Source organism: Nicotiana sylvestris, chromosome 12, assembly GCF_000393655.2.
Source record: "Nicotiana sylvestris chromosome 12, ASM39365v2, whole genome shotgun sequence".
Classification (NCBI taxonomy): domain Eukaryota; kingdom Viridiplantae; phylum Streptophyta; class Magnoliopsida; order Solanales; family Solanaceae; genus Nicotiana; species Nicotiana sylvestris.
The window spans coordinates 36,369,968-36,442,056 of NC_091068.1; the positions used below are offsets into that span (position 1 = coordinate 36,369,968).

General features: G+C 39.3%; 3 protein-coding genes across 7 annotated transcripts; 2 read left to right on the forward strand and 1 right to left on the reverse strand.

Moving 5' to 3' along the window:
• Positions 1–5,549: 5,549 nt before the first annotated feature.
• On the reverse strand, positions 5,550–27,837 carry LOC138884116 (uncharacterized). Of its 5 annotated transcripts, none has more exons than XR_011404232.1 (2): positions 27,300–27,837; positions 5,550–7,322 (listed from the first exon to the last, which is right to left on the reverse strand). XR_011404232.1 is itself a non-coding variant. In XM_070164914.1 (2 exons), the coding sequence occupies exon 2, from the start codon at positions 21,368–21,370 to the stop codon at positions 20,228–20,230; it is 1,143 nt and encodes a 380-aa protein (XP_070021015.1). In that variant the 5' UTR covers positions 21,371–23,333; positions 27,300–27,820; the 3' UTR covers positions 19,332–20,227. The 5 variants fall into 5 exon arrangements, 4 of the variants coding, with proteins under 4 accessions (XP_070021015.1, XP_070021014.1, XP_070021013.1 ...); XM_070164914.1 differs by lacking the exon at positions 5,550–7,322 and adding an exon at positions 19,332–23,333 and having other exon boundaries at positions 27,300–27,820; XM_070164913.1 differs by lacking the exon at positions 5,550–7,322 and adding an exon at positions 19,332–26,901 and having other exon boundaries at positions 27,300–27,820.
• A 2,811-nt stretch (positions 27,838–30,648) lies between these two features.
• LOC138882909 (secreted RxLR effector protein 78-like) lies at positions 30,649–31,020 on the forward strand. Its single transcript, XM_070163553.1, has one exon. It carries the CDS (start codon positions 30,649–30,651, stop codon positions 31,018–31,020), a length of 372 nt encoding a protein of 123 aa, XP_070019654.1.
• Positions 31,021–43,296: 12,276 nt separating this feature from the next.
• LOC138882910 (uncharacterized) lies at positions 43,297–45,098 on the forward strand. The gene is made up of 2 exons (XM_070163554.1): positions 43,297–43,660; positions 45,049–45,098. The coding sequence occupies exons 1-2, from the start codon at positions 43,297–43,299 to the stop codon at positions 45,096–45,098; spliced, it is 414 nt and encodes a 137-aa protein (XP_070019655.1).
• The last annotated feature ends 26,991 nt before the right edge of the window (positions 45,099–72,089 follow it).

Genomic DNA, 72,089 nt, shown 5'->3' on the forward strand with positions numbered 1-72,089 from the left:
CCTCAGGAAACTCTCTAATACCTGGGGTGATGAGGTTAGTACACACAGAGTGCCTTCCAAAGAAAGCAAATCACACAGCACGTACCATGGTATTTTGCCTCCCATCTACCATTGGATAGATCTCACCACTGACGCTCGTCATAGGACAAATAGGCTGCCAGCTTCCAAGCCCAATCCGCCAGGTACTAGTTGCGTGTGACATTCCATTTCTCGGGAAATGGTAGGAACTCCACAAGGATAACATCGACAGTCCTTACTCAGATAAATCGGTTCATCCATCCTTGGTCCCCATTTTCTTCATCATCAACAATGAAGGGTCTAGTGGATCGGCATCGCAAAGCTAACATGCCTTGGTAATGAAAGGGTCAGTATAATCTGATGAGATGGCTAAGGGTGAACTCGAGCCTGGCTTCTTCCGCAAAGAACCTCATCATCAGCACTATCCTCCAGAACGACGGGTTAACTTATGCCAGGGTAGCCTGATATCTTCGACAGAAGTCAGGCACGACTCTATCGATAGGACCCAATGTGAAGGGGTATATGTATACGTGTAAAAAACCCCTCTGTATGAGCCGTAATGTTCTCTTCCGGGGAGGGTACCTGCAGTACTACCTTTTCCCCCCATCCGCAATCTCTCCTCACTGCCTCGAGGTGTTCCTCTCCTATTGATGAAGTAAACCTTGATGCATGATCCCAATGGCCTTCGACATTGGGAGGCCTCTCTAGCCAAATGTCCCTCCTCGAGGCAAAATGTCTTGAGATTGACTCGCCAAACGCCGGCGATGTACCACCGATTGAGCGGGAAAAAGAAGCGAAACCCTCTTCTTCTTGGTGAACGGACTTAGGCGTGGCATTCATGGCTATAATAAAGCAAGAGAAGGAAAATGAAAACTCAGGCGAAAACTTTGAATTAAATGATAGAAAAGTTGACGCAAGGAAATAGAACTTTATGAAAAGTGATAGCGGCTCAAAATAGCGAAATCCTCAGAAAAGAAGGAAATAAACTCATATATAGAGAAAGTGGCGGTTGTCTGCCTACCCTACAAGGCCAATTAATTCCGCACTACGCCATTATCACTTTCGGGGAGATGTACCGACAGGATCACCTCGATCATTTCATGACCATGTCGTATGATTAACACTGACGTACGATGTTTGAGGGATCAAAACCCCCCGCATCAACCTAGCCTCGAGATGGTACCCAATCTCGAGGATCTCTGTCAAAATGAACATAGGCTCTAAGGAGCCATCAATATCAACCTAGCCTCGAGATGGTACCCGATCTATGTCAAAATGAAAATAGGCTCTAAGGAGCCATCAATATCAACCTAGCCTCGAGATGGTACCCGATCTCGAGGATCTATGTCAAAATGAAAATAGGCTCTAAGGAGCCATCAATATCAACCTAGCCTCGAGATGGTACCCGATCTCGAGGATCTTTGCCAAAACAAAAAATAAGCTCTAAGGAGCCATTCGTATAAACCTAACCTAGAGGTGGTGCCCTATCTCAAGGGTTTTTGATATTGCAAGTGCAGGTCATCCACCTGATTCTTTGGCCCTCGAGCTACCTGAGCCCGAGCCAGTTCTCACTCGAGAATTACTAATAAAGCCTTAGAGTTGTTTTCGCCTACATATCAAGTGAAATGCTCTCTCAAGTACTTTAGTCCAGGGGCCATTCGAGTCCAGGCGTATACTCATCTGGGGTCTATCTATAACGCCTTAGGGCTATCTTCACTCTAAGTTCAAATCAAGTTTTATAGGCCGCCCGAGCTCGAGCTAACTCTCACTCGGGGACTATCTGTGAAAGTCTTAGGGATATCTTTATTCTTAGGTGTTTGACAAATTCTCCCTCGAGGACTATCAACAAGGCCTAAAAGGCTAAACTATGTTCTAAAATTCGAAGCCCTATTCTCACTCAATTCGAAGTCGGGGGTCCCGGCGGCCTAAGTTTGTATCAATTCAATTTGGGTTCAGTCCGAGCAATGGCAAAGGGTTCCAAGGAATATCATATTAACCAATCAGGAATCGAGGGAATACCTATGCCTGGGCCCGGTATTCGGACCGATTGGTAGAGTCATGTGCTCAGATTCTTCGCAAATGCAAATAAAGGGAAATCCAGCACAATTAGAGACAAATTGAAGAAATTTTTTTGTATTAATAAACAATGATTTCAAAAGCCCACGACGGGTCTTTACACATGATTACAAAAGCCCACAGAGGGTCCTTACAAAGAACTAAAAAATAACAGCTAAAAGTGTAATCTACTCTTGGGGGCATATCCTCGGAAGCAACATCTTCGAGAACCATTTACTCGGGGGCCTCATCTCAATCTTCCAAACTGCATCTTCAAGGATCTAGAAGAAGCAGAAAACGATGAAGAAAAAGCAGAAAAAGATGAAGAAGAAGCATAAAACGATGATGAAGAAGCTGAAAAAGATGAAGAAGTGGCTGGGTGAAACATTTGGCGAGTATGGGTCTCGCGAGCACCACTATTGGGAAGCCACTTATTGAGACATTGAACCAGTGAGGGATGCAAAAGTTAGTAGATGGCACCACCTCACTCCATGGAAAGCAAAGGGAGTGAAGCGCCACACCAGGTGGAAGTTAAAAGAGGTGAGCAGCAGTCTACGGTCCACATATCCTCTGATACGAAGATAATTTAAGATTCCTCTCATTATTTCGGGCCAACAAGAACAACAACAAACTAGTGCGATCCCACTCAGTAGGGGAAATCTCTGAGAACGAGCCATAATATAACCGGCAAGAACACTACCGTATGACCTTACGGCCACAGGCTTTAAACAAGTGAAAAAGAGTTGGATGAGGATGAAGAGAAGAAAGGAGTTAAAGGCTGTTGAAGAATGACTGAATGAAGTTTTTATTCAAGAAAGCTTCCATTTATAGAAAGGTGGCAGCGTAACCGATGGCGCAATTAATGCCTTTGGGAAACATATCGACAGGTGCAATCAATTCTTTTTGGGGAGACGGATCGGTGTGATATTATTGCTTTGAGAAAATAAACCGGCGCTACATTGAATGCTTCTGGAAAGATGTACCGATGAGACACCTCAGTTATCATAAAAGCTTATGTCATAAGCATGATGTCATCACAAGAGGCTCAAGGAGATCGGTGTCAAAATCGTTTCTTATCATTTCAATCTAAGAAACGCGGGGACTATCTGTATACGGCAAAAATTAGAGGGTCCAATTTTGTGACTGTTGAGGCACCTCGTAAAGACCTCCCCCAGAAGGATCAAAGTTCAGCTAGGGGCTTGACCCTGAGGGTTCTCTATGATTGACCTCGATGCAGTATAAATCAATGGCTATGATGGACTAACGGGAAGCTCCCAAGGCATATGACTAAAGCTGACCAAGTCTATTAGACTAGCTCAAGCCCATACTGTGGCATTAAATGGCTATATCAGCTGATATATTTGTAATAAATGCATTCATACTATGTGGGGATTCCCCCTGATATATAAAGGGGACCCTTGTCAATTTGTACAAAAGATATACAATATCACTTACAATATTGAATACAATACAAGAACTTTCTCTGCTCTCTAACTTAAACATATTCTCTTGGTTTCACTGCTTACATTTATTGCTTACATTTATTGTGTTATATTTATTGTTCTTCATTTATTGGTCATAAAGAGCCTTCATCAAAGCTCTCAATATTGTTAGCCCTTCATCGGCTGTCCACAGCTCAGTATCAAGCTCGACCTCGAGGCCCCGTATAATCAGGCTCGAGACCTCGATTCTCAGCCGCTCGGTTTGCTCAAACACACTATCTTTAAGTTCTTATCTTGTTTCCTAGTCTCATACTTAGCATCTATTGCCTAACAACTAGCATAAAAATAGATCACGTATTTTTAGAACCACAAAATCAAATTTAATTGTAATTACCATTTTTCAGGTAAACACATGGAAACACCTTTCGTTCATATCCTCACTTTTTCTCAAGCACGTAAACACCCTTCGTGCAATGATATTGATATATGAATAAAGCACAGAAACACCCTTCATGCACAATTACTCTTTCTCACACGCACGACAACACCCTTCGTGCATTTCACTCTTCCTCACCAAGCATCACATGTAACATAGTACTAAGAAAGGTGGGAAGTATAAACAACATCAAGAATAATATTTGAACATATGAGAATTTACCAACACCCTTGCACCAACAACTTAAAGATCTCAACACCTAATATCTCAATAGGCTCAACATAAGAAATAACACGAATATGAGAAATGAAGGAGTTATACAATTTATCTAAAGCGTGGAAGATATAATACACAAAGTAACATAGTGCAAATAAGGCTAACTCTACCCCATACTTATCCCATGGCCAACGCATATACACTCTTCATCTTGTATATGCGACATCCCCAACACATAGATCGTGTAGCAAATAGACTTATTTATACACCAATTCCCTCTATCAATGTTAACCAATACATTTACCTCTTTCTGGAACAAGATCAACAATCCAACATGGCTCTACCTTTAGAAAAAGCTTCCAAACCACTCGAATCTACCCTCATACAAAAAAGGTTCAATACTTAACATAATTAGAAAAGTCAACAAAAAGTCAACTTGGGCTCACATGGTAAAATTCAAAATTAAGACCATATCCTGATTATCCATTTGTCCTCGTGTACAAATATGTGATTTCTTTCAAGATCTAACCTCAGGTCACAATTGCCGCGAGCAAAGATATCAATGACGAGGAAGGCTTTTTTGTTATGGCACTCGAGGGCCAATCTCCTTCCGGCCCGAGGAAACCTTTGCACACCTCCGTTACCTTTTAAGGTCTAAATCTCAATTTTACAAAATTCCAAGTTTCTACCCAAAACCCCCAATTTCTACTCTATGAATCTTAGATTTGATAATGAAATTCATGAAAAAGTAATGGAAATTAAATGAAAACAAGTTAAAGTTACTAACCAATGAAGTTGGAAAGAAATTTCTCTCCAAAAATCACAACTATAGAGTCTAGGTTTAAAATATTGTGTAAAATGAGCTAACCCAAAATCCAAATCATTTACCTAGCTGTAGGTATCGCAATTGTGAACTCTTGTTCGTAATTGCAATGTTCGCAAATACGAACCACTGATCACAAATGCGACCAGTGCTTGAGCCTCACAGATATCACAAATGCGACTAAACCTTCGCATTTGCGAAGGTCCAATTCCTCGCGAAAGCGAACAAAGCTTGGCACATACGAAGATATCCAACCACTATCAGTGTCGTAATTACGACACAACTATCGCAATCACAACAATCCCAGTTCGTAAAAGCGACTCAGACTTCACAAAAGCGAAGTTTCCCTGCCCTTGCCTAGCATCACAAATGCGAGGCTCGCATTTTGCAAGCAGAATCTCGCAAATGCAAGATCTGCAGTCCAGCACACTAACAATCCTTAAGCTATGCAAAAAAAGTCAACAACAAACCCAAAACTCATCTGAGTCCTTTGGGCTCCAATCCAAACATTCACACAAGTGTATTAACATCATATAAACTCTCTTGCAAGCTCAAACCATAAAAAACATCTAAAATCAAGAATCGATCATAAATACTCAGGATTTTTCAAATTTTAAACTCAATTTTTCAATTTTCTACATAAAGCGTTGAAATGGCTTCGGGTCAACTGCGACCCCAACCAAACGTACATACAAGACCAAAATCATCTTACGAACCTACCGAAATCATCAAAATATCGATCTGAGATCGTTCTGTTAAAATGTTGACCGTGGTCAACTCTAACCAATTTTAAAGTTAAAAATTATATTTTGTTTAAAAATTCACATTTAATCTATCTCTAAATTGACACAGACTAGGAACACAAGTTATAATTCATTAAATAAAGCTATGGAAGGTCTCAAAAAACAAAAGGGAAGCTAATACTCAAAACATCCTATTAGGTCGTCACATTATCCACCTCCAAAAGAAATGCTCGTCCTCGAACTGACATAGATATGCACCTGAATTGGTAAAATATGCGGGTATCTACTCCTCATGTCAGAATCGTACTCCCAGGTAGCCTCCTCAATTGGTTGACCTCTCCAATGCATTTTCACAAAATGAATATATTTAGATCTCAACTTTCGAACCTGCCAGTCTTGAATAGCCACTGGCTCTTCCTCTTAGGTCAAGTTCTCATCAAGCTGCACCGTGCTGAAGTCAAAAACATATGACATATACTCATGGTACTTTCAAAGCATGGAAATGTTAATACTGGATGTACCCCTGCTAGGCTAGGATGCAATGCAAAGCGATAAGAACCCTCCCCAACTCTCTCCAAGATCTCAAACGGGTCAATAAACCTTGAGCTCAACTTGCCCTTCTTCCCAAATCGCATCATGCCCTTCATAGGCAAAACATGGAGAAGAACCTTTTCACCCTCCATGTAGGCCACATTGCGAACCTTTTTAGCCGCATAACTTTTTTGCCTGTGCTGTACAAAGTTGCTCTTGAATCAAATTCACCTTCTCCAAAGCATCACAATTTGTTCCCAACACACTAGGCTCAAACCAACCAACTAGAGAATGACATCGCCTCCCATATAAGGCCTTGTATGGAGCAATCTGAATCCTTGAGTGATAGTTGTTGGTAGGCAACCTTTGCTAAAGTAGAAACTGGTCCCACTGACCCCTAAAATCAATAAAGTATTCACTCATCATATCCTGCAAAATTTGAATAGTTCGCTCGATCTACCTGTCCATATGAGGGTGAAACGCAGTACTAAGCTCAACCCGCGTGCCCAACTCATGTTGAACAGCTCTCCAAAGTGTGAAGTGAACTATGTTCCATGATCAGAGATGATAAAAATGGAAAAACTGTGTAGGCGAATAATCTCCTAGATGTAAATCTGAGCCAACATCTCGAAAGAGTAGGATGTCATCACGAGGATGAAGGTGGACTTGGTCAACTGTCCCTCAATGATCCAAACAACATCATATTTCCTCAAGGACTGTGGTAAGCTTACCACAAAGTCCATAGTGATGTACTCCTATTTCTATTATGATATCACCAACTTTTGAGTCAAACCACCAGGTTTTTTATGTTCATACTTCACCTAACAATTCAAACACTGAGAGACATGTCAAAAATATCTTTCTTCATCGTTTACCACCAATAATGCTTCTTCAAGTAACGATACATCTTTGTAACACCTGAATGAATGAAATACTGTAAACTATGAGCCTTCTCAAGGATTAACTCTCTCAACCCATCAACATTCAGAACACAAACCTGACCCTAAAGCCGCATAACACCATCATCCTCAATTCATAGTCGGACAATCAATATTCTTCTGAAAAACAACAAACGATGTTAGTAAAAATAATAAAGTCAAGTAAATAATATAGCAAATAGCAAGTAAGCTAGAAAAGTATGTGACAAATTCCAAAGCATAACAAATAATTGTGTGTCCTAATATGTAGGGAATCTCTTTATGCTAGAGTAGGCTTAACGTGTATTTGAAAGATAAATATGTCATTATGTATCATCCCATCGCCATAAATTAATTAAACGATTTTACTTTTTTATCTTTTTTTTTTCAAAAGAAAATAAGGTACATAAATCGTTTAAACCTCTTCTTTTTTAAATATATGATCAAAAGAAAGTATAAAAGATATTTTTGTCATGTCTAAACTTCTTGTTCTGCAAGATTATGTTATTTGAAAAAACTTTATAAAAAAGTTAGTTATACTCCTTTAACTATGATTTAATTAATTTAAAGCAAATGGTCCATATAATTAGCATGTTTACCCTTCATATAATGCACATGTGTGTGATAAGGTGTCACTTGGGATTGAAAATCTATTTGACATTTAGGTAAGGTGAACTAATGGATTTAATACACCTCGAGTATTAAATCACCTAAGGTTAAAATGATGCATGCTCTTAAAGGGGATTTGGTTTAGCTCTGTAACGACCCGACCGGTCGTTTTGAGCAATTGCACTTTGTTCTGTTGTTTGAGGGCATGAGTATATTTGTATGATGCATTATGACTTATGTGAATCGTCGGTTTTGATTTTCAGGTTATCCGAAATTTGATTTGGGAGAATAATTCTCAGCTAGAAGCTTTAAATTTGAAAGGTTTGACCAAGTTTTGACTTTTTAGTATTCAATCTCGGATGTGAATTTCGATGGTTCCGTTAGCTCTGGTAAATGATTTTGGACTTAGCAGTGCGTCCGGAATGTAGTTTGGAGGTCCGTGGTAAAATTAGGCTTGAATTGGCCAAATTAGAAATTTGGAGATTCTAGGGCGGCAGTGGAAAATTTCATATCAGAGTCGCAATGGAATTTCGATAGTTGGAGTAGGTTTGTAGTATCATTTGTGACTTGTGTGCAACATTTGAGGTTATTCGGACGAGGTTCGATATGTTTCGGCGTCGTTTGCGGAATTTGGAAGTTTTTGGAATTCTTAGGCTTGAATCCGATGTAAATTTGGTGTCTTGATGTTGTTTTGAGCATTCCGAAGGTTGGAACAAGTTTGAATGAGGTTATGGGATATGTTATCATGTTTGGTTGAGGTCCCGAGGGCCTCAGGTGAGTTTCGGGTGGTTGAACGGATCATTTCATGTTGGAAAAAGTTGTAGATTTTTGTTTCAGGTCTGTTGCAGGTACTTCTTCTTCGCGATCGCGTGAGGAGGTTCGCGATCGCGTAGAGCATTTGTAGGGGCAATCCAGATTGTTCTTTGCGTTCGCGTAGTTGGAGCTGCGATCGCGTGAGTTGATCAGGTAATGAATCGCGAACACGTGGGTTAGGTCACGTTCGCGTAAGGTAAGTAGACCAGAGGTTGACCACGCATTTGTTCTTCGCAGACGCAGTCACTGGTCAGCGATCGCGTAGGTGTAAGATTCTGTGCATCGCGTTCACGTGGGAGACGACGTGTTCGCGTAGAGTAAAATTTGGAGTCAGTGAAGCTTGTGCTTCGCGATTGTGATAGATGTCCCGCGATCGCGATTAAATAATTTTAAAAGTTGGGCAAAATGTTTAAAAGGTCCCCTTTCGCGATTTTTGCCCATATTTCACCATTGTTGAGCGATTTTGGAGCTTTTGAGGAGGATTGAAGAGGAAATCAAGGGAAAACACTTGGAGGTAAGATTTATGGACTTAATACTCGATCCTAATGTGATTTCGATCTAATTGAACAGGGAATTTGTGGAATCTAAAGCCTAAAATTGGAAATTAGGGCTTGAAAATTGGAGAACTAAATCTAGGGATTTGAAGGGGAAATTTATGGTCGGATTTTGGCATTCTTGATATGCATGAACTCGTGAGATTGTAAGGATTCTAGTTTTGTGATTTTTGTCGGAATCCGAGACGGGGGCTCGGGGTCGGGTTTGGCCAATTTCGAAATTTTTGATATAAATTGGTTAGTTTCGAGTGGGGTTTGTTCCCTTAGCATACTTTGATGGTATAAATCTGTTTTTGGTTAGATTTGGAGCATCTAGAGGCCGAGTCGAGAGGCAAAGGCATCACGGGCTAGGGCTTGGACTGGATAGAGGTAGGTAATGATTGTAAATGCTATCCTGAGGGTATGAATCCCCGAATTTCACATCGTTGTGCTACTTTGAGGTGACGCACATGCTAGATGACGAGCATGGGGTCGTGCACCATTGGGGATTGTGACTTAGTCCGTCCCATATGACTTTTAAACCGCGTATTTGATTGAAAACTATTTGTTATCATTGTGTTTTGGAAAGTATTATCATGTTTTGGGTTGAATGCCAAATTTGGGCCTCGTGCCAACTATTTTGGATCCTTAGGGGATTTTTACTACTATTCCTCACTGTTTTGACTTTACATTTGTACTCAGTCATGTTGTATTTTACTGTTTTCATAACTCAGCCATATTTACTTGTTTTAACATTTTAAATGATATTTTTGGGTTGAGCATCATGTTTTACTATGCCCGAGTGGCTTGAGAAATTTCTGACTGAGTGAGGCCAAGGGCCTGTGTTGTGAGGATATTATGGGATCGGGTTACGCGTTGCAGCGGTGTTGTACTGATTCATGATTATGATGTCGAGGCCTAATTTTGTATGCCACGAGGTGGCTTGTTATGAGGCCGAGGACCTGTTTGATTATGCCACGAGATGGCTTGATATAGCGCTTGGGTCGTAGGAGCCCCTCCGGAGTCTGCACACCCCCAGTGAGCGCGGGTACCAAGTGTGAGATGTGATATAGCCCAAGGGGCAGATATTGTTCCATGTTATTTCCCGAGGGGCTGATACGAGTGATTGCGAGATAGCCCGAGGGGCTGGTTCTTTTGGTATTTCGCCCGAGGGACTGATTTATGTTTCTATCATTTTCTCCCTATTTTCATCACTCGTTTGAACTACTAAAAGATGTTTCAAAGAGGTTTTACTGAACTAAGGTGCTTTTACTGTTTTATTGCATTGTTCTGGTTTTATATTGTTTTGTTGTAGCATTATGCTGTGTTTTACGTGTTTTCTTATCGCTCAGCTGCCTTTACTTTTATTACTTACTGAGTTGGCGTACTCACATTACTCTTTGCACCCTGTGTGCAGATCCAGGAGTCTCGGGTCACGCTAGTGAGTGCTAATTTGCTTTTACAACAGGCTTGTTCGGAGTTGACTAGGTAGCTGCTCGGTGTTCGCAGCCCAGTGTTTGTCCTTCCTATCTTTATTTCACTTTGTACCAGCCTTGTACTAGACTATGTTGTCTTGTCATACTCTTAGACGAATTTTAGACGCTCATGACTGGTGACACCCCGATGTCAAGTTGTGTTTGTTTCTGCACTGTTCTATTCTACTGTATATTTTGGGATTTATAGCTTATTAATGATATAAATGAATTATTATAATTATTTAGTTGGTTTGGGGGTTTGTGTCGATTGGCCTTGTTTCACGAGAAGCACCATCACGACCGGGTCCAGTTAGGGTCATGACAAGTTGGTATCAGAACCTAGGTTACATAGGTCTCAAGGGTCATGAACGGGTTTAGTAGAGTCTTGTGGATTGGTACGGAGATGTCTGTACTTATCTTCGAGAGGCTGCAGAACCTTGAGGAAACTTCACATTCTTGAATTCTTATCATGTGACATTGATTCAGCTTGAAGTGTAACCCTTTGAATTCCTTCCACGCATTCGTATGCGCACATGAGCACTCGGTATCAGCTGTGCGTCGATGGCTTGTGAGTTCCATGGTTAAGGTGCAAGGTGTGATTTTGGCATGTCGATGATGGGCCGGTCTGGAGGACTTGAGGCCGGATTTTATCTATGACTTGAGTACTGAGATTTCGATTGTGTGAGCACGTGCATTTGGGACTTATATGTCCATTTGTGTCCTTATTGGTGGGATTTGTGACTTGAAGACTGGGTGAGTATGATTTGATTGCGAGATGTGTTCAGATTATTCAAATATAACAAGAAGAGTTTGGTGGAGATGTAGCAAAGACTATTGGGTGTTTGACTTCTGTCTTGAGTTGGCGTATGGCCTCGAGCTATGGGGATGTTGAAGGACCTCTCATGTAGTTTAGTTGTGGAGTGAGGTATATCTTCATGATGTGTTATGAGTTCAGACTCAGGAGGATTAAGTGATTGCGTGATGTTTATGACAGTGGAAGGGTATAAAGAGATGTTAGTTTGAGGCGAAGTAGGTGGGTTATCTCCCGCAGGGTGTCCTGAGGATGTGTGATCCATATGTTGTTTGTTGGAAGTCCTCTTTTACCAGTGAAATATGTGTGTTGTAATTTGAGTTTGGATCGCTTATGAGAGTGGGCTTGGCAGTTGTGAGGGTGAATATTAGATTTGCAAATAATTTGAGGTATTAGATGGGTTGTGTTGCATGAGCTTATGAAGGATTTAGCTGAATCTCACTATCGCATTATGGAAGTAATAGAGTATAGGGATCGTGAGTATTGTGCGTTTTATCTATGACTTTGAGCCAAGTGTGGGGAGTCTGTTAATGATCAGTTGATTGCATGGTTATTTGTAGTATTAGTTTCAGTTTGAGGTATACTAGTGAATCAGTTGTGGCTTATAGAGGTTGAGGTCAAGGATGACTCGAGTAAAGGAAATTTTGGATAAGGTTTGTGTTATGCTTTATGGATATATGAGAAACATTGGATGATTTAGTTGTTGTTTGAAGGGATGTAACATGTATGGAGTAGGAAATCGCTCGGCGACTTATAATAATAGGTTACTTTCTTAGGTGTTGTTTGTAGCAATGGAACATAGTCGTTCGGTTCATTTGATCAATTAAATGAGACCTGAGTAGAGTGGATGACTCTCGAGAATGGTTCTAATGAATTCAAGATTTATATGTAACAATCGGGAATCTTCAGGATGTGTAATTGGCTAGAAATTAAGGTTTACATTGGATGGTGTCAAGACTTGTGGCATTTCTATATCATTATGGATTCTAGATATCAGTATCGGGAGGGTGAAGGTGAAGGCCTTAGATTCGCAAGAAGTCTCTTCATGGTAAGTATTTTGAATGTGGTACTTTTGGGGATATTTAAGAGAGTATTCAGCGGCTTATGAGCCTAAGACGGTATGGTTTTATGTTAGGGTCTCGTGTGGTGAGTCGGGTTGAAGATTATGGTGTTATGGCGAGAAGAAGTATTTATTTAAAGGTAATTCAGAAGTGACTCGGATAGGTAGGACATCTTGGTAGTAGGTTGGATCAGCATGATAATGGGTATGATTAGTTCTTTGGTTGTGTATGAGGTAATGAGTTTCTACAGGTGTTTCGTGGCAATGCCCTTGGGTTTTTAGTGGCATGTGTAGATTGGTTGAGTTAGAAGGATTCAGTCCTGATGGTTTTGTTTCGTGCCAATGGGGTTCGGATAGTTCTTGATGGTTTCTACCACGATTAGAGATGTGTATTTTCTACTTGCGTGAGGAGCATGTGATGTACAGTGATTTTCACCTAGATGGGATCAAATGAAAAGTTCTTGGCTAGTTGAGTACGTAGTTGCTTGTGACTCGGAGTGGATTATGAAGTTCTCACATTTATCATAGGATGGCATAGTATATGCGGTATCCTGTGTACGATTGAGATTTGCATGTGTAAGGTCACAGTTCAGTTCTCAAAGGAAGGTCGTAAATTTTTAGGCAGCATGGACAGTTTCAGATGACTAGGTAAATGATATTACTAATTGGTATGGTTTGATGAGAATATACATTCAGAAAGGGGCGAAGTGTTTGAGTTATGGATACTTCATTAGTATTGTGGCACTCTGTTATTTGGTCGATTACTGGAGTTTAGATTTTGCCTTGTGGCACAGAAAAAATTTCAGAAGTATTCTTCATGGGATGACTGTATAATTAGAGAAGTGTGGACATTCAGGCGGTGGAGTTGAGACCAGAGATGGTGATTCATATTTTCTATGGAATTGGAGATTGAGAGTTTTCGTTAGTAGATTGTTTCGTGGTTGTGGACTGTGAAAATGTAGCTAAGGTTAGTCAGGGTGTAGTATGTCCATTGTGGACTTTCGGAGGGTTATTTATCTGTTGTGGGTGACCAGAGTTGATTTGGAGTTCATTGGTAGGCCCAACATGGATGTGTGTTCTGCACCGGGTCGGATTTGTTGACTCCGAACTCATATTGTTGAGGGATGTGCCATTCGATTGTGGTTGAGCTTATTCGTGTTCTGGAGTGATCTATGAGTTACTCTTCTATGTTACGAGGAGTTGTGATTCGTTGGTTATATGCACATATGGTGCGGTTCAATTTGAGCTTTATAGCAGAATTTGAGCGAGATGAGTATTTGGATATTGCATGATTGATTGCGCATTAGCTATGTTCTTTCTGGATTGTGGTATTGGGTTATTTGATCTGTAGTTATGGTAATGCACTTTGGGTACTTGATGTCGAATTTTGCGTGGTTATTGATTTTGAGCAAGGCAGCTATACAATACGGACCAGTGTTTTGATAGGATCGCCCATTGTAGCGGAGTTATGTAGAGGTACGACCCTTGTGTTAGATTCGTGAGTTTTGGTTATTCGATGAGTACTAGGCTCTTAGCATGGTTGTGTTGGTACTTGTTAAGTTGTCGGGGCAGTTTTCTTGTTTGAGTCATTTTCATGATTGAGTACATTTGGGATATTGCTATTGGGTGCACGAATTGCACAGATTATGGCCCTGGGTTGTATTGATGTGTCATGTCACCAAGGTGGTCGTGTTGGATGAGATGAGGTCATTCGACTTAGAATGAATACTATCAGAATTGACTACAGCCTAGTTAGAAGGATAATATCGAAAGTCGGCTTAGAAACCTGCTATTATTCCTATCGGAGAAGAGGGAGCTCCATGATTTGTTGATATGACGAATGGTTATAAGTTTCTGTGTGTTCCTTTTATCATTTGGCAGTATATGAAGGTGTTAGAACGAGGCTTTATTTGATAAGAGGTTTATTACCGGTATTGGGTTGTTTTGAGCAACTACTGTAATTAGAAATTGTCTCTATGAGTGTTTGAATTATGTAGTATGTCATGTGACTACACCTTGGGTTATGATTTTAGCTTGTTCAGACATATACAGTGTGTGGATGCGAGATTCTGATCTTATAGGAATTTTCGGATGTGGAAATTGGATTCTAAGGCCTATGGGCTAGGTGGGATTAAGAAATTTCAGTCATGTTGTGTTATCGGACCTATATGGGATAGGGTGACGTGGGATCACCCCCCGAGTATGTGCATAGTGAGATTATACATCGATCTAATGGCTTTTGGAACCACTCTGAGCACGTTTGAGGACGAACGTATGTTTAAGCAGGGAAGAATGTAACGACCTGACCAGTCAATTTGAGCAATTGCACTTCGTTCAGTTGTTTGAGGGCATGTATATCCGTATGATGTATTATGACTTATGTGAATCATCGGTTTTGATTTTCAGGTTATCCGGAATTTGATTTGGGAGAATGATTCTCAGCTAGAAGCTTTAAATTTAAAAGGTTTGACCAAGTTTTGACTTTTTAGTATTCAATCTCGGATGTGAATTTTGATACTCTAGTAGGTGATTTTGGACTTAGGAGCGCGTCCGTAATGTAGTTTGGAGGTACGTGGTAGAATTAGGCTTGAATTGGCAAATTTAGAAATTTGGTGATTCTAGGGCGGTAGTGGAAAATTTGATATCGGAGTCAGAATGGAATTTCGAGAGTTGGAATATGTTCTTAATGTCATTTGTGATGTGTGTGCAAAATTTGAGGTTATTCGGGCGAGGTTCGATATGTTTCGGTGTCGTTTGCGAAATTTGAAAGTTTTTGGAATTATTAGGCTTGAATCTGATGTAAATTTGGTGTCTTGATGTTGTTTTGAGCGTTTCGAAGGTTGGAACAAGTTTGAATGAGGTTATGGGATATGCTGGCATATTTGGTTAAGGTCCCGAGGGCCTCGGGTGAGTTTCGGGTGGTTGAACGGATCATTTCATGTTGGAAAAGGTTGTAGGTGTTTGCTTCAGTTTTTTTGTAGGTATTTCTTCTTCGCGATCGTGTGAGGAGGCTCGCGATCGTGTAGAGAATTTGTAGGGGGCAATCCAGGTTGTTCTTCGCGTTTGTATAGTTGGAGCTGCGATCGCGTGAGTTGTTCAGGTAATGAATCGCGAACGCGTGGGTTAGGTCACGTTCGCGTAAGGTAAGTAGACCAGAGGTTGACCACACGTTTGTTCTTCGCGGATGCGGTCCCTGGTCCGCGATCGTGTAGGTGTAAGATTTTGTGCATCGTGTTCGCGTGGGAGACGACGCGTTCGCGTGGGAGACGACGCGTTTGCGTAGAGTAAACTTTGGAGTCAGTGAAGCTTGTGCTTCGCGATCGCGATTAAGTAATTTTAAAAGCTGGGCAAAATGATTAAAAGATCCTCTTTCGCGATTTTTGGCCATATTTCACCATTGTTGAGCATTTTGGAGCTTATTGAGGATTGAAGAGGGAATCAAGGGGAAACACTTGGAAGTAAGATTTATGGACTTAATATTCTATCCTAATGTGATTTCTACCTAATTAAACATGGAATTTGTGGAATCTAAAGCCTAAAATTGGAAGTTTGGGCTTGAAAATTGGATACCTAAATCTAGAGATTTGAGGGGCCATTTGTGGTCGAATTTTGGTATTCTTGATATGTATGAACTCAAGAGAGTGTAAAGATTCTAGTTTTGTGATTTTTGTCAGAATTTGAGACGTGGGCTCGGGGTCAGGTTTGGCCAATTTCGAGATTTTTGATGTAAATTGGTTAGTTTCGAGTGGGCTTTGTTCCCTTAGCATATTTTGATGGTATAAATCTATTTTTGGTTAGATTTGGAGCATCCGAAGGCCGAGTCGAGAGGCAAAGGCATTGCGGGCTAGAGTTTGGACCGGACAGAAGTAAGTAATGTTTGTATATGTTGTCTTAAGGGTATGAAACCCCGTATTTCACATCATTGTGCTACTTTGAGGTGACGCACATGTTAGATGACGAGCGTGGGGTCATGCACCTTTGGGGATTGTGACTTAGTTCGTCCCGTATGACTGTTAAACCACGTATTTGATTGAAAATTGTTTGCTATCATTGTGTTTTGGAAAGTATTATCATGTTTTGGGTTAAATGCCATATTTGGGCCTCGTGCCAACTGTTTTGGACCCTTAGAGGATTTTTACTACTATTCTTCACTATTTTGACATTATATTTGTACTCAGTCATACTGTATTCTACTGTTTTCATAACTCAGCAATATTTACTCATTTTGACATTTTAAATGATATTTTTCGGATGAGCATCATATTTTACTATGCCCGAGTGGCTTGCGAGATTTCTGATTGAGTGAGGCGAGGGCCTGTGTTGTGAGGATATTATGGGATCGGGCTACGCGCCGCAGCGATGTTGTACTGATTCATGATTATGAGGCCAAGGGCCTGATTTGGTATGCCACGAGATGGCTTGTTATGAGGTCGAGGGCCAGTTCCACGAGATGACTTAATATAGCGCTTGGGTTGTAGGAGCCCCTCCGGAGTCTGCACATCCCCATTGAGCGCGGGTGCCAGTGTGAGATGTGATATAGGCTAAAGGGTTGATGTTGTTCCATGTTATTTCCTGAAGGGCTGATACGAGTGATTGTGATATAGCCCGGGGGGCTGGTTCTGTTGGTATTTCACCCGAGGGGCTGATTTATGTTTCTATCCTTTTCTCCATGTTTTCATCACTCATTTGAACTACTAAAAGATGTTTTAAAGAGGTTTTGCTGAACTAAGGTGTTTTTACGAGCTTTTACTATTTTATTGCATTGTTCTGGTTTTATACTATTTTGGTGTAGTATTATGATGTGTTTTACGTGTTTTCTTATCGCTCAACTGCCTTTACTTTTATTACTTACTGAGTTGGCGTACTCACATTACTCCCTGCACCCTGTGTGCAGATCCAAGAGTTTCGGGTCATGCTAGCGAGTGATGATTTACTTTCACAACAGGCTTGTTCGGAGTTGACTAGGTAGCTGCTCGGCGTTTGCAGCCCAGTGCTTCTCCTTCCTATCTTTATTTCACTTTGTACTAGACTATGTTGTCTTGTCATACTCTTAGACGGATTTTAAACGCTCATGACTGGTGACACCCCGATGTCGGGCTGTGTTTGTTTCCGCACTGTTCTATTCTACGCTACATTTTGGGATTTATAGCTTATTAATGATTTAAATGAATTATTATAATTGTTTAGTTGGTTTGGGGGTTTGTGTCGGCTGGCCTTGTTTCACGAGAGGTGCCATCACGATCGGGTCCAGTTAGGGTCGTGACAAGTTCTATCCTAGGTTGACTAAGAGTGGGTATTTTCTAGACCGATCTACTCTCAAGTGGACAACTTGAGAGTGAAAATCTCGTGATTGTCAACTGCACCTCTGATCGACTTACCCACGAACTTTTCCCTAAATGGTATTTTGAGTAGTGTACGGTCTCAAACCACAAAACCGTTTAAGCGTGTGATTTGTGTGAGTTTTCTAGGAGTGGAGGAAGTGAAGCGCAATAACAATTTATATAAAGCAATAATAAGTAAGCAATTTTTATAAGACAATTTATCACATAACGGCAATTCATACAAGCATCATAAACAATTACAAACACAGAAATAAATTTTTATTATTAACCTAAGTTTGTTATGGTTTAGAACCTAAATCCCCAACAGAGTCTCCATGTTGTTATACCCCATTTTAACACGGATCAAATTAGAATATAACATATTAGTAAATCCGAGGTTTAATTAATTTTAAGAGTCGCTACCTAATTATTTTAATGGTGAATTAGCACATCAATTTTAGCTAAGTAATACTTAAACATACTCTGTTTTTATGGTCTATTTAACCTTAGAAATTCTAGATAAGGGCTCTAATTATCCTAAAAATAAGGTGTTATGCACTCTTTAAGATCCTTTAACTATGGTTAACCGGCTAAACTTATGTTAATTAATGGCTAAAAAATGTCAGACCAATATAAAATAATTTATGAAGTGTTTAAATCTTTTATAGTGATTGAAAAGGGATTAACTTAAAAAGGAATCTCAATGCACTAGGACGGCTTTTAAAAGAGGTCAGATTTCATACAAGATTGAACATTTTTGAATTAGCAAAATATCTTTATGTTCCAGAAAGTAGCTAAAATGTTTTCGTTCATATATACTTCTATAAAATACTCAATTAGACTTAGAGGGTGTTTGGATTGACTTTTAAAAAGTAGTTTTTAAGCTAAAAGCCAAAAGCCACAAGTTGGAAATATCCAACTTTTAGCTTTTAGCTTATTTTTGTACTTTTCATGCCTAAAAATAAGTGTTTTTCAGCACTTTTTATCATTGTCAAACACCACATAAACTAGAAAAGTGCTTAAAAGCAAATAATCACTTAAAATAAGTCAATCCAAACACCCTCTTAAACATCTCGTGCTTACTAAAGTCTAATTCAAAGCTATTAGAAAAGGTTTTGATGAAAGGTTTTTGGAAGCATCATTTTTTTAAAAGACACTGATTCTAAGTTCCTATATCCAAAGGCTGCATTTATGTGATTAAGAGAGTACCAAATTGATAATAACAAGATAAGATTTTACATAACTAAATACGCTATGCTAACATGAATTTCAACATACAATCTTAAAGAAAATGGAGAGAAACTTAAATCGCACAAGTCAAGTCGGATGAACAATATGGAAAAAGGAAAGAAAGACGCCATAGGCGTCCCCAAGCGTTTAGCTTGTTTTTCTCGCTATCCGGTGCGTCTAAGGAAGATGGGATGTGGTGATTCCGTGCTCGAGAAATGTTGAGTCTCGAGTGAGACTCCCATACGAGAATCTCGAATTAAGACTTCTGTAGACAATAAATTTGCGTCGAGAAAATAAAATCAAGACCGAAAAATATCGCAACAATCGTAGTATTTTATTTCGAATAATATGAGTGTACAATCTCTATGAATCCTCTGATTCTACTTTTCAATAGTAAATAAATTCAAGGGCCTTTGAGCTTGATCTTGAATATGTATTTGTTGCCTCGAAGATGATCTTGTTCTTGAGCTTGATTGCTTGAACTTGACCTTGATTTGTTCTTCGTTCTTGAACTTGCACTTGATTTCTTGAACTTGAACTTGAAGCCTGAAACTTGTGGGGGAATTTGCAGCGTTTGATCCACGAGCTCTTTCTTGCTTCTTGTTATAACTTCTGGTCTCTTTTCTGAGTTATGAAGACCCCTATTTATAGTTGTGGAAGGGAAGAGATGTGATAAGAACAAACTCTTTCCGACCAATCAAATTGAAATGTGACATGGCTGCATTTGATTGGCCAGAACATGTCACCTGCACACGTGGAGCGATTTCATTGGCCTTTTAGCGTGACTGGACATGCCTTGTCATTTTGACACGTGGCATGGTCCTATTGGCTCTTCCGCTTGACTTGGTGCGCCACGTCATTTGACACGTGGCACCAAACTGGGCCTCTAGGAAGATGACACCTTGGGCTTAATGAAGTGGGCTCATCACTTTAGCCCAATTAAATGGGCTAGCCCAATGGATTAAGACTTATTTATTTAATCCATATATATTGGACTTATATAACTAATTCAATTACATTAGCCCAATAATATTTATTTGGACTAACATATTAAAATATAGTCCATATTATTTTATCGATTTAAATTCGATAAAATTTTAATGCTTACAAATGCCCCCTACTTCAAGACTTGTCAATGTGTAGACTTTTCGAGCTTTGAAGACAAGAATTGAAGTATATACAAAGCAATATACTTCATTTGATTGTATCCAGCTTTTGCAAATAGCTTGTAAGGAGTGCCACATTCTGCAAACGATTTTGGGCTACAAACCCTGAAAGCGGCATTGAGGACGACTTTAATGCCTCAATTCGTTTGACCGGAAGCGTTAACTCCTTTAGCATGTTGGATCTGCAATTAGATGATTCACTTTCATCTTTCTTCCTTTTAGGGATATATTGGAGTGCCGGACTCACTTTCTTGCCATAAGATGTAACATTCCCTCTATAAGACTTATTCGCGTTGGGTTGTACCTCCTTACTAGCAGCTTTGGCTTCACCAGTAGTCACCTCTTCTATTTTAGTTGAGGATTCTTTATTCTTGCTTTTCATGCCATCATCAGCTTTCAGCTCCTTCACAATACGGTTCTTCAAGTAGAACTTTGCATCGACGAAGTGTGACTCAACCTCGGTGAATGGCTCATCATCAGCAACTACCGTCTTCTCGACTTTACTCTCGTAGTATTTTAAACATTGATGGTAGGTAGATGGAACTACTTTATTCTCATGTATCCCAGGCCTCCCAAGCAAAACATTGTATGAAGTCTTCGCGTCGATCACATGCAGCCATGCACTTGATTGCATATCTTCAATAGTGATTCCCAGCCTGATCGCACCTATGGCTCTTTGCCCCCCTTGGTTGAATCCTTGGATCATCACACGACTTTCTGAGAGTTCATTCATGGGAATACCAAGTTCTTTCACAGTGTGGATTGGCAAAATGTTCACTGAGGTTCCTCCATCAACCAAAATCCGATTTACCCTTTCATCGCGCATATAGCCAACCAGGTACAATAGGCAGTTATGAGGAGTGTCACCTAGCAAAAGATCGTCATTTGTGAACGTGACTTTTTCCCCACAAGCATTAACTTCTTGAGAAGTGGACTCGATGGGCTTTTTCGAAGATGGTGCCAACGGTAGGTCATCACTCTTTTCTTCCCCTTTGTCAGCATGGCAACAAAAGGCATCAATGCCCTCATGGGAAATCTTCGTGCGGAACCAACTTGGTAAAAACTCCTCCAAGGCCACTAGATTTCGTGGCTTTTGAGAATGGTGCATCTCCACTTTTGCTTTCTTCAAATGCCTAACTGGATTCTTTTTTGTTGGTCTTTTTACCATCATCTTCCTTGTCGGTTGTTCTATTAATTCTTTTCGTGGGCTCCTTTTGTGGTGCCTACGACGAGTCACCAGTGTTCAACCTTCATCATCATCGGTTGATTGACTTCAGCTTTGTCGCTCTCCAGTAATTCTTCATCTTTACTTTCTTTAAAATCACATAAGTCATCCTGACTGAATGAGCCAAAGGTGAGAGAGACTTGATTTGCGCTTGCTTTCTCATCTTCAAGCACGATCTTCTTTTCGCGAGCCAAATCCATCCTTGAAGACAAAGCACTTCTCCAGAGGGTGGCTTACAAGTCGGTGATATTTGCAGTAGTTTGGGTCATTTGTTTTCCCAGCTTCATTTGGTCGCTTCATCTCCGGAAGTTCAATGAGATTTAACTCGAGGAGTTCTTCGAAAATGACTGGCACATCAGAATCCAGGAATGGTACTCTTTTTCCTGCATTTCTTTTAGAGTCAACTTTCCACTTGGCTTGTCTTGAAAAGAAGTGGATTTCATACTCTGCTTCTTGCTCACCTTCGTCGTGAACTTCATAGGTGACGTATTGACATTCATAGCTTCTTTGCTTTCAGACTTGGGTACGAACTTGTTCCACTTCCTGACTTCTTGCTTGTCATTCGCATTGCAAGGTTCATAGATTGGTAGCCTTTCATTTCCAGCGGAGGCCATGCTCAATTCCATGTCATGGGCACGAGTTGCAAGTTCTTCAAATGCGCTAGGCTTGATACCTTGCAAGATGTAGCGCAATCCCCAATGCATGCCTTGGATGCACATCTCTATGCTTGAAGCTTCACTAAGCCTGTCTTTGCAGTTGAGGCTTGCGTTCCTCCAACGATTGATAAAGTCGATGACTGGTTCCCCCTTTCATTGACGAGTATTTGTAAGCTCTATCATACTCACCGTGCGTCTTGTGCTATAAAAGCGATTGAGGAATTCTTGCTCTAGTTGATCCCAGCTGTCGATAGATCTAGCCTCGAGGTCCGTGTACCAGTCAAAAGCATTTCCTTTTAGCGAGCGGACAAACTGCTTGATGAGGTAATCTCCATAAGTCCCAGCATTATTGCACGTCTCCACGAAGTGCGCAATATGTTGCTTTGGATTACCTTTACCATCAAACTGTTGAAACTTCGGAGGTTGATAGCCAGCAGGCATCTTCAACGTATCGACCCTTGCAGTGTACGGCTTTGCATACGTAAGGGAGGATTTGGCAGCAACTTCATATTTGTTCTTAATGGTTCCTTCAATGAACTCCTTCAGTTGATCGATTGGAATCATCCCTTCAGATGAGACAGGGATAGCCTTAGTGGATGTTGCTTGTCTTGCGGGAGAGTCACTCTCTAGAACTTCTGGGAGCTTGCCGGGTGCATGGGTAGATTCTTCTTCCATCAAGATTCTCACTCTGTCTGTTAGCTTGTCAATTCTAGCCTCTTGATTTTGCATGCATTTGGTCAAGCCAGCGATTGCTTCCATCAAGTTTGCCAACTGCTCCTCCATAGATGAAGTGTTTGTCACCATGGCTTGCATGATTGTCATCGATGACGGAGAGTAGCATGAATTTTCACACAGATTGATTGAAAAGTTGAGATGAGAGGTAGAGATAATTTGCGTCGAGAAAATAAAATCAAGACCGAAAAATATCGCAACAATCGTAGTATTTTATTTCGAATAATATGAGTGTACAATCTCTATGAATCCTCTGATTTTACTTTTCAATAGTAAATAAATTCAAGGGCCTTTGAGCTTGATCTTGAATATGTATTTGTTGCCTCGAACGATGATCTTGTTCTTGAGCTTGATTGCTTGAACTTGACCTTGATTTGTTCTTCGTTCTTGAACTTGCACTTGATTTCTTGAACTTGAACTTGAAGCCTGAAACTTGTGGGGGAATTTGCAGCGTTTGATCCACGAGCTCTTTCTTGCTTCTTGTTATAACTTCTGGTCTCTTTTCTGAGTTATGAAGACCCCTATTTATAGTTGTGGAAGGGAAGAGTTGTGATAAGAACAAACTCTTTTCGATCAATCAAATTGAAGTGTGACATGGCTGCATTTGATTGGCCAGAACATGTCACTTGCACACGTGGCGCGATTTCATTGGCCTTTTAGCGTGACTGGACATGCCTTGTCATTTTGACACGTGGCATGGTCCTATTGGCTCTTCCGCTTGGCTTGGCGCGCCACATCATTTGACACGTGGCACCAAACTGGGCCTCTAGGAAGATGACATCTTGGGCTTAATGAAGTGGGCTCATCACTTTAGCCCAATTAAATAGGCTAGCCCAATGGATTAAGACTTATTTATTTAATCCATATATATTGGACTTATATAACTAATTCAATTACATTAGCCCAATAATATTTATTTGGACTAGCATATTAAAATATAGTCCATACTATTTTATCGATTTAAATTCGATAAAATTTTAATGCTTACAACTTCATTTGCTCCAAAGTGTACATGTAAAGAAAGGAAAAATAAAGAAGTTAGCGATTCCAATAACAATATATACCTAAGAAGAGATGCACTTTGTCTATAGGAATACAATACTATATTAGCAAGATGTAAGACGATTTAAATTACTATATCTTATCAAATAGGCTTCAGAGTTTGGAGTCATCGAAGTTAAATCTATAGACAGAGATTTCCTATAGGTGGTGCTTCTATCATGAGAATCAAATTATTAACAAGTTATATGACTCCAAATTAATGTTGGTATAGTTAACAACAGATACTATAACATAGTTTAGCTAAACACACCTTAAAATTGCTAATCAATTTACAGGGAAATTGTAGAAGGGAACACTACAACCTATTTTTATTATTTATCAACTTTGCACCAAAGTAATTTATCTACAAATATCTAGGGTATTCCCTCAAACAAACATAGACCTAAATCTTAAAAGTGTAGACAGTCATAAGTTGGTGCCAGATTACACGAACATTCTTATCCTAAAGCTGTAACTTAAAAAAGCTTTGAAAATATTCCAAACACATAACGGTGTGCATCATATATCGCTGAGATTTCATTAACAGATTCACAGTGTTTGAATGTAACTCTTTAAAACATGATTCTTAATCATAAGATCTTATTTTTGAAGATCTTATTTTTGAAGACCTAACATAACCTCTATATCTTTCTTTAACACTGCACCCATGACAAGAATATGTATTTAAACTATTGAACATACACACATCATTTCCTTCTCATTAGAATCCTATAGATATGACATCAAGATCAAGGAGCGTAAACTACCTACTATTGTATGTTCATCGGAAATCTAAACATACTTATTCATTTGAACAGTTAGCCGAAAGTTTTCTTTCTTATTCAAATAATACCTATGTATTAATACCTATGTATCATTTGAACTCTTATGCACATGATTTCTATCTCTGAGTAGTAAGCAAGTTTAAAGTACTATTTCCACTAAACTATGTCATATACTTAGATGATTTTATTAGGATATTTATTAATCATGAAAGGACAAATAAAACTCTATAACTATCTCCTACTTCCATTCATTCATTCAAACAAACAAGTGTAATAGCAGACTAGATCAAGCTTCATTTTAATTATCATTTATGAACAAATAAGCAAAGGAGTCCTAGAACTATTTTTTATATAAATAGACAGCTGCTAAACTATGGTATTGCGCAAAACAAAATCCCTAATGCATGGTCTCTAATCAAGATGATGATATAAGTACAAATAACACAAAGCATATTTGTGATATCTATAACATCTGATGAAAACAAAAGAGGAACTAACGGCACAATAACAATTAACACCAAAACACGAATTCGTCTTAAGCTTACGGAATCGAAAAGAAAATAAGACACTGACCTGCTTTGGGGCAGTGAACCGGGGCGCTTATCAAAGGCTATTCCCACGAACTCATCATTTCAGATCTAATTTAGAAAATATTTTAAATTTTCTCTGAGTTTCCACTGAAAACACTAATGAACCAAACTGTATAGGGATCTGGTCCTATATCATATCCCACAATGCTAATTACTGAACCAGTATGTAAATGAGACGCAGAATAAGTTCCCACTGTATAGAGAACCTGATTCTCTATAAGTTCCCATTGAAAGCAACAGACTGTAACATTAACCAGTATAGGGAATCAGGTTCTCTAATTGTTCTCGCAGTAGTTCGGCAGTAAGTAAAGAACACAGAGGATTTTTACGTGAAAAAATCCAAACTCAAGGGGATAAAAACCACGACTTACACTTGTAGGCTTTCAACTTTACTAACTTGTAAACACCTATTACAAGTCACTTTGTAATGACTCTATCACAAAGAATTCAACTAACTTGTGGTACTCTTACCACAAGCCACTTTGTGACTCCCTAGTTACAAAGAATTTAACTAACTTGTGATGCTCTCACCACAAGCCATTTTATTACTCTACAGTTACAAAGGCTTTTAGTCACTCTAACTTGTAATAACACTTATTACAAGCCACTTTGTAACTCTCTAGTTACAAAGACTTCAACTTATGATTAAACCTAGTCACAACATAAATTGAAGAGTTTACAAATTTTGGGTTTCCTAAAAACAGCTTCTAAGAAAGCAAGATAGGAGTTACAATGAATAACAAATAACGAAGAGTCAACAAACCTAAGGACTTAAGATATTTCGATCTTGGATCAAGTCCTTGAGGTTGCAGCAGCTTTGTTCTTGAGAGAGGTTGTCGCAAGCACTAGAGAGAGGATTTTCGTTTTTGATTTTACAAGTCTTTAACCTGAATCTTGTGCTTTGCATAAGGTTTAAACTACAAAAGACATCATCTTAGTGATGTCAAATCTTGATTAGTACATGCCTCCTCTCAATGGGAAGTGACTGTTGCACTGTCTGCTGCACTGTTGCAGGCAGTCACTTACTGCAGTTGCTTTCCAGCTGTACTGTTGACTTATACTTCTGTCAGGGAAACACAAAGGTATCAAGTCCCTAATCTGGTTCCTGTGATCTGAAGGCACACTGCCCAGATTATCTTAAGTCGATTAACTTGAATGATTGTACCAGGCATGCTTCAGGTCCTTTATCTGGTTCTCTCATGAAGTAAGTTGTTTTATACGTGTGTGACATCACTTACAATGATGTAAGCAAGGCAGGTAAAAAGCCTTCCATAGAAAGTTGACTGTTTCTGTGCAGTAGCGTGTGCAGGCAGTAACTTTCCTACTAGAGAGTTGACTTCATACAGTTAACTCGATAACTGATACTCGAGAACTGGTAGGGACCTGTTTCCTCAGTTGCTCCTTCCTCTTTGAAGAGTTGAGTTATATCTCATGTTGGATCCCAACCTGGAACTTTGTGATCTCAAGGTCTTGTAGATGTGTAACATGTTCCGTATCTCATACGAGTGCGCCTCTCGTAGACGAATACCGACTCAGTCCGCTCCTACTGCGCGGGAGTCTCAGCCGGTCGGTGCCGGGTCAGCCCCTAGGGCACTATTCGCCTTGGGAGTGGTTCGGCCATCAAGCTACTTTGTGGGGCAGGAGACCAGACTGGTGACTGCTGCGGTTGTTGTCTGCAGGGTATGTGACACCCCACAATATGGTAAGTTTGTTAGATCATCAAAGTAAAGTACCTATGCCCAAGGTACTTGTAACCTATCAAAGTGTAATAGCAGACTAGATCAAGCTTCTTTTTAATTATCATTTATGAACAAATAAGCAAAGGAGTCCTAGAACTATTTTTTACTATAAATAGACAGTTGCTAAACTATGGTATTGCACACAAAAAAATCCCTAATGCATGGTCTCTAATCAAGATGATTATATAAGTACAAATAACAGAAAGCATATTTGTGATATCTAGAACATCTGAAGAAGAAAAAAGAGGAACTAACGGCACAATAACAATTAACACCAAAACACGAATTCGTCTTAGGCTTACGGAATCGAAAAGAAAATAAAAGACACTGACCTGCTTTGGTGCAGTGAACTGGGGCACTTGTCAAAGGCTATTCCCACGAACTCGTTAACTCAGATCTAATTTAGAAAATATTTTAAAGTTTCTGCTATAGCTATGCCGAACAAAAATCAGATATATCTTTAGAGAAAATAGAGCAGCGGGTTTAGGGGAAAGAGGTAGCTGATTTTAGGGGGTAGAGGGGCAGCTAAGAGCTTGTCCAAAATTGTTGAGGATGCTAGTATTTATAGAGGTCTTCTAGGGTTAAAAATCATCAAAAATTGAACGTTTAAATCCAAACGTTGGGGAAGAACAGACTCTCCTTTGCTCGAAATAGGCGTGCAAACTTCTGATCTCGAACTTTGAAGGTCAAAACTTTGTCAAAAATGGAGAAAAAAGTCAAAAAGAAATCTGCCATTGTAGAGGAAGAAAGAGACGATGGAGAGAGAAAGAGGGAAGGGAAACGTTGTTGGGTTAACAGAAAGTAGAATTCTGACCATTAGATTAGCTGAGTTACGGCTAAGATAAAATAAAAATAATAAAAGGAAAGTAAATAAATGCTGATATTTTGGAGCTCCCTAGAAACTGGAAGACTCGATCTTAGGGGCGTGTAGGGGCGTGTGCTTTTGACTGTTGGGAGCCTATGTGGCGATGACATGGAATCTACGTGGAGACAACGTGGAAGAGAGAATAGAGCAGGTGGGTTGGTGGGCATGGGCTTCCGATTTGGGATATGGAAAAAGCCGAATCTCTTTCTTCTTTGTATTGTATTTGGGCTTCTTAAATCTTATCCATATTATAAAAAATAACAAAGCTATTAATGTGAAATAAGTAATTAAATTTCGATATGCCTACTAATAAATATTTATATTAAATAAATTTTTAGTGTTTAAATAATTACGAATTTATGTTGTAAATATCTATTTAGTAGATAGCCATTAATTATAAATGGGCATGCAACCAATATGTAAATCACTTAAATAAGTATATTATAAATAGGAGTAGGATTAATGCAATGCAGTGAAAAATATTTGTATAGAAAAATATTATTGGTTGATTAACATTGAATGGAATAATTTGAGATATCAAATCATAGTAGTAGTGGTAATAATAATAATAATAATAATAATAATAATAATAATAATAATAATAATAATAGCAGCAATGACAATAGTATTATCTAATGATGATAACAACAATAAAAATAATAATAAAATAACGATACTAATTAAAAAAATAGTAAAATAAATATTTTTATATTATTAATAATATTAGAAGCTCAAGTACACAATTTGGAAGAAAAGAGGGATAAAATCGGATGACAACATGTGTTAGCTTTCAGTATTTCCATACGAGATTCTGAGGAACGATATTTCTGGTTTTATTGATTTCGAGGATTGAGTTATTTTCATCATTTAACTGCCGTACTTTTTCTGCATTTCTTTCTTGTTGTTATTATTATTATTATTATTATTATTATTATTATTATTATTATACTGTGTACAGGTTATTGTAGGTGACTCGTCTTAGCCTCGTCATTACTTCATCGAGGTTAGGCTCGACACTTAAAGAGTACATGGGGTCGATTGTACTCATACTACACTCTGCACTTCTTGTGCGGATTTTGAAGTCGGTCCTAGCGGTCGTCGGTAGATTGCTCGAATTGATTGTCTGATGGAGACTTCAGGTACAACCACACCACGTTCGCAGCCTTGAAGTCCCCTTCTACCTTCTTCTAGCTGTTTATTTCATTCCATACAGTCACGTTTTCATTCACACCATTATATGTATTACTCTAGTTGCTCGTGAGCTTATGACACCAGTTTTGAGATTGTATCTAGATATCGTTGTTATTATGGTTGCTCACTCTATTTCAGTTTTAGTTTAGTTTTATTCAATTTCTTGGTATCAGTTAATTGGATTTGTTAAAATGACTAAAAATTATTCTAATGTTGGCTTGCCTAGTAAGCAAAATATTAGGCGCCATCATGGATCGAGGGTGGGAATTCCCCGTCATGACAAGGCAGAGGGCAGGCCTAAGAAATATTGGGAAGAGGTAATTAGGCAGGACATGGTGCGGTTGCAGATTTCCGATGACATAGCCCTTGATAGGAAGTTGTGGATGTCAAGTACTAGAGTTGTAGGTTAGGAGATAGGAGGCTAGTATAATAGTATTTTATTTTAGGTTGTTAGTGGCTCCAGTTGTGTCCTTAATATTTCATTAGAGTTGTAGGTTAGGTTGTTGTGTGTTTAGTAGCCCTTGTTGTGTCCATATTATTTCTTTGCGTTTGTAGTACTGCACCTCTATTACTGCTAAGCGTTATTACTTTTCTCTCTATTTTTTGGTTATTGCATTATTGGTGTTATCTTTTTGGGTTTATTTGTTGTTAGCGATACAACGTCTCTTTCTTTCTCCTTGTGCTGAGGTTCTACCGGAAACAGCCTCTCTACTCCTCCGGAGTAGGGGTAAGGTCTACATAAACACTACCCTCCCCAGACCCCACTTGTGGGATCTCACTAAGTTGTTGTTGTTATTGTGTTATTTTTGGGAGCCTGGACGAGTATTGGGGACGCGAGTGCTATGTGGACGATGACGGCGAACTGTAAAAGGGAGGCGGCGAGATAGGTGTTAAGGGTGTCCAAGAAGGGTTACTCTGGCGGGCACAAAGGTAACTGGTGGTGGAATGAAGTGATCCAAGGTAAAGTGAAAGCAAAGAAGGTGGCGTACATGAAGTTAGTAGGATAAGAAGTTATTCTGGCTAGCCAAGGCAAGAGAGAGGAAGGCTCAGAATCTGGACCGGGTGAGGTGCATCAGATACGAGGACATTAGAGTATTGATGGGAGAAGCTCAGATTAAGTAGAGATGACATACTAACTTCCACATACTTCGGAATGAAGAGAGGGACAGGGATATTGTGCTAGGTGAATTGGGTCATTCCAAGAGTCATCGAGATTTTAATTATTGTAGTCGCATTAAGGTTGAGGAGGTCATGGGGGCTATGCATAAGATGAGTAGAGGCATAGCAACTGGGCCAGGCAAAACTTTGGTAGAATTTTAGAGATATGTGGGTATAACAGACTTGGAGTGGCTGATTGTGATGTTTAGTGTGATTTTCAGGACGAAGAGAATGCCAGACGAGTAGAGGTGGAGTATGATGGTACCGTTGTACAAGAACAAATGTGATATCTATAGTTGTAACAACTATAGGGGTATCAAGTTACTAGGTCATACCATGAAAGTTTAGGAGATGGTGGTGGAAGTAAGGGTAAGGAGGATGGTGTCTATATCCGATAACCAGGGTTCATGCCGGGTAATTCAAATATGGAAGTTATCCACCTTATTAGGAGGTTGGTGGAATAGTACATGGATAGGAAGAAGGATCTACACATGGTGTTTATTGACCTGGAGAAAACGTATGACAAGGTGCCTAGGGAGGTTCTTTGGAGATGCCTGGAGGTAAAAGGTATGTCGAACACTTACATTAGGGCAATTAAGGACATGTATGATGGAGCTAAGACTCGAGTTAGGATAGTGAGGGGCGACTTTGAGCATTTTCTGGTTGTTATGGAGTTGCACCAAGGATATGCGCTCAGCCCGTTCTTATTTGCCCTGGTGATAAATGCACTGAAATACCATATTCAGGGGGAGGTGACATGGTATATGTTATTCGCTGATGACCTAGTTCTGATTGATGAGATGCAATGCAGTGTTAATGAGAGGCTGGAAGTTTGGTGACAGGCCCTTGAGTCTACGGGTTTCAAGTTAAGCACGACTAAGACAGAATACTTGGAGTGCAAATTTAACGTCGAGTTAAGGAAAGCGAGCATGGACGTGAGGCTTGAATCACAGGTCATCCCCAAGAGAAGCAGTTTCAAGTACCTAGGGTCGATATCTAGGGGGATGGGGAGATCGACGAGGATGTAGCACACCATATAGGGATTGGGTGGATGAAATAGAGGTTAGCATCTGGAGTACTGTGTGACAAGAAAGTGTCACTGATGCTCAAAGGTAAGTTTTATAGAGCGGTAGGTAGACCAGCAACATTTATAGGGCAGAGTGTTGGCCAGTTAAGAGCTCACATATCCAGAAGATGAAAGTAGCAAAAACAAGGATGTTGAAGTGGATGTGCAGGCACACTAGGATGGACAAAAATAGGAATGAAGATATTCAGGAGAAGGTGGGTGTGGGTCCTATGGATGACAAGATGCGGAAAGCAGGGCTTAGATGGTTCGGGCATGTGCGGAGAAGAAGCCCAGATGTCCTAGTAAGAAGATGAGTGGTTGGCGTTGGCGGGTACAAGAAGAGGTAGAGGGTGGCCTAAGAAGTATTGGAAAGAGGTAATCTGGCAGGACATAGTATGACTTCAGTTTTCCTAGGACATGGCCCTTGATAGAAAGGTGTGGAGGTCGAGCATTAGAATTGTAGGTTAGGAGGTAGTTGAACATTTTTTTACTTCGTGCCGGGTGTCAGGCTAGTATGATAGGGCTTCTTCTTAAACTACCAGTGGTTAATATTGTGTTCACACTATTCTTCCGCTTTCTATAATTTCGGGTGTTATTTACTTGTTATTGTTATTGTATTTTATCTATTTTCTGGTTCTTATGCATTGATGATTTCTAAGGGTTTTGTTGATAGTACTGATATATTGTCTCTTTTCGTCTTCTTGAACCAAGAGTCTTTCGAAAACAACCTCTCTATTCTCTCGGGGTAAGGATAAGGTCTGCGTACTCACTACTCTCCTCAAATCCCACTTGCATGATTTCACTAGGTGATTATTTTTGTTGTTGATTTTCTCTATACCAAACACATCCTGAACGTTAGCTCATTGAAAGCGACATTACCTTGCACCTTAACAGCTACCGATCTTTATTAGATTTTTCCTTTCCACTTTTCTTTCGTTTATTTCAATAAGATTGAGTGCGCAGTTGGAATGTGCACACCTCGAATGGCTTGATATAATTGACAAGTACAAGTATTGAGTAATTGCCTACTAATAATCAAACAAACGAGGGAAACGATAATTTGAACCTAAACATTTTTGAAATTCTATGTCCAAGTTCACACCAAAAATTAATTAGTCCAACCCTCGTAAAATTAAAATAAAGGAAGTATTAATTGATCTGATTTGGCTTAAAGATCATAAACCCAATCTATTATGCATAGAGGGGAGAGGAAATGGAAGAAGAAGGGGGGGGGGGGGGAGGGTTGGTACGGGTAAAAGATGAAGGGGAGGGGGCTAGTAGGGTCGGGTTTAAATTAATCCAATATATGACAGACACATAGAAGCTAATTTATTTAATAGTGACCATTAGTCAATATGGATAAATTTGGACAAAAACATTAAGAGGGAGAACCCAACTTCTAGCGGAGTGAAAATGTAGACCTTTTTGTAAAGGCCAAATACATAATCAGGCACCTAAATTTGGCACGACTTTTTACTTGGACCCTTAAATTTACACTCGTTCTTATTAGACACTTGAACTTCCTTCCAAGTGAGCCTATTAAACACAAAGGTGCTGACATGTCACTGTCACACCTCCTTTTTCCTACACCCCGCAGGGTATAAGGGAGTTTTTTTCAACTTAAAGTGACAATCGAAATAGAATTATTTATTTATTAAAATCAGAGTCACCACTTGGGAATCGAGTCGAGGAAAAGATTGACTCTGTATTACAGTCCGCGAAAACAGAAATCCGGGTAAGGAATTTTGTTAACCCGGGAGAAGGTATTAGGCATTCCCGAGTTTCGTGGTTCTAGCACGGTCGTTCAACTATTATAATTGGCCTATTATCTGATTTTAGTACATGTTTTAGCCTATAGTGCAATTTTAAACTTTATAACCGATTTTATTTAATTATTTTATTTTAGGAGGATTTCACCGTTATTAAAAACATGTATTGAACTACGTCACATAAATGCACCTGCGGTCCACGACACATTTTATCTAACGTTGTTGAGATTTGAATTTGGGTCACATAAATGCACAAGCGAGTTTAGGAAAGTAATTTTTAAATAGCACGCCTATAGCAACTACGCTCTTTCAACTTTGCGAGGGCCATGAAAATTCAACTAATGGCACGCCTCGATTTCTAAGGATTAAATTACTTAAGTGAGGGCCATGCATTTTGAGATTTTATTTGGCACGACACGCCTCAATTATTTCAAAGGGCTTTATTATTCGAAGTTGTTATAATCGGGTTACATGAAATGCACCCCCCGAATTGAGATTTATGTATCATGACCACACCACGGGAACCATACCCGTGATCACGACAATTTATTAATCGCGCCTAAAGCAACTAGTGCATTTAATTATTTTTCTTGTCTTTTAGATTGTTGTGATGCCAAATTTATGGACAAGATGTTACTACTAATGAATATTTCTTCCCTAAACTTAGAGATACAAGATCAATTTTATCACTAAGTAATAGAACAATTATTTACAATTACTTTGGGGGAAAACGTGGGGTAACCTGCTACACACAAAGACACAATTCATTTGTCTTTTTAAAAAACGCACAAGCAAACAATTAAAATAAACACAAACGGAATAATGAAAGACTAAAAATCATTTAAAAGGAATACAATATATCCAAACAAACAAATCAGTAATCCAAAGAAAGCATATCGATAGTGGCGTAACAATAGTGCCATGAATCACTGCACAAACCAACACTCCTGAGGCATTTAATGATGCCAATGTCTTTCATATCATTTAACAGGTTAATAGCAAAGACCAAGAAAAGTGAGAAACGGACCTCTATGAACTCAGGTTTGAAATGAAGCTCGATAACGAAATTCTGAATTACAGAAAACTCGCCGGAGACCTCGAATAGCAACTCCAACGTTTGAAATAAAAAAAAACAAAGAATGGACTAACTTCTCATTATATATTCTGAATTTGAAATCAAATACGAACCAACCCAAACGAAATCAAACACCAAAACCACCATTTTCTTTAGCTAATTTTCTGCCCAGATTTTCTCTTTTGTTTTTTTTCGATTCTTATGTGTGTGTTAGTTACTCTTCTTCTCTTGTGTTTGAGGTGGCTGATGGGAGGTGAAAGAAAAGGGGTGATGCTGGATCTGTTTTGTGTTATGCCAAAACCATGGAAATGCTGCTTTGTTTTCCCAGAAGAAAAAATGATCGGGAAGGGGGGTCTGGTTTGAGGAAGACGACGACAAGAAGGGGATGGGATCCGGTCTGCCAAGCTCCAAAAATGGCGCTGCTGCTCTCTCAAAATTAGAGAATGAAAAATGATCAAACTTTTCGGGGGTCAGCATTTCCGTATATCTCTTGCGGCGCTGCTCATTGTTTTATGCCTAGGGATCTAGATTTCAATTATTTTTGTGTCCTTTCTTTTTGGACGATTGTCCTTTTGTCTATCGTTTTTCTTTATGTTTTTAGCTCTTTTCAGAGAAACGGCAGATTGAGTTTTTTTGGTGTCCGTTTATTTTAGGGGATTGGTACTATTATATAGGGGTAGGGATTAGTTTAGAGGTATGAGCCTAGGAATTATGGGTTTGGGATTTACGGGCTAGGTCCAAAACTAGGCCTAAAACTGGGTTGCTCGACCCTAAGTTTTATTCTTTCCCCACGAACGAGATTAAAATACAATCTCATTTATTAATTAGTCCTACTTAAGTAAAATAACTATTAAAATAAGACTGACCGTTAAAATAAACTCTTTTTTTGGTATTTTTCAAGATTAAAAATGACTACAACATCTTAATGAAACTATTTTTTTGTAATTTTTATTTTCTTGTAGTAAAATAAAGTAAAAGAGTAAAAAAAAAGTTGAAATAGCTATATTAGGCCTAATAAAATATTTATGTGCTAAAATATGAAAAATCTTGAGAAGGGTCAAAAATAACATGTCTGCAGCTACCCCACTTTGACAGGAAACGCGAAGAGTTTTTAGAAAAAGAATGACTAGACATGTTTTTTGACACGACCCTTATTTATGGAGACAAAAAACTAAAAGGAAGGAGAATGTGACCGAGCCCTGGTATCTGAGCTGCCTACATATCCTTGGCTATAAAGGAATCAGGCCACGTGTAGTTCAGAAATGAATGAGGTGATGAAGTGTGTGAAGAGGATGAGAGAGTCGAGTGAGGTTCAGTCTGAGGCTCCGGTCTGTGGTCCCGTTATTACATCAAAAATCAAATTTGAAAAAACTAACTAAGCCTATTAGCTACGAGTTACAAGATTCCTATCTATGAGTCTTCTGAAGCTTGATCTTGAGTCTTGGTTGGTTCTTCATGCGGACCCTGATCTGAATCTTGATGCTTGTTAGCCGCAGGTATTGGTTCAATCTTTTTCATCTTTTCAAACCAAGAAGGGACATGCAGAGCTTGTGACCTCAGCCCTGTCTTGAACAGCTCACATCTTTCATTAACTTCTGCATTAGGATTCACTTCTTGTCTTTCCTTTTATTTTTTTTCTTCTTATTCTGGATTGTGACTAACTTCTGTTTATCATCTAGGACTGCTGGCTCGCATTCTTGATGCGAGCTTCTTTTGTTGCTGACATGAATTGCATTCTGAATTGAATTCTCTTATTTTTCAGGCGGGCGCCTGATTGCTGAACTTGAACCGTCTTCTCTTGTTACTTGACACTATTTTCCCTTTCACCTTGAACCATTTTCCCTTGAAACTTGAACTGTCTTCCTTCGAAACTGTTTTCCCTTGAAACTCGAGTTGTCTTCCTTCGAAACTGCTTTCCCTTGAAACTTGAGTTATCTTCCCTTGTTCTCCAGGTGGGCGCCTGATTACAACAAAACAGACAAAACAAAAGAAATTTTTTCTGCCCCAGTTTGCACTAGGAAGATTTGTGAGTTGTTAGCAAAATTGTAAATCACTTGTACTATTGATGCAATGATGAGAGTAAACTAAAGAATAGACTTGGAAAACTATAAACTAAGCTTGACTAAAGTAAAGACTGACCCTATTCTCCAGGCGGAGCCCCTAATTTAAAGAAAACTAAACATTGATAATTTAAGAAAACTAAAAATTGACCCCTTTCTTTTTCAAATCCAGACTTCCCATTTTTTTTCAAAATATCCTAGGAGAAAATTCGTCAGACTAGGCTTTCTATCTTAGGAGAAAGATTTATCAGACTAAGATTTCTATCCTAGGAGAAAATTCATCAGACTAGGTCTATTTTCTTATCTTAGGAGAAAGATTCATCAGACTAAGATTTTGATCCTAGGAGAAAATTCATCAGACTAAGTCTCTTTTCTTATCTTAGGAGAAAGATTCATCAGACTAAGATTTTGATCCTAGGAGAAAGTACATCAGACTAGGTCTTCTATCTTAGGAGAAAGAATCATCAGACTAAGATTTTGATCCTAGGAGAAAGTTCATCAGACTAGGTCTTCTATCTTAGGAGAAAAATTTATCAGACTAAGATTTTGATCCTAGGAGAAATTCATCAGACTAGGTCTTCTAATTTGTTATCTTAGGAGAAAGATTTGTCAGACTAAGATTTATATCTTAGAAGAAAATTCATCAGACTAGGTTTTCTATCTTAGGAGAAAGATTCATCAGACTAAGATTTATATTGGGAGGAAAATCCATCAGACTAGGACTTTTTATCCTAGGAGGAAAAATGTGAAGAATAATGGCAAGATTTAATGCACAATAGCAAGACAAATAAAGGCAAAGATTTGAGAAACTTCCCTTTGTCGGCTCTTCTCGTCTTTTCTTTTTCTTCCCTTTTTTTGTTGTTTTTTTTTTCATTTTTTTTCTTTTTGAATCACTTTCCTTGCACCGCTTTGTTCCTGTTTCATACAAAGAAAAATTTATCAGTTTGAAAATGGTGGTCGGTTTGTGGCCTTGAGTCTTGGGCAGCTTGGCTTCTGCTCAATCAGCTTGAGTCGGTCTCAAAAGACTTTTGTTCTGCACCAACTCTGATTGTTTCACACCAGTACCATTTGTATTTGCAGCTCAAACAGCCTTATCCCAATTGGAGATCTTTGCTTAGGTGACCTTTTCTGATATCTTGAATGACTTCCTTCTTTTGAGAAATTTGTCCGTCGGAGAGAATCACCAGTTATCTTTACTTGCGCCAAGTAGGATGACAAGAGTCTTTAGGGGGAGCCTTTGCATGAATCCTCAAGGCATGTTGACAGTAATAACTGAGTGTGCTGGTGTAACGACCCGACTAGCCGTTTTGAGCTCTAGCGTGTCGTTCAGTAGTTGGAAGTCATGAACAGCTTCATTTCAGGTATATTGACTTGTACGTAGGCCAGAGTTGAATTTCCGAAAATTCGGAGTCAAATTGGAAAGAAACTTTTCATTTCGGCAACCTTAAGTTGAAGAAAATGGCTAAGATTGGAATTTTGAGTAAACGATCTCGAAACTGGGATCTGAAAATTCCAGCATGTTCGTATGATGATTTCGGACTTGAGCGTATGTTCGGATTTGGTTTTGGATAACCCGTGAGCATTTCGGCGTATATTGTGGAAGTTAGTATTTGAGAAGAATTTCATAAATTTGGGTTGGAAGGCATTTCAGAGTTATAGATGTCCGTTTGGGATTCCGAGTCTGGGAGTAGCTCCGTATGGTGATTCTGGAGTTGGGAGCGCGATCGGAAGTGAATTCAGATGTCCGGAGGTCATTTTGAAGCCATTTGGCTAAATATAGAAATTTGAAGGTTTTTGAGAAAATTCGACCGGAAGTGGAAATTTTGATATCAGGGTCGTAATGTGATTCCGAAAGTTGGTTCAAGTCCGTAATGTCGAATGTGACTTGTGTGCAAAATTTGAAGTCATTCGGAGTAGTTTTGGTAAGGTTAGAGACACTTAGTCTCTTTTAAGGAAGCTTAAGTTGGAAAAGTCAACCAGATATTGACTTATGTGTTAGAGGGATCGAAATGCAAATTTTATGGTTCGGATAGATTCGTTAGGTGATTTGGGATTTAGGAGTGTATCCAGAATATTTTTGTGATGACTGGTGTAGAATTAAGCTTGAATTGGCAAAGTTAGTATTTTGGCAAATTCCGGTTGATAGGTGATATTTTGATCCGAGAGTCAAAATGGAATTCCGAGAGTTTTTGTAGCTTCATTATGTCATTTTGGACATGTGTGCAAAATTTCAGGTCATTCGGACATTGTTTGGTCGGGTTTTTGATCGAATGTGTGTTTTAGAAGTTTTTAGAAAATTAGGCTTGAATTCGATGAGTTTTGGATAATTTGATGTTGTTTGAGGTGTTTTGATGATTGGAAGAGGTTTGAATAATATTATGAATTATGTTGGAATATTTGGTCGTGGTCCCATGAGGCTCGGATAAGTTTTGGAAGAGTTTTTGGAAGATTTTTACCGTTTGAGCATAAACATGTAATGATCCAAAGGTCCATTTTTAATTCTAGAGATCGAAATTTGATTTCGAGACTTCCGGAATTTTGATAATGAATTATAGGACTGATCTGGAAAGTTTGGTCTAATTTCATCAAGTTGCGATTGGGTTTTGACGCGAAACATGAGTTAATTGTTTAACGAGCGAAATGGATGAGCTCCGAATTGAGTTTCGACTGAAGGGATATGTTCGTATTATTATTAGGGACTCATAGGAAAAAGAATCATCAAATTCCGAGGTTCCAGGCTTGAGAAATGAATTTTTAAGTAAAATTGTTTTCTGAAAATATTTAAGGAAAATGGAAATGAAATTTGATTAGAAAGTGATGATATCGGGCCCGTATTTTAGTTCCGGTGCCCAGTACAGGTCTTATATATGGTTTAAGCACTTTCTGTAAAGTTTGGTTGAAAACGGACGTCATTTGACGTGTTTCGGACTCAAAATGGAAAATTTGATGTTTTATGAAATTTAAAAGAATTCTTGGATTTTAAAGCTTAATTCATGGTATTTGACGTTATTTTGGCGATTTGATCGCACGGTTAAGTTCGTAGGATGTTGTTGAGTTAGTGCATATGTTTGGTTAGGAGCCCCGAGGGCTCGGGAGTGTTTCGGAGGTGTCTCGGAGTGATTTCAGACTTAGAAAAATTTGGAAAAAATTGCAGAAATAGTACCCAGTGAACAGTACTATGCACAGTAACCGCATGTGAATAGTAACCGCGAGGGTGAACAGTGACCCGTGAACATTAACCCGTGAACAGTACCGGATAGAATGTTAAGTTCGATTTTTTCATTTTTGACGATTTGGAGCTCGGATTTTGGGCAATTTTGAGCGAAAAATCACGAGAAATCTTGAGGTAAGTCACTTGTGATTATTTCTACTCCATAATATTGAATTATCCTCGAATAATCCGACTAGATTACATGTTTTTGAGGAGTAAATTGAAGATTTAAGCCTAGGGATTTGAAAATAAGATTTTGAAGATTTGAGGGGTCATTTGAACTCCGATTTTGGTAAATTTTATATGTACGGACTCGTGGCGAGACGAGGAATCCAATGATGTGACTTTTGTAATTTTTCGAGAAGTGGGACCGGGGCTCGGGTTTTGCGAATTTCGTGAATTTCGATATTTTTCGAGTCTTTTCGATTGGGTTATATTCCCTTAGCCTATGGTAATGTATTCGTTGTGGTTTTGACCAGATTCGACGCGCGAAGAGGTAAATTCGAGAGGCAAGGGCATAGCGGAGTAGACGTTGGACCATCTTGAGGTGAGTAATGATTTTAAATGTTGCACTGAGGGTTTGAAACCCCGGATTGCACAATATACTGCTATGTTGAGATGCGACACGCGTTGTATGACGAGCGCGGGGTCATTTACTATTGGGGATTGTGACTTGGTCCATCCCAGTTGATATTTTTACCCCGTAATTGATAAAGATTTATTGTTTTCACTATGATTGGGGCTTATTGCCATATTTGGGCTTCGTGCCAATTATCTGAAATCTTTTGTGAATTTACATTACTATTTTCCTCACGAATTGAAATATTATTTGAACTCAGTCCAATTGAATTATATTATTTTGTGGACTCAGCTACATTTATACTCAACTCGAGATTTAATGATATTTATAATGTTGTTGAGCTGAGCACTATTGTTTTACTGATGCCCAAGAGGCTTATGATTATTTTCTGGACTGATTGAGGCCGAGGGCCATACGTGAGGATATGTTGAGTGATGTGAGGAGGCTTTCAGGCCTCGAGTGTTATATGAGGAGGCTTTCAGGCCTCGTGTGTGATGTGTGAAGGCTTTCAGGCCTATTGATATTGCGCTTGGGCTGTAGGAGCCCCTCCGGAGTCTGTACACACCCCCAGTGAGCGCAGGGTACCCAGGTGAGTTGGGAGTGGGCCCGAGAGGCCGTTGCTTGTGTGTGGTGAGTTGGGAGTGAGCCCGAGGGGCTGATGTTGTGTGCTGGTGAGTTGGGAGTGAGCCCGAGGGGCTGATACTATACTGAGATTTACATATTGAGCCCGAGGGGCAAGCTTTTGATTTATCCTTACTGTGGAAATTATTTGTCTTTACTGTTTTAAAAGAAGAATTATCTGATACTCACTATTTTACTGTATAACTGATTTTACTGCTTGGGATAGCGCTATATTGTGCCGTTATGAGATTTCATGTTTTCAGTCGTTATTTATTTTTATTACTCACTGGGTCGGAGTACTCACATTACTCCCTGCACCATGTGTGCAGATACAGGCAGAGCTGAGTTCGCTCATAGAGCGCTGATTCTTTCCAGACCAGGCGGTGACTAGGAGTAACGAGGTAGTTGTTGACGTCCGTAGCCCCGTTTTCTCCCTTATCTTTGTTATTTATGATAATTCCAGACTTTGTAAAATATTAGTAAACTCTGTAGTAGCTCATGACTTGTGACACCCCGATTTCGGGCTGAGTTGGGAGGGTTTTCCTTGTTCTATCACGTTTATTTCGCATTTAAGATTATATTGCCCATGATTTAGACTTATTCTTGCTAAGTAATTATAAAGAGATGTACTGTTTTGTTGATTGGCTGGCCTTGTCCTCACGAGAGGCGCCATCACGACCGGGTTGGGATTTTGGGTCGTGACAAGTTGGTATTAGAGCCTAGGTTACATAGGTCTCACGAGTCATGAGCAGGTTTAGTAGAGTCTCGTGGATCGGTACGGAGACGTTTGTATTTATCCTCGAGAGGCTGCAGAACCTTTAGGAACACTTCACATTCTTGAATTCTTATCGTGCGTTCTTGATTCAGCTTGAAAAGTAACTCTTGAAATTCCTTCCACGCGTTCACATGCGCGCATAAGCGATCAGTATCAGATGTGCCTTGATGGCTTGTGATTCCCTGATTGAGGGGCGAGACGTGATCTCTATGAGTTGATGTTGGGCCAGTCTGAAGGACTTGAGGCCGGATCTTTTCCTACGGCTTAAGCACCGAGGTGCTGGTTGTGTGAGCAAGTGTTTTGAGCTTATATGTCCGGTATTGCCCCTATTAGCGGGTATGACGGCCGGGTAGCAATGTGATGGGTATGTTAGTACTGCGAGATGTTTCTATATGACTTGGAAGTGTCGAGGAAGATCTGCTGGATGATAGGTGAACTATTAAGTGTATGATTTCCATTGTGATTAGAGGTGTAGCTCCGAGTTATGGGCGTGAAGAATCTTTTCAAGTCTTCTGTTTGGAGTGAAGTAAATTCCATGTTACAGTATGAGTTTAGACCCTGGAAGACTAAGTGATTGTGTAATGTGTATGACGGTGGAAGGTATACAAAAATGTTAATTGGAGGCAAAGTAGGTGGTATCTCATGCAGAATAATCTACGTATGTGTGTTCCTTATAATGTTGAGTAAAGAGTTTCTTTTCTACTAACAGGATGTATGTGTTGAGATTTGAATTTGACTCTAATTGAGAAATTTGAGTTGATTGTCACGAGAATGAAGGTGATCTTAGTAGTGGAATTGAGGTATTTTACAGTCTATGTTACCTAAGCTTGTGAAGAAATTTTGTTGAACTAGCTGTAGTAATATGGCAATATTTCTGAGTTTAATGACCTGCGTAGCCTGGTTGAATTAGAGGAATTTAGTTCTGATAGCTTGATTAGGAGAAAATGGATTTCCAAGTGTTCTTGATGGTTTCTATTATGGTTTAAAATAGATACTTTCTACAGGTATGAGGAACGTGTTGTGTATTGTGAGTTCCTGTATATTTCTTCATTATTGATGGGGTACAAAGGTTTTGGAGTGAGGTTCTGTTTAATGTGGGGTTTCCTACTGGTACTTGGTTGGTTTGAGTGGTTATGGTGATCGAGAATGGTGTTGCGAGTATACGAGTTGTGTAGTATGTTATGCGATTATATCTAGGGTATTGTTATGGCTTGACACAGTTTGTTCGGACTTATACAGTGTGTGTATGTGAGATGCGGGTCTTGAAAAGAATTCTGGATGTTAGAAATTGGGCTCCAAGGATTTGGGGTAAGGTTAAAATAATGTTTATTATTCACTACAATGGGTTTAATGTGTTTCGGAATAATTGGTTCCAATTTTTTTTTTTTTATGAATTATATGCCCTACCGGTATGAGGGTTCGTTATGTGCTATGAAAAAAAAATGTTTACGAAATTTATTGAGAAGAAGAAAGAAAGGAAATTGAAAATTGCAGTTGGCACAATGTGAAATATTTAAACCGGGCTGCAAGCCGCGGTGGAGGTTATGTAAGGACGGGGTCCTTGTGGTAAATAATTATGCGTTTAAAGTTTTCCTTTGTAAAGTTTAATTCGTACGATAATATTAAAGGGAGTCATGCCAGTTAGGTTGATTTGATAATTCTTGTATATTTTATGTTCATATTCAGCCATTTTCGTACTGTAAACATTGAGTTTTAGCTTATGAGCATTCCTGTGTGTACTACCTATTCTTCAGAGCGGTTGGCAGAGATCTATAATCCGGGAGATTGTCCATTTGCATGGTGTCCCAATTTCTATCATTTCAGATAGGGGCACTCAGTTTACTTCGCAGTTTTGGAGGTCGATGCAATAAGAGTTGGGTACTCAGGTTGAGTTGAGCATAACTTTTCACCCTCAGACGGACGGGCAGTCTGAGAGCACTATTCAGATATTGAAGGACATGTTGTGTGCTTGTGTCATTGATTACGGAGGGTCATGTGATCAATTTCTACCTTATGCGGAGTTTGCTTATAACAATAACTACCAATCGAGTATTCAGATAGCTCCATATGAGGCTTTGTATGGGAGGCAGTGGAGATCTCCAGTTGGTTGGTTTAAGTCGGGTGAGGCTAGGATATTAGGGACGGACTTGGTGCAGGATGCTTTAGAAAAGGTGAAGGTAATTCAGGAGAGGCTTCGTACTGCGCAGTCAAGACAAAAGAGTTATGCTGACAGGAAGGTTCAGAATGTGTCCTTCATGGTTGGTGAGAAGGTTCTGTTGAAGGTTTCACCCATGAAGGGTGTTAAGATATTTGGGAAGAAGGGTAAATTGAGTCCTCGGTTTATTACACCTTTTGAGGTGCTTCGGAGGATTGGGGAGGTTGCTTATGAGCTTGCCTTGCCACCCAGATTGTCGAGTGTGCATCCGGTTATTCAATGTTTCTATGCTCCGGAAGTATATTGGGGAGCCATCTCATGTTCTGGATTTCAGCACGGTTCAGTTAGATGATGATTTAACTTATGATGTGGAACCAGTAGCTATTTAGGAGCGTCAGGTTTGTAAGTTGAAGTCAAAGGATATAGCTTCAGTGAAAGTGCACTGGAGAGGTCCGCCCGTGGAGGAGGCTACTTAGGAGACCGAGCGGGAGATGCGGAGAAGATATCCTCACCTATTTGAGGCTTCAGGTATATTTCTTGACTCGTTCGAGAATGAACGTTTGTTTAAGAGAGGGAGGATGTAACGACCCGGTCAGTCGTTTCATGAGTTACCGCTCTGTTTCCCCTATTTCTGCTTCTTATCGCTTTGTTTATCAGTTCTATGTGTGATCGGGTTGGTTGGCTCGGGTTCGTAAATGTTTTGGTAAGGTTTGAGACACTTAGTCTCTTTTGAGGAAGCTTAAGTTGAAAAAGTCAACCAGATGTTGACTTATGTGATAGAGGGCTCGGATATGAATTCCGATGGTTCGGATAGCTTCGGGAGGTGATTTGAGACTTAAGAGCGTGATCAAAATATGTTTTAGAGGTCCGGAGTAGATTTAGGCTTGAATTGGCGAAATTGGAATTTTAGCGTTTTCCGGTTGATAGATGAGATTTTGATATGGGGGTCGGAATGGAATTCCGGGAGTTGCAGTAGGTCCGTTGTATCATTTGGGATATGTGTGCAAAACTTCAGGTCATTCAGACATGTTTTGGTAGACATTTTGATCAAAGGCGGAATTCGGAAGATTTTGGAATCTTAGGCTTGATTTCGATGTGATTTGGTTGATTCGATGTTGTTTGAGGTGTTTTGAAGATTGGTATAAGTTTGAATGGTGGTATGTGACTTGTTTGTGCTTTTGGTTGAGGTCCCAGGGGCCTCGGGGTGATTTCGGATGGTTGGCGGAGAGTTTGGAGTTTTGGTGAAGCTGTAGAATTTTTCTGCTTTTGTTGTTTCCGCACCTATGGAATGGGGACCGCAGGTGTGAAGAAATGTACGCAGATGCGGTCAAGGATGCGAAGGGCAGTAGCCGCAGATGCGGTGTGCTGAGCACACCTGCGATGGCGCAAGTGCGGTTATTTGATCACAGATGCGATTTTGGGCGTTTAAGTGGAAATCGCATGTGCAGTGGTCCAGACCGCAGAAGTTGTAAAAGGGCCGCAGGTGTGAAAAACCTGGGCCAGAAGGTATAAAAGAATTCCTTCATGATTTTTGAGTTGTTCTTCATCATTTCAGGTTGGTTTTGGAGATTTTTGGGGGATTTTGAAGAGGGATTCAAGGGATAACGTCTGGAGGTAAGGTTGTTGAACCTAAAACTCGTTTCTATGGTATTATTTCACGGATTAGAGATGTAATTATGGAAATTAAGGGTTAAAATTTGGGAAACTTGGGCTTGGTATTGGAGACCTTGACTTGAGGGTTTGAAAGCCCATTTGTGGTCGGATTTTGGGACTTTTGATATGTATGAACACGTGGAGAGATAAGGAATATATTGATATAAATTTTATTGAATTCCAAGATGTGGGCCTGGTGGTCGGGTTTTGATTATTTTCGGGATTTATGTTGTAAATTGATTATTTTCATATGGGCTTCGTTCCTTTACCATATTTGGACGTCGTGATTCTGATTTTGGATAGATTCGATGCGAGTTGAGGCCGATTCGAGGGGCAAATGCATCGCGGGCTAGAGTTTGGACCGAATTGAGTGAGTAATGATTTTAAATGTTGTCCTAAGGGTATGAAACCCCAGATTACACATTGTTGTGCTATATTGAGGTGACGCACACGCTAGATGACGAGCATGGGGTCGTGCACCGTTGGGGATTGTGACTTAGTCCGTCCTGAATGACTGTTTTATCGCGTATTTGATTGAAAACTGTTTGCTATCATTATGTTTTGGGCGGAATGCCATATTTGGGTCTCGTGCCAACTATTTGGACCCTTAGGGGATTTTTACTGATATTTTCTCACTGTTTTGACTTTATACTTTTACTCCATCATGCTACATTCTACTGTTTTCATACCTCAGCCATGTTTACTCTATTTTAATATATTAAATAATATTTTAAATGATAATTTGGGCTGAGCATCATGTTTACTGTTTCTCGAGTGGCTTATGAGATTCTGACTAAGTAAAGCCAAAGGCCTGTATTGTGAGGATACACTGATTTATGATTTTGAGGCCGAGGGCCTGAGATTGTACGCCATGAGGTGGCTTGTTGATATGAGGTCGAGAGCCTATTGATTATGCCACGAGATGGCTTGATATTGCGCTTGGGCCGTAAGGGGCCCCTCCCGGAGTCTGCACACCCCCAGTGAGTGCGGGTACCCATTGTTATATGAGATATAGCCCGAGGGGCTGGTGTTGTTCCATGTTGTTGCCCGAGGGGCGATAATTATGTGTTTATCTCTTCTAGTTGCCTGTCGTTTACTTGTTTAACTATTAAAAAGGTATTTTAAAGAAGCTTATACTGAACTAATGTGTTTTATGAGATTTCACTGTTTACTTGCATTTTACTGGATTTACTCTGCCCCTTTATAGCATGTTGTTGTGTTTTACGTTATTTCTTATCGCTCAATCTTCATTTATTATTATTACCCACTGATTTGGAGTACTCACATTACTCCCTGCACCCTGTGTGCAGAATCAGGCACTTCAGGTCCCGCTAGCGAGTGTTGATTTCTTCTAGCTCAGGCGGTTTCGGAGATTCACTAGGTAGCTGCTCGACATTCGCAGCCCAGTGCTTCTTCCCTATCTTATTTTCTCTTGTTTTAGTTCTGTAATAGACTATGTAGACTCTTATTGTTTTAAATCGGCTAGTAGATGCTCATGACTGGTGACACCCCGATGTCGGGCTATGTCTATTCCGCAATTGTACTGTTTCACCTTATTTTTGGATTATAATTATGTTAAAGACTTAATTTGTATTATTTTAATTGATTAAAATAAATTGGGAGTGTGTCGGCTGGCCTTTTCTTCACGAGAGGCACCATCACTACCGGATTTGGGTTTAGGGTCCTGACACTCGGTCACTAAGGAACTCTCGGAAATGCCCTTTGCTGAGTAATCGGGCTACTTCTTCTCGGAGCTGTCTGTAGTCTTCAGTCCTGTGACCGTGCGTGCCGTGAAATTCGCACACCATGTTAGGGTTTCTCTGTGACAGATCTGATTGTATAGGCCTTGGCCACTTGGTGTCTTTGATTTTATTTATGGCTGACACGATGTACGAAACATTGACGTTGAAGTTATACTCGGATAACCGGGGTGCCTCTGTTGGCCCTGTGTATCTGTCGAATCCGGCTCTATTTATGAGTCCCCGAGGATTCTAACATCGATCTGTCCTTCGGTCGTTCCGGGGTATGTTTCTCCTTGGGACGTTTCTTCGATCTTCAATATATGGTTGGTCCCTGTTACATCCCGTACTTTAACGTTAGGATTCGTCGAAGTGATAACATATGAGTTGGAAGGGATTAAGGTTATACATGAAGATAAGGATGTAAGATCGTGCAAGTTTGAAGAAATTCAGAACTACTATATATTAGCTTGATATGTATTTTCTTTGAAGTAAACCATTTTCAGTAAAAGTTAATAGATACACTTTTATATGGTTGTGATAAGTTGTAAATTAAATACATGGCATGTGGGAGTTTATAAATGATGTTTTATTTATTATAAGCGTAGATAGTATTTTATCATAAGAAAAGTTATCATTTTTCCGTTTTGAGAATTTATAGTGCAAAAAGAATTTCTTTATTGTAAATATATAAATTATTTCTCACAAGAAAAGAAGGTTATCTTTTTACCATTTTAAAAGTTAAGCATACGAAAAATTTGTACTCTTTATATGAGACTAGGAAAAATTAGAATATTGAGAAAATATATGTATTTTTACGTGGATGTTTTAATAAAATAATAATGTATGTATTAATTTTATATGGTACCACATGATCATGATAATAATGTATATTATAATATGATATATAAAGTGTATTAAGAATGAGTAGTATTTTAAGTAATTTGAGATAAATTTTTAATTACGTGGGTAATTGGTTAATTTTCGGGTAACGGATCATTACCTAGTTAATTAATAAGTTAGGGGATAAGATTTAGAACCCCTCCCACCCTCACGTGGCACCAAGCCACCACCAAACCATATAACTCTTAGTCATTATGAATTATGTGGCAATCAATTAAAAGATAAGACTTTTTAATTCAAACAAAGCTATGTCTCTTTCAACAATTTAAAAAATTGCAAAGATTCCAATTATGGTGCAATCTGAAGCAATCCTCAAATCTTAGCCAGCCTTTTTCAATGCCCCATCTGGAAGATGCTTCTTTTTCTTCTTAAAAATAGAAACAATTTATAGGTAAAACTTGATCTAAAATTAGGACCCTATTCTCAATGTTCAGCAAAAACTTTTCAGAACATATAGGAATTTTTCTGGATACACAAGTGGGTCCTTACCATTATTACTTTTTAAATTTATATTCCAAGTATGGTTAACATAACCTTCGTGGTGCAGCGACAACTCTTTTGTGAGGAAGGATACGTAGAAATGGCAATGTTAACATATCAGAAGGTTTAGATAAAAGGGTTAATCGGTTTGTAGTAAGTTTCTGCGATGGTAAGAAAATGTTGACGAGGGGACTCTACTTCCTTGCTACGGGATTTCATGATTTTAAGAGAGCACGGTATAATTTTTCCCAAGAATATCATACAGATTTTTCCCTACTCCAGGTATATTAAGGCTAATCCTTCTTTCTTTTGCCATGATCCAAGCAACGATACGTAAACGTAATGTTATTCCATAAGTGGTTCTACTCTTAGCAGTTAATGATGTCTATGTTATTCATTCCCGTAAAGTGATATTCAAGCATGACTAAGTATGTTCCTAAGTCCCTAATGGGGTATATGATAGAGATGCTAATGTTTGTAATATAGTGATACATGTACATGCATCTTCATGCATTTACTACGATGCTATGGCCGGTCGGGCAATTACCACCGATTGGGCAGTTATGTATCATTATTTACCACCGGTTGGGCGGTCATGCATATTCATTTACCACCGAGCTACGACCGATTGGGCAGTTACATATGTACTACCGAACTACGGCCGGTCGGGTAGTTATGTCTCATGCATTTACCACCACGCTACGGCCGGTCGGGCAGTTACTAGTGATCAGTTGGGTAGTCATGCATCATACATATGGATAATAGTCTTAAAGAGAAACACTATATATATGTAAGTATGCTAAGTATGCATATATGATGGCACATCAGAGATTCAGGTTAATTTTTATATGTCTTCAATTAATGTTGACTCACTGTTATGTTTCAGTTCTGTCTTACATACTCAGTACATTATTCGTACTTACGTTCTTTTGTTGGGGACACTACATTCATGTCCGCAGGTATAAATAATTAGTTTGACAAGACCTCATAGTAGACGAGATTGGCATTCAGTGAAGGATTGGTAAGACTCCACCTCATTCAAAGTGCAGCTGAGTCTATGAGTCATCGTGTCAGAGTGTTGCTACAGACTTATGTGTAGGCCGGTAACCTATCCAATTTGATGTTGAATAATCTTAGAGGCTTTGTAGACAGATATTAATTTTGTATAGTATGTCAGAGGCCTTGATGGCCCACATATATTCATGTTTTAAGAAAAATGGTTCAGTGAGACAGTGTTGCCCACCTATAGTTATACATTATGAGTTATTGCCATGTTGGACCATAATAGTTATAGAGAAAAAAATACTTACCGAGTAGTTCGCTCGGGCCAGTGCAGCACTGGGTGCGAGCCACGCCTCCCCAGGCTTGGGGCGTGACATTATCTTTCCTTGTTTGGCTTTGGCTCCTTTGCCAAGAGTCTCCTTGTATATACCGAGCTCGAGGGGGCTCACAGTTGGTAGTCCTCGACCTTGATATTTCATTGGTATCGGTTGTGGACATCCGACCAAGTCACGACAGGATATTCAACCAAATTCTGCTTTAGCTGCTTCAAAGCCACCAAGCTTCATTCGTTCAAGCCTTGGGTGAAAGCCTGCACTACCCAGTAATCGGAGAATGAAGGTAATTCCATTCATTCCATTTGAAAGTGAGATACGGACTCCCGCAGTATCTCGTTTTCTCTTTGCTTTATTTTGAAGACTTTAGATTTCCTTGTAGCTACCTTGATGGCACCATCATGTGCCTTTATGAAAGAATCTACCAGCATGGCAAACGAGTCTATCGACTTCAGGGCTAGGTTGTGATACCACATCATGGCCCCTTTCAAAAGTGTTTCTCCAAACCTTTTTAGCAGGACGAATTCGATCTCGTCGTCCTTCATGTTGCTGCCTTTTACCGCACATGTGTAAGTTGTGACGTGCTCATTGGGGTCCGAGGTCCCGTTATACTTGGGGAGATCGGGCATTCTGAACTTCTTTGGGATGGGCTTTAGAGCGGCATTTGATGGGAATGACTTTTGTACGAATTTCTTTGAATCAAACCCTTCAGAATCGGGGGTGCGCCTGGGATCTGGTCGACCTTCGAGTTGTAGGTCTCTACCTTTTTGTCGTTGGCTTCTATCATCTTTTCGCCTGACTCAATCCTCTTTGTGAGGTCTTCGAGCATCATCATTATAGCAGGGTCGGCTGCCGATCCATTGTTGCTCGACCTTTCATCTACCTGTTTGGTTCGAGGGGCCAGTTTTGGGGCCGCTGTACTTGGGGTTTTTTGGTGGCTTTGCAGTTGAGCAATTGCCAACTGTTGTGCCTGTAACATTTCAAAAATAACGTGAAGGCTAACCTCATGTTACACCCAAGCTGGGGTTTTCTGAGCTTCTTGTTGGTCTCGTTGTCATACACTCCTATTAGTGTGAGAGCTTATATCGACGTGTTGAGCATCACGTGAGACCACATCCGCATGGATTGGCTTTGGTTGGTCCTCAGGGTTTTGTGGTGGTGCACCAATACCTGGAACATCTACACCATTCTCTCCATGGTCTTCAAGACTATTGTTTTCATATGCATTTACTGAGTTAGACATTATGACCTGAAATCAAAGATATTTGGACAAGAAAAAGCGTGAAAGATAACTTGTGTTATGTGTTAAACCAGCAAGAAAACAATCACTATTATTTTTAGCCCCACGGTAGGTGCCAAACTGTTTACCTTGAAAAAGGTAATTACAATTAAATTTGATTTTGACGAGGTTTCCTGTTCGAGGTTTCAATTTTGCTTGCGATTCTTGCTCGACTTTACTGTTGTTCTTTCCCTTGAATTTGGAAGTTAATATCTGAATTAGTTGGCCTATTTTCTAACTTCAGAACTTGTTTTGGTCCTTATTTGTTGTTAAGGTACATTTTCTTCCCAGATCCGGTGTAATCAATGTTTTAATATAAATTGTATCATGAATCTTTAGTGTTTTTATGTGCCATATTGCTAATATTATTAATATTTCTTCACTCGTTTTCATTTCAGCATTGTATCTGTAACCGTGTTATTTGGAATTGAGATCAAAATGTGTCTGTGTTTATATTGTGCTTAGTATAAACTTTGGAAAAGCAAAAATAGCAATTGCTAGTTTGGACAATTTGTTGACGTGTTAGTTGATTTAAGTATCTATTATTGTATATCTTTTTTATATGTACCCTTAAGATCATTGTTCTTTTTGATTTGATCATTTTACGCATTGGTTTTGTTGATTCATTGTTTTTTTGGCTGGATTCTCCAGTATTAAATTTTCAGCCATTATATGTTCATCTGCATTTTGTTGTTAGCATGGTTTCAACGGCCTTTGGCATGTGTATTGGCTTGAACAAGGAGTTTCCATATTCGGATCTGTGGCATCTTAGGGTTCACAGTTTCATATTTCTAGATTGCATAATTGAATGTAAAAATTCATACTTGATACAATCATATGGAAGTTCAATTAGTGCAATAAAAGTGAGGTAAAGTACTTGAGGTAATATAATGTCATGTGGATTTAGAGAAGTAGATACAACTTATGAACACCTAGTTTCCTTTAGGCATGATTAATAAATCATCGTAACCATGAGTAAGGTTCCCGTGATATAGTTACGATACCTAATTCTCAATTCGGGTGTGCATTTCATGTGACCCGGTCCTAATTTTTAATAAGGTTAAATAGAACGTGTCGTGAATCACGGATGCATTTCATGTGACCCGGTCCTAATTTTTAATAAGGTTAAATAGAACGTGTCGTGAATCACGGATGCATTTCATGTAGCGTGGCTTGTGATATGTTTTAAATAACCTTGAATTAATTCTTTAAATAAATAAAAGCGGCTAAAAGGTTAAAAAGGGTACAATAGGTTCTAAACATGTGTTAAAATCAGAAAATAGGAAAATAATAATAGTTGAGCGACCGTGCTAGAACCACAGAACTCGGGAATGCCTAACACCTTCTCCCAAGTTAACAGAATTCCTTACCTGAATTTCTGGTTAGAGGACTATTAAACAGAGTCAAGTTTTTCCTTGATTCGGGATTCAACCAGTGACTTGGAATACCATAAATCTCCCAAGTGGCGACTCTGAATCTTTTAATAATAATTCCGTTTCGATTGTCCTTTAATTGGAAAAACTCCTTTACGCCCTTCCTGATTGTTGAACTCGAAAGTATTCCCTGCTCTCCAGGCGGGCTCCTGACTACTAACTTGACATGTATTCCCTGCTCTCCAGGCGGGCTCTTGACTACTGCCTTTAATGTATTCCCTGCTCTCCAAGCGCGCTCCTGACTGCTGACTGGAAATGTTTTCCCTGCTCTCCAGGCGGGCTCCTGACTTCTAACTTGGAATGTATTCCCTGCTTTCCAGGCGGGCTCCTGACTTGTAACTTGAAATGTATTCCCTACTCTCCAGGCGGGCTCCTGATTGCTGACTTGAATGTATTCCCTGCTCTCCAGGCGGGCTCCTGACTGCTGAACTGAAATGTATTCCCTGCTCTCCAAGCGGGCTCCTAACGGCTAGACTTGAATGTATTCCCTCCTCTCCAGGCGGGCTCTTGACTGCTAGACTTGAGATATATTCCCTGCTCTCTAGGCGGGCTCCTGATAGCTGAACTTGAAATGTATTCCCTGCTCTCCAGGTGGGCTCCTGACTTCAACAAAATAGACAAAACAAAGAAAATTTTCTGCCCCCGTTTGGGTATCTGGGCACACATGTAAGTGTAAAACGGATCGTATTACCAAATATCAATAAGAACTTGAAAGCTAAAACTTGAATTGTACTCCCTTATTCTCCAGGCGGGCTCCTGATTGCTGGCTTGAAATGTATTACCTGCTCTTCAGGCGGGCTCCTGACTGCTAAACTTGAAATGTATTCCCTGCTCTCCAGGCGGGCTCCTGACTGCTGAACTTGAAATGTATTCCCTGCTCTCCAGGCAGGCTCCTGACTACTAAACTTGAATGTATTCCCTGCTCTCCAGGCGGGCTCCTGACTGCTGAACTGAAATGTATTCCCTGCTCTCCAGGAGGGCTCCTGACGGCTAGACTTGAATGTATTCCCTGCTCTGCAGGCGGGCTCCTGACTGCTAGACTTGAACTGCTTCTCCCTATTCTCCAAATGAGTACCTGATTTCAAATAAAATAGACAAAACAAAGAAAATTTTCTGCCCCAGTTTGGTAACTGGGCACATATCTGAGTGTTAAACTGAATCATATTACCAAATATTACTTAAGAATTTGAAAGCTAGGTCCCATTATCCAGGAGGTCCTGACAACTCTTAACTAAACGACAATTTTAAATCTAAGCTATATCTTTTAAAGGTGCGACTTCTGCTAAATCTTGTTATCTAAGAGGGTCTTTAAACTACTTCCCATTATCCAGGAGGGTCCTGAAAATCAAAAGTCAAGTTTTATCTTAAGAGTGACAACTTTTGTGGCTGAATTATACTACCATACAATAAAGTTTACGCTAAATGTTGCTATCTATCGAAATTTTAAAGCTAAGTCCCATTATCTAGGAGGGTCCTGAAAACTCATAATTGAATCCTACCTCGAACGTGCAAACTTCTAAGCCAACTTATATTCCTTTGGGATGCATTTATGCTAGATTATACTATTTCTGAACATTTAAACTAAGTCCCATTTTCCAGGAGGGTCCTGAAAGTTTATGGCCAAACCTATCTGGTGCTTGCTTTTCCTTGCGGAGGGTTTCTCCGAAACAAACGAAATTTTCTGCCCCTGTTTCACTCAACGAAAAATATTGTCAGTTTAAAATGTGGTGGTTGGTTTGTGGCCTTGACTTTGAGGGTGATTGCTTCTTCACTTCCCATGATAAGTGATTTCCACTCGAGGACCTTGCTTGCTTATGGACTAACCACTTTCTCTGTCATCCTTATCACAGAAAATACCCCTTCTCCGTTCATACCCAATTCCCTTTATCTGTTGCATTGCTCATGAACTGACATTTACCAACCTTTGTGTTTCACCGAAAATACCTTTGATCCGTCCACCTAACACCCTCCATCTGTTGCATCGTGCTCTTGTGTTGACATGAATTCCAAAGCACATTAATTGCCATCCACTTAGTGCGCATGTTGTTCCTTCCTGACTTGAATCACTAGCCTTGGCCTTGAAGTCTATTGTTCCCTCACTTGTCATGATAACTTTGATTTCTGCTTGGAATACCTTGCTTGTCACTGGTTAAACACTTTCTTTGTTGATCACATCACAGAGAATACCTTTGACCCGTTCACCTAACATCCTCTATCTGTTGCTCTGTTCACGAATTGAAATATACCAAACCTTTGTATTTCTCATGGACTCCAAAGCATGTTGATTGCTACCAACTCAGTGCACTTGTTGTTCTTTCCTAACTTATGCCACTTTGATGTGCTGGCCAGACCCTGTTTTGTGCAATTGGAAAGCTGGTGGCAAATTTTGAAGTTATTTCTCACTTATTCTGACCAAACGGACTCAGGAAGAAGAAGTAAACAAGACAAAAGGAACAGAGTAAAGGACAAAGGAAAGAGATGATTCCTAACAAGAAAACTACAAAGTAGAAACCTATCAGATATGGATACCAACTCTAATGACCATGACATGCACATGTTGATTAAGTGGCCTAATATGTCAAACAAGTCTGATGTTCAACTCTTGTTATACCCCTGAACCGTGAAACTGGACTTCAATGCTCCGATTATCCAATACGATTCACAATCCTTATTCGACTTGTAGTGCCCGAAGGGTTTTCACCATCAAGCCTCTCTCATTCTGTTCTTTCTCTCAACTTACCGTCGCCTTACGGTGCCCGTGAGGGTTTTCACCAATAAGACTCTCATTTTCATTATTTTTCTGCTTGGACCAGAATGTTGCCCTTGATATGAATTACCTCTCCTTGCTTGACTTGGCATCTCTCGAAGACTGATCGGAAGGTCTTTCTTTGGACCGTAACGTGGGCTTTTGGATAAGGTTAAAAAGAATGGATATCAAAGGCTCAAAATAATTCTCATGGGTTCAAAATTACAACTTTCGGAAACAGATTTCTTACAACAACCACAACAATCAGATTTTTACAACGTGAGCTTTTCATTCTTTTCTTTCTTTTTTTTTCTTTTTTTTTTCGATTTTCATTTTTCTTCTCTCCCTTTTCATTCTTTTATTTTCTCCTTTTCCTTTACTTATCTTTCATGTTTGTGTTTCTGATATTTGATACTGATTCCGAAAGAGGGGTATGAAAGAAAATAAACAAGGCTCAAATGGGTAACGAAGGATAAGGTGTTTAGATAGCAGAACAAAATGCCTTCGTCATTCCAATCTTCAAAACATGCAAAATGCAAACTACAGAGTTTAAACAAACCAAGGAAAACATTTGTAACATCTTTTGATTGCACTAGACTTGATAACAATATCCACACATTTGGCTTCTATATCTGTTAATTACCAAGCCCCATCGGACAACACCCTCACTCTCATTACCACGAACGACTTCCCTAAAAATTTGGGGCAAACTTGCCTTTATCTTCACCCGATGCAGCATGATGCATTCCAATAGTGTATTTTTATGTTCTACCTGCCCCAGTTTCACACGATTCGGGCTTGAAGTGATCTCAAAATGCCTTCACTTATTTTTCTCCAATGTCCCTACATCTTCAACATTGTTTCATTGCTTCGTGACTAAACTGCCTTTTAAAACCAGGCTGAGAATTACGCGTGCATGTCATGTCACTAGAGTCAACAGGAAAAGGATTATAAAAGGAAAAGAGAACTAAACAAAAATGACTAAAAATAACAGAAAACGGAAAATTACATTAGACAGATGGTGGAAGGGTTTGGACAACAAAACAGACAAACTAGACTAGGGTTACAAACCTAGAACAGACCTAGAAAACACTAAGTGAGATAATACGACTAAAGGAACTAGACAAAATAAATGATAGAAGGGTTTGAGTCACAAGACGATATCCAGATTACAACCCTGCGATAACCCAGACAACAGAAATGACAACAAACTAAACCACCAAGCTCATCTCTTACTGACCAAGAAATGGAGCGTCTTTCCAATTACCAAGCGTGGTATCTTAGCCACTGAATTCTGCATCAGCAATACTAGGACCTCCACAAGTCTTCATCACATTGTTCTTAACAAATTGCTTTTGGGTTCCTTTTGCCGGCTCTTTCTTAAGATCAACCCCTGATAGTGATGAAAGCTTAGTAGCACGTGGACCTCCGAGGCTTCCAGATGAATTCTCACATTCCTTTTCAAAATAAACCATACCCACCATATGCGTCTCATTATGCACAGGCGATGGACTTTGGCTAGTGTCTGTTGCATCTGGATTTTGCACGACAATGTCACATGCATTAATAAGCTTCTGAATTGCTTTCTTCATATTCCAACACTTCTCTATGTCATGCCCCGGGGCATCTGAGCAATATGCACACCTTTGAGAAAAATCAAACTTCTTTGACAGAGGGTTAGGCATTTTTATATGAATCGGCTTCAACATGTACAATTGCTTCAACTTTTGGAACAAACTGGCATATGATTGTCCAATAGGGGTGAAAGCCTTTTCTTTTTTCAGCAACCTCTCATTCTTAAATTCTTGATTAGGCCAGAAACTTGATCCAGGGGGTTTTCGGCAGGCTCGTGGGAGTGGGTAAGACATTTGGGGAAGTGGTGTGGGCCATCGCGGGCCTTGTGGGTGTGGAGCATATGGTGGTGCATTGTGGACAGGGTACTGGGAAAATGATGTACAACTTTGGGAGTTCTGTAGGGAGAAGTAGCATTGGGGAGGATTACAAGTATATCCACGAGGTCGACAGTGAGGCTGAAAGCGTTTAGCAAGAACGACCACTGGACCCTGTCGTTGGCGGGGCTCACCAACATCTTTTCTATCAATGGGAGGACTATCCCGAGCAATTTGTTCGTTCCATCCGAGCTAAAAATCCTTAAAACGTTTCTTGGGTTTCTTTTCCATTTGAGATAGGGAGGAGCGGTCTGGGACAATGTCTATATTGTACTGGAAGTGTCGCATAAAATCTTGGGCCATATCGCCCAATATATGCCACTTGCCGACATCTTGACGATTATGCCATTCCAAAGATGCCCCAGTTAAACTCTCACTGAAATACGCCATCAACAAATCATCTTTCTCGCCAACACTTTTCATTTCACTGCAGTAATCCCTCAGATGGGCTACCGGATATCCACACCCATCATAAAAGTTAAACTTTGGCACTTTAAACCCCGCAGGAAGACGAACGTTAGGGGACACAGACAGTTCTTTGTAAGCCATGCTACCCTGGTCTCCCATTCCTTGCTTGTTCTTTAAGAACTGTTCTATGCCTTTTAGCCTCCTGGGTATCCCATCTCGCCCTTCTTTTCCTGTAACATTTTCATTTTCAACATGAAGCTCATCCCGAGGGCTCTTCTTGTATGAGTCATGAACCTTGTGGGCAACCTTTGAGGGGCAATATTGGGCATCATGAGCTCTGAGTGGGTGTTCATTATTGGGGATAGTGGATATGGCAGGAGGACAATTTTTGGGAAAGGTAATTGGAAGATTAGTGATGGAGCTACTAGGGTGGTTGGGAAAGCCATGATAAGCGGGTGGATCTGGAGAGTATGGGGGATCATCTGGCACTATGATCGGTGTTTGGGTAAGAGTAGCATTTAGGAAGCTAGGTGGTGGCGGGGGTGGTGCCTTCCCAGTCATCCAGACTTGATACATGTCCGCCATATGTTGTCTCAACATCTTTAACTCTTCAACCAACCTATTGTCCTGTTCAACCAACTGCTTTCGGGCCCCGATATCAACCAACTCAGTTTTGTTGTTGTCTGCCATTGTCTTTTGACTTTATGTTGTGGAGAGGAGTTACTACTTCGAGAACCACAAACCAGCCACCTTTCTGCTATGAAGATATCAAAAGGAACAAAATGGGGTCATCCCATTAGCGTTAGGACATTTAACACCAGAAATATCACATTGCGTGCAATGCACCTAGCAACAATTAATGGTTCTTGAATGACTTCGAGGGTCATAAAGTCACTTGGCATCATCCCAATCTGTCCATTTGAATCTTCTCTTTTCTTTTCTTTCCTCGCACTTCTTAGCTCGCTCATTTTCTTTCCCTTTTTCTTTCTGATTGTCGCTCTTTTCTTCCTTCTCAATTCTCACATCCCATAATTTCACCATCTTTTTCTCTCTTTTTTTTTCTGATTTTCTTTTCTTTTAAAAAAAAAATGATTCGATCGAACCCTATGTAGGTTGCCCACGTATCATGACGCTGCATGAATCAGATCTTTGCATAGTTCGGGAAGATTAGGAATAAAGGAAACAAACTGACGTTCTCTGTTTCTACCTTAATGACTTTGACGAGAAAAGGGAAATAAAAGAAACAAATCTATTTTTTGTTTTTAAATTTTCTAGACTTAATGTTGTATAACCTATTGCAAACTCAAGCTTAACGGGCATATATTTTGCTTTTTTCTTTTTTTGAAACAAACCCTCCATGAGAAATTATTAAGGGAAACCCTAGAAGAGAAAACAAAAATATTTTTTTTGATTCTTTTTTTTTTGTTTTTTTTGAAGAAGATCGAAAGAATAAACCACGGAAAAATATTTTAAATTTTCATTTGATATCCTAACGCAAGATTTTGAAGCAAGCAATGAAAAAGATAAAACAGAATATTTTTGGATTTCAATTTTGATTGCCTAAAGGAAAAATTCTAATGATAAACGAAAGATAAAGTATGCTTTTTTCTATGTACAATATCCTAAAGTTCTAATGAAGGTAAAAAGAATTTTTTTTCATCTTTCATTAATTTTCCAAAGAAACACCTCAAAAGAAAATCTTTTTGGATTTTTTGAGTTACAACACATTTTTCAAATATAAAATAGAAAATAACGATAATAAAAGACTTGACATTACTGTACAAAAGTAGAAAGTAAAAGACGACATAAAATGAAGAACAAACTCAAAACATAAAAATAAAACAAATCTCCTTAAGCAACTCCTGAATGCGGTGGTCCTGGGGTATCTGTCATGCTCAAACTCCGGTAAGTGGATCCACACCTATATGAGAAAACTTAAACCAACACTATGTGAGACAATAACATTCCCTACTAGACACATGCAAGACATGATTGAGGCTATTTTTGCAAAATGACTTATTTGGCAAAAAAGTGGTTAGAAGTGCAAAATTTGGGTAAGAACCTGCAAAGCCAAGAACCTAAGATTTACTAGGAAGACCGGACCCTATGTGGGTTGCCTACGTATCCCTCCCCGAGAGACGAGAATCATGTTCGCGTAGTTCGGGCAAATTAAATACGGGCGAGAAATAAAATAACAACTAATTTAGAGAAAATATTTTTGTTTTCTTCTTTTTTTTTTGAAAAAAGATGAAACATGTAAACTCTTCTTTTTTATTTTACTTTCTTTTTTCATTGTTTTTTTCTTCATTTCTTCATTTACCCTCAGCTATCATTGGTCCGCCAAATGACCCTTTTACCCTTGAATAAATGCAACATGTAGCACATAAGATGCATCAGAATGGTCTTTTATTTTTTGGGGTATACCTGTCCTAGACGGACCCAACCCCTGTGTTGAGTCCCCTAAGTCAAGTGCACATGATGCAAACAAGCGTTCCTACTAGGGATCCGGCATAAGGCTAAGTTATTCTAGGTTCAAGACCTGAGTTTATTGTTCTAGACCTGGCTTACCCGAGCGGACAACTCGAGCCGAGGGAGGGGCAGCATACAGGGAATACAAAAGTTTCACCGACTTTGCAACTTGTCCGAACCTCGTTCTAAATTTGGAATATGACTCTAACAGAAAAGAAGTCACACGAAGTGCACACTTCTTCATGATTTAGAAGACTCATAGAGAAGAGGGATTTCACAGCAGTTTATATATAGTTCACGGAATATCAAATCGGTAAAAGCGATCAATTAGCACATAAGGCCCAAATCATGTAACTGAATCAGATAATGGATAAAGCCAACTATAACAATTATTCTAAGCTCGAATTCTTGAACCCTGAACCAGAGATTCTGGGTTCGTTCCCCAGTAGAGTCGCCAGAGTTGTCACACCTTCTTTTTCACTATACCCAGAAGGACGTAAAGGAGTTTTTCCAATTAAAGGACAATCGAAACGGGATTATTATTAAAAGATTCAGAGTCGCCACTTGGGAAATTTATGGTGTCCCAAGTCACCGGTTGAATCCCGAATCAAGGAAAAACTTAACTCTATTTAACAGTTCGCGAACCAAAAATCCAGGTAAGGAATTATGTTAACCCGGGAGAAGGTGTTAGGCATTCCCGAGTTTCGTGGTTCTAGCACGGTCGCTCAACTATTATTATTGGCCTATTATCTGATTTTAACACATGTTTAGATCCTATTGTGCCCTTTTTAACCTTTTAGCCGCTTTTATTTATTTAAAAAATTAATTCAAGGTTATTTAAAATATATCACAAGCCACGCTACATGAAATGCACCCGTGATTCACGGCACATTCTATTTAACTTTGTTGGAAATTAGGACCGGGTCATATGAAATGCACACCCGATTTGAGAATTAGGTATCGTAACTATGTCACAGGAACCTTACCCATGGTCACGATGATTTATTAATCGCGCCCAAAGCAAACTAGGTGTTCATAAGTTATATCTACTGCTCTAAATCCACATGACATTATATTACCTCAAGTACTTTACCTCACTTTTATTGCACTAACTGAACTTCCATATGATTATATCAAGTATAAATTTTTACATTCAATTATGAATCTAGAAATATGAAACTGTGCACCCTAAGATGCCACAGATCCGAATATGGAAATTCCTTGTTCAAGCCAATACACATGCCAAAGGTCGTTGAAACCATGCTAACAACAAAATGCAGATGAACATATAATGGCTGAAAATTTAATACTGGAGAATTCGGACAAAAAAACAATGAATCAACAAAACCAATGCGTAAAATGATCAAATAAAAAAGAACAGTGATCTTAAGGGTGCATATATAAAAGATATACAATAATAGATACTTAAATCAACTGACACGTCAACAAATTGTCCAAACTAGCAATTGCTATTTTTGCTTTTCCAAAGTTTATACTAAGCACAATATAAACACAAACACATTTTGATCTCAACTCCAAATAACATGGTTACAACTACAATGCTCAAATAAAAACGAATGAAGAAATATTAATAATATTAGCAATATGGCACATAAAAACACTAAAGATTCATGATACAATTTATATTAAAACATTGATTACACCGGATCTAGGAAGAAAACGTACCTTAACAGCAAATAAGGACCAAAACAAGTTCTGAAGTTAGAAAATAGGCCAACTGATTCAGATATCAACTTCCAAATTCAAGGGAAAGAACAACAGTAAAGTCGAGCAAGAATCGCAAGCAAAATCGAAACCACGAACCGGAAACCTCGTCAAATTCAGAACAAAGTACCTTCAATCAAGCTTAATATTGAATTCGAAACCCGCACGCTTGGACTGCTTTGAAACTCCAGCCCAACGATAGAGCCAGCAACGGAGACTTCGACACAACAAACCTCAAATGGCTTCGACCAAAAACCAGTAACTTTGATCGTCGATAATCAATCGAAAAACTCGGGACGCGCTAGAAACTTTGTGGACAACAACGACCTGGTGATTGTTGGGTGGTCGTTTATGAGGTGAGGAGATGAAGCAACAGCACTAGATTGGCCATTGGGTTCAGCTGATGGGAGTCGTTCAGGTCTGGTTGGGATGTGGAGAAGAAAGAACGACGTGAGGGTCGGGGTTGTTATTGTGTTACGGCGGAATTAGGGTGGAGCTCGGCAACTGACTTCTAGGGCTGAGGTGCATCGCTGGGAGGTTGCGAGTAGGTACAGTGACGATGGTGAGCTGAAGGGTGGTCGTCGACGGGGGTGTGCGATGGTAACGTTAAGTTGCTGTGTTCTTGGCTATTGCGCGTAAGCGAGAAGAAGACCTTGGGGGTCTGGTCGTTTGGCGTTCAGGCTGCTTTGGAGATGGAGTTCTTGCTTAGGGTTTTTGTTAAGCCCTCATGAAGAAGAAGGATCGAGGGTCATTTGGGGTGGGGGTCTGCGGAAAGATAAGGTCAGGGGGGTGGGTCTCGTGTATTTGCTGCGCAGCCTTCTCTTGCTTTCTTCAGCTACTAGATTTATGTATATATATCTAGGTCTAGGTTATTTTTGTGTATTTGTCAATTAGTCCCTAGGTCTTTTTGTGTTAAGTCCTTAGGGTCTTTTTATTTATTTTTTGTTCTAAAGAAGAGTCTAGAAGAGTCCCTAGGCTTAATGGACTAATCTGAATTGGGCCAAGAACTGGGTTCTAAAACTGTTAAAATTATGATCCAACACCTTAATCGACTCCTTTTAAAATAAGATAAAAATACTACACAATGCGAAAGCTAACATGAAACTATTATATATATTTTGTATTTTCAAAATTATATAAAGATAAAAATAAGTACTATTTTTATTTAAATTTATGAAAGATACGTAAGCTAAAAATATATTTTTTCGTAATTTTCCATTTTTATGACGAAAATAAAGTAAAGAAGTTAAAAATAGTTGAAATAGCTATATTAGGCCTAAATTAAATATTTACATGCTAAAATATGAAAAATCTTGGGGAGGGTCAAAAATCACATGTCTACAGTTATTAGGCAATAGATGCTAAGTATGAGACTAGGAAACAAGATAAGAACTTAAAGATATTGTGTTTGAGCAAACCGAGCGGTTGAGAATCGGGGCCTCGAGCCTGATTATACGGGGCCTCGAGCTCAAGCTCGATACTGAGCTGTGGATAGTCGATGAAGGGCAAACAATATTGAGAGCTTTGATGAAGGCTATTTATGACCAATAATGAGCAATAAATGAAGAAAAATAAATAGAACACAATAAATGTAAGTAGTGAAACCAAGAGAATATATTTAAGTTAGAGAGCAGGGAATGTTCTTGTATTGTATTCAATATGGTAAGTGATATTGTATAGGGTCCCCTTTATATGTCAGGGGGAATACCCACATAGTACAAATGCATTAATTACAAATATATACAGTTGGTACAACCATTTAATGCCAGGGTATGGGCTTGAGCTAGCCTAATAGACTTGGTTAGCTTTAGTCACATGCCTTGGGAACTTCCCATTTGTCCATCATAGCCGCTGATTTGTACCGCATCGAGGTCGATCATCGAGAGCCCTCGGGGTCGAGCCCCGAGCTGAACTTCGAGCCTTTTGAGGGCGGTCTTTACGAGGTGCCTCAACGATCACAAAATCGGACCCTCTGATTTTTGCCGTATACACCATGCTTGCTATTATATTATGATGTGAGGATGTGAGTAGAAGCACAAAAAGTGATAATGTGTCGTTTGATGGTTCCATTGTTCCTTACTTTGATATTCGGATTGTGGACTTAGCTTTCTTTGTGGTTTCTTAATTCACTTTTGAAACGCTGTTCGGAGTTATTATAACAGCTCGAGTTATGCTTCACTTAGTAACACTTTCCTCTATTTTCCCATTTATCTTCCTTTACTTATGTATGCATCATCTCTCGCACATGTTGATAACCTGTTATCTTATTTGATTCTTTACTTGTCATCTTGATATTTCAACAACAACAACAACAATAACAACCCAGTATAATCCTACACGTGGGGTCTGGGGAGGGTAATATGTACACAGACCTTACCCCTACCCCGAAGGGTAGAGAGGCTGTTTCTAGGAGACCCTCAGCTCAAAAAACAACAGAAGCCGATATATTAGTACCATAAAATGCATAATAAAATAACAACGATACAATAGATATGAAATACAGAATACGAAATACGAAAAAGATGGCTGGTATAGTAAAACTAGCAGGTAAAGCCCTGCATCAATAGACGACTAATGACCTTCTTAGTCTAACTCCTAACTGGCTAGTCTCACTCTATTGTGCTGTAGAAATATTCACAACTCTCCCCTAATCTACAACCTTAATACTCGACCTCCATAATTCCCTGTCAAGGGCCATCTCCTCAGTAATCCTAAGTCGCGCCATGTCCTGTCTGATCACCTCTCCCCAATACTTCTTAGGTCGTCCTCTACCTCTCCGCGTGCCCACTATAGCCAGTCGCTCACACCCCCTCACCGGTGCATCAGTGCTCCTCCTCTGAATGTGCCCGAACCATCTGAGTCTTGCTTCCCGCATCTTGTCCTCTATGGGGGCCACGCCCACCTTCTCTCGAATATCTTCATTCCTAATCTTATCCATTCTTGTATGCCCGCACATCCACCTCAACATCCTCATCTCCGCTACTTTCATCTTCTGGATGTGTGAGTTCTTTACCGGCCAACATTCAGTTCCATATAACATGGCAGGCCTAACCACTGCTCTATAAAACTTACCTTTTAGTAACGGTGGCACTTTCTTGTCACACAAGACTCCCGACGCTAACCTCCACTTCATCCACCCCACCCCTATACGGTGTGTGACATCCTCGTCAATCTCCCCGATCCCCTGAATAACCGATCCAAGGTACTTGAAACTACCCCTCTTGGGAATGACTTGAGAGTCAAGCCTCACTTCAACTCCCGCTTCCGTCGGCTCAACTCCAAATTTGCACTCGAGGTATTCCGTCTTCGTCCTGCTCAACTTGAAACCTTTAGACTCAAGAGCATGTCTCCAAATCTCTAGCCTCTCGTTGACGCCGCCTCGTGTCTCGTCAATTAGAATAATGTCATCAGCAAATAGCATGCACCATGGCACCTCCCCTTGAATATGATGAGTCAGTGCATCCATCACCAGGGCAAATAGGAATGGGCTGAGCGCAGACCCTTGGTGCAACTCCGTAATAATTGGAAAATGTTCTGAGTCGCCTCCTACTGTCCTAACCCGAGTCTTAGCTCCATCATACATGTCTTTAATCACCCTAATATAGTCAATCGGGACCCCTTTATCCTCTAAGCATCTCCATAAGACCTCCCTAGGAACCTTATCGTACGCTTTCTCCAAATCAATAAACACCATATGAAGATCCTTCTTCCTATCCCTGTACTGTTCCACCATCCTCCTAATAAGGTGGATAGCTTCTGTGGTAGATCGCCCCGGCATGAACCCGAACTGGTTGTCTGAAATAGACATCGTCCGTCCTGAACTGGTTGATATTTCATGCTACATAATTGCATAGGTTTATTTGTAAGTGTCTTGTCTTATCCTTGTCACTTCCTCACCAAGGTTAGGCTCGATACTTATGAAGTGCATTTGGTCGGTTGTACTTATACTACATATTTGCACTTCTTGTGAAAACTTGGACATTGATAATAGCAGAGTCCCGATAGGTGCTTAGTGAATACCACATAGATGACTCGAGGTAGAGCTGTATAACGTTTGTAGGTCTTAGAGTCAGTCATCTTCCTATTTTTGTTGTACTATTTCTATTTTTTAGACAGTATTGTATTTCTCTCAAATAATGTACGTAGTAATCTTTAGAATCTCATGTACTTGTGACTACACGTCTTAGGATGGTTTAACATTAGTGTTGATCTTAGACTTATCGTGTATACTTCTGAGGAACTTCTACATCATATTATTATCTTGCTATTAGTCATAAATTGCAATTCCTTCGTATTTTCTGTTGTGTGTTGGCTTACCTAGTAAGTGGTGTTAGGCATCATCACTGTCACGACCCAAATCGATGGGTCGCGACTGGAACCCTGTACCTTATTCAACCGATTACCAACATAACATATATTTCTTATCATACTTTCATTGGCAATAGGCCAAATGGGCTAACTAGAATAAATACAGGGGAATACCCAATATAAGATGACTCATCCTGATATAAAAACTTATACATGTGACATACGGGCCTATAAGGCCAACATGCTCATTTGTAAACTCAAAACATAGGCCGACAAGGCCATACAAGTATCCGTATACATGACACCTGTCTACAAGCCTCTAAGAGTACATAAGTATTACAAAGGTCGGGACTAGGCCCCGCCATACCAATCAATACATGTCCTAATTATACTAACCAAATAAGCAACTCCGGAGCAAATGTAGTGCACCAACACCTTTCGCTGAGCTGATAGCCTACTTGGAGGGCTCTCGACCTGTCTATCGGGACCTGCGGGCATGAAATACTGTGTCCCCAGGCAAAAGGGTCGTCAGTACGAATAAGGTACCGAGTATGTAAAGCACATAAATAAGTACGACATGGAAGAAAATATAAAGTAAATGACTCAACCTCTTATGAATAACTCTGTAAATTATGAAATACTTATAGTGTCATGCATATGCGTATGAATGTCATGTCGTGCATAGGTACATATATTCATAACATTATCAAGCCTTTGAGGGCATCCCATCATATCATCTCGGTCACCGTGGGCAAACCATCAACATATACCAGCTGATTAGGTGGTGGTGCGTATATAACGCCGTAACCTTTTCCCATATCCCATATACATATATATACATATATACACGTATATAACACCATCTGAGTCATGGGTCAATGTACATGTATAAATGCCTGAAATGCATAAGAAATACGTTAATAAGATTTTCTCGAAATGCCATAAAACTCAATATGCCTTTCGGATAAACTTTATCAAATATGTATTTTTTTTTCCTGATACCCATGAACAGAAGATAATAATAATTCACATGGGGAATCAAGGATATAGACACCCTTAGTATTTCTTTGAGTAGAGACATTTATGAAAGTTGCGTATTTTGCTCATTTCATTAGTATTATTTGGATCATGCCAAAAGGAAGAAAAGATAGCCTTAACATACCTGAGCCGATTCTTTTGACAATCCATTTAACACACGTCAATTGCAACAACACGTAACAGTAAGATCGGAGTAGGAAAAATCTATATGATATTCTTGAGAAATATTACACCGTACTTCTCTAGAATCGCAAAATCCCGTTGCTGTAGTGGTATAAGGCTTCATATGAGATTGTTGAGAATCCATCCATTAGTAAATTGTTGATTTTTAGGAGCTTCATCCGTTAGAACTTAGTAGATATAAACATCTCTTATTTTTGTATGTTAAAGAAGTCTTAAGTCTTTGGTGGGTTGGACCCACTTGGTAAGACTTGACCACCAACCATGCTCCAATTTTGCCACCTTATTATAGTATTTATGAGTCATAATAAAACACCTCTTTGGCTGCCATATTCCATAGTCTCACGTGACATCCCCCTAACACTTATCCATGATAATTATCCTCAAACTTTTAATTAATTATTTAACTTCCCACTCAAATGAATAATAAACCAAATATCCGTATAATTACGAATTATCTCAGATTACTTAAAATACCACTTAATTTTTAACAAACCTCATATACTTCACTATCATGGTCATGTGGTACCTTGTACAACACTAGTCCATAAACACCGAGTATTATAGCTCGGGCCGTATTTTATCCCAAATTGACAAACTTCGACGAAATTCATTTTCTTTGATTTTCTTACTCTCTCACCTTCACGAATTTACTCATCACTTCTTTGAAATAGCATAATGCATATAATCTCAAAATAATCTTATTCTCGATTTTACATCGATTAACTTACAACGAAACTTTAACATACAAAAATGCGGGAAGTAACCTCTTATTTTTTAGCTTGCATCAATTTACTTATTGCGTACTTTTGCGTATGAAAATATGGGGTGTAACATTATTCCCCCTTTTGGAACATTCGTCCTCAAATGTTTACTGATGCACTTATCATTCTCATAACCCATAGCTCTTGCGAATAATTTAATACTCTTTGTTGGCTCAAGTACAGGTGAAGTTTTGAAGACTGACAAAAGAACTCAGACATGGACCAGTTCCATCTTGTGAAGGATAGTCATGATCAACCCAAATATGTGACATGCACCTGAAGGAAATAAATCTAACTTATCTGAAGTAATATCTCCTGATCTGATCGAAAAGGTTGCATATTGGATAAGGAGAGAAAGACTCCTTATATGAAGAGAACACAGTTTAGGAAAAAGATAGTGTTAGAGTATGGGATCAACTAGGACTCTTCTACGATAGAAGAGTAGTATCTGAATCCCAGTCAATCTCTAATTACTAACCCATTAAATATTAGTGTTGTTCTCTTTAACAGGAAATGCACATAAGCAGAAGTTAAACTTAAATTGAGAGCAAAAGAGCAAGGCGATTTTGCAAGTAATTTATGTGTGATTCAAGCGTGCAATCCTGAAGCTACTTGAACAAGATAGAAGAACCAGTTCCAAGTGTATATCTTTTATTCTAGTTCAATTGTAGTAGGTGATTTTACATTGTACCTTTCAGCTTTTATAGAAGCAATTGTATTAGGTACTTAGAGTGTCAAGTTAGAGTTAACTTGAAGTTGTCACAACAGTTGAGGCTATGTGCCATAACGGGATTAGAGTTAATCCTAGGTTTACAAAAGAGTTTTTGTAAATGTAGTTTTTGGCTCAGTGATTTTAGTGGAAGTTTGGGAAAATACTACTGAGTAGTAGGTCGTGGTTTTTTTTACCTTTTGAGCCAGGTGTTTTCCATGTGAAAATCTTTGTGTTCTTTATTTTCTTTACTTATTATTCCGCAAACAGTAGTAGTTGGAATACATAGAAAAACCAGGTTCTTCTATAGTTCAGTTAAGCGAAAATTGGGCACCACACAAATCACCCCCTCTTGTGTAGTATTGAAGTGTAAAACATCAATTGGCATCAGAGCAGGTTATCCTTGAAAAGATTAATACCTTAGGAAAAGATCAAGATGAGTGCACCACCTGGAAACTGGGAAGGTCAATCCACTGCTAGGCCCCCACTCTTTAATGGTCAGTACTATTCTTAGTGGAAGAACATGATGAGAGATCACATCATAGGAGAAGACTATGAACCCTGGGACATAGTCACTGATAGTCCCCTAGCTACTACAAAGAAGAATGCTGAAGGAGTAGATGTGCCAAAGACAAGAGTTGACTGCATTGCTGAAGACTTGAAGAAATGGGAAAAGAATGCCAAGGCCAAAAAATGGCTTGTGTGTGGACTGGGTCCAGAGGAGTACATTAGGATTCAAAGTTGTACCACTGCTAAGAAGATATGGGACACTTTACAAGTGACTCATGAAGGAACTCCTCAAGTAAAGAGATCAAGAGGAACACTGCTATATTCTCAATATGAGAATTTCACTATGAAGGAAGGAGAAACTATCTAAGAGATGTACACAAGGTTCACAACACTAACAAATGAACTTAAATCTCTTGGGAGAATTATCCTTGAAGAAGACAAGGTTGAGAAAATCTTGACAAGGGTCTTACCAGTAACTTGGGAAAGCAAAATCACTGCTATTCAGGAATCAAAGAACATTGCTACTCTCAAGTTGGAAGTTGGATGAACTGATTGGAAATCTCATTGCCTATGAATTGAGAAAGAAAACCATGAAAATGGATGCACCCAAAAAGGAAAGGAGTCTGGCTCACAAAATAGATGAAGGTGCAGATCTGGATGATGATGAAATGGCCATGATCACAAGGGATTTCAAAAAATACCTAATAAGAGGAAAGAGTTCTTCAATAGGTACAACCTTCAGCAAACCAAGGGCTCCTGAGAAACAAACCAATGAGGGTTGCTACAAATGTGGCAAGATTGATCATATGATCAAGAACTGTCCTCAGTGTGAAATTGAATGGAAGAGGGAAAGGGTTGAACGAAGAAACAGGAAGAAGGACATGTTTAACCCAAAAGGAACAAAGGATCAACAAAGACTATGGTTGCTTCTTGGGGAGAAAAATTAGATGAGGATTCAGAAGATGAAGCTGGAGATGAACAAGCACTTATGCCCATCGGAGAATTAGATGATGAACAAGAGGGAAGTATGATTCATCTCACAAACAAGATTAAATTTCTATCTAAAGAAAGGTTATCTGAACTATTGCTAGACTTCATCGATGCGTCTGAGATAATTAACAATGAGAAGGATTAGTGTCGCGCACCTTTTTTCTCGCGAAATCGGGCTTGTGACATTTGGGAGGACAACTCGTTCCCTTTTGGGAATTGGGTTTTGGAATTTGAAGAGTCGCCACCTAATGATTAAGTGCATTAGGACACCAAGAAGGGATTTAGTTTGAAGAACTAGAGTTTGGGTAAAGGCTAGAAATTATCTCGAGGGGAAGGTGTTAGGCACCCCTCAAGATCCACTAGTGTGGTTCCGGCCATGTTACAATTGTGACTTCATATAATCAAATAAACAATTAAGTGCTCAAGTAAGAAGGGGTTCACATATTATTGCAAGCAGATTGAAAGTTTGAAGAGAATAAAGAAAGCAGAAATTTTAAGGAAATAGTTCATACAATAAAACAAATTTAAAAGAAAAGGGGTCCTAGGTTTACAAATAATATGGATCACATCAATGCAATACCTGGTAATCACTCCTCAAAAGAGGGGTTACACGTGACATTAGCGCACCGGTCATCATATCCATATCTACCCTTCCCACCCCATTAAGGTATTAAAGCGCAGAATGGTGTCGTTACTTATTGCATGCTAGTACCCATCCCGATCCTATCAGCCTCGGAAGCATTGAGACTACTAATCCTAAAGGGGAGGGAGTTGAGGCTTTTCCAGAGTTTTTAAAAGGATAAAAATCTAGGCGACAAGCAATAACAATTAGCAGTTAAAGGGGGAACAAATAGCAGTTAAGGCTCAAGTAGGCCTCCTCATTCAAAGCAACAAATTATTTAGCATGACTTACAAGTACCGGTTATGGTTTGAATTAAATTAAAGTGTAGGATAGGCCGAATTAGCCTTGTCTAGATGTAGTTATCAAAGACTGACACAGTCAATTAATCACCTAATAGTTTGCTTAAGTGAGGCCTATAGGCATGACATCTAATAGAGCTGTATTGATTTTAAGGAAAAAGTTTGCTGGTTTTATAAAAAGGATATGCAGACTTTAAGACTGGTTTTAGATTCAAAACGGGACTGATTCAGTTGATTTATTCCTATAGGCATGATCTCTAAGTGTCATTGGTTTTAAAAAAAGTTACATAAATGCAAGAACCCAATAGCCATGATATCTAGAATGGATTGGTTATTTTTAAGCCTAAGATTGTTTGCCTAACGGCGGGTATATGCAGAAGTGCAGAAAAACTTATAGGCATGTTTTCTATATGCAGAACCTATAGGCATAATCTCTAAGATGCAGAACTTATAAGCATGTTTTCTAAAATGCAGAAATGCAGGACTTATAAGCATGTTTTCTAAATGCAGTAATGCAGAAGTTATAAAGACTTATAGGCAGGGTTTCTAAATGCATGATGAAACAATCTTATAGGCAGAATTTCTAAATGCATAATGAAACAATCTTATAGGCAAAATTTCTAAATGCAGATATATAAACCAAAAATGTTGTGATTGCAGAAATAGAACCTAAAGCATGATATCTACCCCATATGCATAACATGAGAGACCCTCCCCCCCATTTTACTATACACCCCATAGTTATTACAAATTATTACAGACCCGAGTGAATCAGAAAGATAAGTAAAATTACATCAGAAGTTCCAGCTACATCTAAACAGCCTAATTCAGACTCGAAGTTGAGATAAACCAACTTCCAGGATCAGATTTCCAAAAGACTTTCTCATATTTGGAGCGTGTCAAAGTTTCCAAGAGTCTCAAAGGGACTCCGGGCAATGCTTACACCCCAAAACATTGCAGAATTAAGAACATAGTGCAGTGTGGAAATGCCAGCCCTCAGATGTCCAAGTTCAGAGGGAACTCAAGGTCCCAAAGCAAGGATCATAAGAGAGGGGCAG

Coding starts and splice junctions, on each gene's coding strand:
- LOC138884116 (XM_070164914.1), bottom strand. CDS start 21,370: ATGATGGTAAAAAGACCAACAAAAAAGAATCCAGTTAGGCATTTGAAG.
- LOC138882909 (XM_070163553.1), top strand. CDS start 30,649: ATGGATAGGAAGAAGGATCTACACATGGTGTTTATTGACCTGGAGAAA.
- LOC138882910 (XM_070163554.1), top strand. CDS start 43,297: ATGTTGTGTGCTTGTGTCATTGATTACGGAGGGTCATGTGATCAATTT. Junction 43,661..45,048: donor TAAGATATTTGGGAAGAAGG/GTAAATTGAGTC, acceptor TCATCATTTCAG/GTTGGTTTTGGAGATTTTTG.